Source organism: Eretmochelys imbricata, chromosome 16 (genome assembly GCF_965152235.1).
Source record: "Eretmochelys imbricata isolate rEreImb1 chromosome 16, rEreImb1.hap1, whole genome shotgun sequence".
NCBI lineage: Eukaryota > Metazoa > Chordata > Testudines > Cheloniidae > Eretmochelys > Eretmochelys imbricata.
In genome coordinates this window covers 22,291,018-22,360,865 of record NC_135587.1, presented here as the reverse complement: position 1 = coordinate 22,360,865, position 69,848 = coordinate 22,291,018, and the positions used below count along the sequence as shown (strand labels likewise).

The window sequence follows — 69,848 nt, the reverse complement described above, 5'->3', positions numbered from 1 at the left end:
AACAGCCTGACTACTGGGGTTAAGACAAATTCTGCAGGTGGGTGGCTTGGCAAATTTGGGAACTCATTCTCAGGCTGCTGGTTTCCATCCAGCCCATATCAGTGGTGACCAGAAATCATTTCATTTGATGGTGAAATGAGGTGATGGGCTTCCGTCCGGTTTCTAGATGGTAAGCAGATCATCACGTTAGTGGGCTCCTCAGCAGAGATGCTAAGAGCTGGATGAGTGTGGGAACAAAGACTCTCTTATCTCTCGATGGTACTCCAAGGCAGGGGTGGGCACTGGTGCTGCCCGTGTGCCTGGTAGGTGGCAACACAGCCAGCTTTGGTTTTCAGGGCTGTTAGTCTAGCATCCCTCACCAAAGCAAAATGCAACTGGATGTTCCTTTAAAATCCACATGCTGCAGTGAGTTCCTGCGCAGAGCTATCAGAATGTTGTGAGTTTACAAAAATGCTTAAAGTGAGGGGGATAAAATTGCACCTGACACCTCTCTTGTTTGCACAGGTAAGTGGCTCCAAACAGAGCTGTCTTGTGACCTTTGAAGATAACTCCAAGTACTGGGTCCTTTGGAAGGATATTCAGCATGGTGAGTGAAGCTCTGGTCTCTTCTCCTGCCCTGGGTTTTTTTAAATAGGCAGGGACAAATCCCAAAAGGGGCTCAGCACCTTCTGCTTCTAAGGAAGGACCTGAAGACTCCCCAAACTTCCCATTTTCTCTTGTTTTGCTGGAGTGGCTTTAGCTGCGTGAGGCCTGGGCGTTGTTTAATCAAAGGTAGCTCTGGGACATCTGCTTCCATTGCTCTCAGCTGACTCCTTTGCTGCCCTACACTGGCTCTCCATTTATCAGGAGTGCTCCTGGGATCTTTGCACTGTGGGTCACCGAGCATGGGTGCCAAGTTAGATGGTAGGTTTTGGTATAACATACGTACGATGCAGCATGATTCAGCCTCCCCTGCCCAGACTCAGTGAGGGAATGTCCCATGGAAACATACCGCCTAGCCACTGGTCCCCTTCTTGCAGCACCCCTATGCCCTGTCTGTAGGATTTCTGCCCCCACTCTGCGCTGCATGGGGAAGGGGGTCAATGCAGATGCCACTAAAGTCATTCTGTTCACGGGCTGATATTTCTGATGTGTCATGTGCCAGGTCTGGATAAAGGCTCCAAATGTACCTGGCTGGGATCTGTAGGATATCTTTGCATCGTTGTATGTAAAAAAAAACAAACCAAAAACAAAAAACCTCCGGCATTTTAACGCTTTCAGTGCTGTCCAGAGCAGCAGGTCTGTCCAGAAAATGAGCGGTTTGTCTGAGTGGACATTCCTTTAACCCCTTGGGGCCATTTATTTGACCGGCGGTCTGGAAAATGTTAGGAGGAACAAGAACTGTTTGGATGTTCTGGCTAGACTAATGGTGGTTCGCTGGGCTGTGTTTGTCTCTGGCTGGTGCTTGCGTCATGTCCAGTGGCAGGATTCTTATCTCTGGCTTACATCCTGCCTGTGTGATCATTTAGCTCCATTTGTTTGGAGCTGTGAATTTTGCCGATGTGCCTGGGTTTTTCCCATGGGAGATACTCCTCGTCCTAATGGTCGAGGAAGGCTGGGTCAGGAGTCCCAACAGAGGCCACCAACACGTCTTCCCAAGGGCTGGGTGTGCTCTTTAGTGAGACATGTCTCCTGCTGCTCTCGGAGGTTGTGTGTCTGGTACCTGCAGAAGCCTTAGCCACTGGTGGCCCAAGGAATAAGAGACTGGAACTAGGAAACAAGCCTGGGTCTTGTGTGTGGCAATGCAGAGCTCAGTGGCTAGCCATGCTCACAATCCCATCAGACTGGCCTCAGACGCTGCTGTGTCACGTGGATGATCAAGCTGAATCGTTTTAGTCTAGAAAGAGCAGATGCCTCAGCTAGTGCCTTTGTCCACCTAGGGCGATACTTCCCCCTGCCCTGTGCAGAAGACCAATGCTGTCATAGCAGCTCTGTCTTCAGGAGCAATGCTGAAAAGAATCCAGTTTAGCATTTGGGGCGTTTAAATAATAGGATTTTGCACCAGCTTCCATGTAACATTCCACTTCTGGGATAATACGTGGCATTTATAACGTGCTGCTCGTCCCATAAAATGCCATTGAAAGTTTTCTTTTTAAACAAAACATGCAGGAATAGCTTCATCTTCATGGAAACGGGGATGGGGCAGGTGTTTGATGTGCCTCTAGCCATACTTACACCTCAGGTTTAGGGCAGGGAGTGAAGGAGGATACCAGGCCCTGCTGGGACTATGGCCACATGTCGTTTGCTCTGGAGCAGTCCCTCACCTCCCTGTGCAAGTGATGGAATCTGCCATCCGGTGATCGTGTGCTCATGAGGTGTGGGCTGTGAACGTGCATATGAGTAAAGGTTGGGATGAGCTTCCACTGAAATCCAGCCTATAGTTTGTTTTCACTCTGTAAGGTAAGCACTTGGCCATCCATTTGGATGAAGGATGCAACAGAGATCCTAGTCCCATGAACCTGTTCATAGCCAGAAGAAACAGCGGAAGAGAAATATGGCCTTGAATAGGATGACTTTGAAACTTCCCTGAGGCAGCAGCACGTCTTTAAACCTTTCACTTTATTTCTGATCCAAAGACAAAGGGTGCAATCCTGACTCTATTTGAGTGACTGGGAGTTGCACTCTGAATATGTAAGTGCTCCTAGAGGGGAGGTTCTCAAACTGGGGGTCGGGACCCCTCAGCGGGTCATGAGGTTATTACAGGGGGGCAGGGGATCGTGAGCAGTCAGCCTCCACCCCAAACCCCGCTTTGCATCCAGTACTTATAATGGTGTTAAATATATAAAAAAGTGTTTTTAATGTATAAGGGGGGTCGCACTCAGAGGCTTGCTATGTGAAAGGGGTCACTAACAAACAAAAGTTTGAGAACTACTCTGTTAGATCCTGCGTCTCTTCTCACACCAGTACAATTCCATTGACCCAATGGATGTACTTTGGATTTACCCTGGGCCGAGTGAGATGAGAGTCCGGCCCCTAGAGCCTATTTATGGGCTGCCTTGGTACAGAAATCTTGATTTTGCTACAGGCAAAAAAAAAAGCTATAAATTAACGTGCTCTTGGATGTCTTTTCACAAGGGCATGTCATGGGAATGATTTTTTTTTTTCACCCCAGTTTTCTGGCTAAGCTCGAAGCACACTTCAGTATTTTGCCAAGTCTGGTGTGTGTAGGGGCCAAGACAAAATTTGCTGGTTCTGATCCAGTAGGTCAGTTCTTAGCTGGAGTTTCTGCAGATGCCGGCAACCCTCGCTTTGTTACAGATGTCCCTCCCAGACAGACCTGGGAACGTATGTTAGTTGAAAAGCAAATATCATCCTTCTTGGGGGAAACTGTTCTCCTCTGTGACTCAAAGTGGTGGCTGAACAGAAGGATGCGCAAGTGTCTAAGAGGATTCTGGGTTGGGCTCCCCACGTAGAATGTTCTGGGATAGGTTCTAGCCTGCATATGTGTCTGCACATAGAGGTGTAACTACTGGTGAGCTCATGGTCAAGCCAGGAAGAGAACTTAGGAGTTGCCCAGGTTCTTTCCTTTAACTATATAATGTGGTGTGTGTGTGTTTGAGGGTATAAATAGAATTTTGCCAGCAGACCTTCTTCCCCACCCCCTCCCGGGTATTTCCTGCCAAGATGTTGCCTGAATCACGCATCTCTGAACCCACTGCTCTCTTGCTCTTTTTTTAGCTGGTGTCCCCGGAGAAGAGCCAAAGTGTAACATCTGCCTGGGAAAGACATCAGGGCCCCTGAACGAAATCCTCATCTGTGGAAAATGTGGTCTAGGTAAGAGCGAGTGCTGCTCCAGGTAGAGTGTGATGCCCCCCCCGGATTGTGGAAACTGCTTCAGATTCTGATGCTCTTCTCAGACTGGAGCAGGGCCCAGCACGCCTGGTTCCCCCTCCTGCAGGCCTTGTGCTGCGAGAGAGCATGGCTGCCTTGCTTCGACATTTCTGGCTGACCCTGGCAGTGACGGTGGCTTTCATTTTTGTGTTTTCTGGTACTGAAGGGCCACAATGTCATTGCTTGGGCAGGAAGGAGAAAATGAACTTGGCACACTTGGCAGACCTTTTCTCACAGAGTAGCAGACCAGGGTGGAGGAGCAGGGGATCCGCTCCTCCCCTTTTACACTAAGCTGATACTTGCAGAGTTTGTTAATAAGGGATACCCGATGAACAGAGCTGGCCATTTCCCCAGTACGGTGTCATGTGTCACTCTGGCATACAGTGAAAACAGGTGGCATTCACTGAAAACCAGGTGCCCAGTGTGGCCACTCTCAGGCAGAATCCCCACTGGCTTCGGGATCCCAGGGGTCCCAGCTTCGGGGTCCCAGCACTGCCGCAAGACAGGTTAGAACCACAGAAAGCAGCTGAGGAGTAACGTGACTGTTCGCATTTGGTTGAGAGCTGAGTGCGTGTATGTTTGGGGGAATGATCGGGGGGGTGGGCCGCATGGGGCTGCGTGTACGTTTGGGGAGGAGGAGTGAGACTGTGCATGGGATGGGGTGTAGTGGGCGGGGGATGAATGCAGGGCATGTGTGGGTGTGTCTATATTTGGCAGGATGAGTGGGGCTGTGAATGGGTGTGCGTGGGGGGTGTATGTTTACGGGGGATGGGATGCAGCTAATGTTTCCTCTCGGTTCATTGAAACCCCCGGGTGTCCCATGGCTCTGATTTGCCGGCTGCAGGGGAGCTGTGCCGTTAATGCTGGATGCATGCTGAGCTCCAGGCTGGCCTTTCTCTGGCCGGGAGAACCTGGCGTTATCCAGTCGGGGCTACGGGATACCCGTTAATCCCCTTCCACGACCTGTGGCCGATCATTAGCGGCTGCTGTTACTGTGTGTGTTTGTGGGTGGGCCGTACCTGTGCGCACACAACCCCTGCCTTCTCATTGGCCAGCTGGTCTCTGTGCTCCCAGAAGGCTCTTGGCTCGCTGTACACTGATTGTCCCTCCTCTAGGCTATCACCAGCAGTGCCACATCCCGGTGGTGGACAGCAGCGACGGCCCCGTGCTGACGCCCTGGTTTTGTCGGAGATGTATATTTGCCCTGGCTGTACGGGTGAGTGAGGCTCGCCGTCCTGCTCGCTAGCTCTCCGGTCCGTTTTTGGTTCTGCGGGGGTGGCGATTACAAGTTAGCTCCTTCCCTTCTGGGGGCTGCCAACCGCAACAAGAACCTGCCCTGCCAGGTGGTTTTTGCTGGGCAAACTCTCTGCAGTGGGTGGCTGACTGCGCGGTACTTACCCCGGCTCTTCATGCAGGGGTTAGCTTAGGGGGACTGGGCAGAAGAGCCCTGCATTCCTATGGAGGGGTGAAATCCTTTGTAGCTGATGGCAAGGGGGCAGGATCACCCGCTCTGTGCTGGGACAGAAGGGAGCCAGCTTGCATCGCCCCTGCTCGGGGGCTGCCGGTTCAGCACCCCCTGCTGTGTCTGGAAGCCCACTCTAACTTGTGCCCCATGGGTCGTGGCAGGGCACAGAATCGTAAGGCTTCACCTTGGCTGTGCCTCCCACATGGGGGCAGGGAGAGCTCCTGTGGCGCTGGCCTAGCTGTCTCTGCGCCTGGCGGGGGGCCCTGCTGCACTGAGGGAGTTTACCAGTCAGGGGCCGGGCAGCCCCTCTGCACCAGCCAAGCTGGCAGAAGGCAGCCGTGGTGCAGGGGGGAAGTCACGGCTCAGTCGAGGTCTCAGCTGAAATAACTGGGGAAAATCCTGGAAAACATTAAAAAGTGACTGTTACTCCTGGGACCTGCCCATTTCAACAGGGGAAAGGGACCCGTGTTCCCTGCCTCCATGGCGTGCTCCTGTACAACAGCTGTGTTCCCTTTCGCTCCAGCCCCCAGCTCCTGCCAGCGGGCGTCAGTGGCCAGAAAGCCATCTTGAGTCGTCCTGATTGCTACTAGCGCCCATGTCAGGGTTATGGAGCAGAGATGGGCTTAAGCCACAGAGCTCAGCCCTGCGCCCTCCGGCTTCTGGGGGGAGCACCGCCAGGCCTATATCCGTTTAAAGAGAAATTCAAATCCCAGGCTTTCCCTGGCACTTGCTTCTCTTTGCCCAGTAGGCTGCATTCCATGATTGATTGATTTTACACAGTACCTTTCACCAGGATTCAAAAGTGACTAGTGATCTGGGGCCCGACCCAGCTGCTGCCCTTTAAAGGGGCCTGCTTTTCAGAGAGTTCTGACCCTTTGCCCTGTGCAGATTGGGCCCTTTTTAAGGAATCTCTTGATTGGGAACCCAGACGTGAACCCCAGGCTGTTGTAACACTAGGGGATTGCAAATACTGGAAGCAGAACATTGGGGAATTCGGAATGCAAGAGCAGGGAAAGAGGACATGTTTTCAGCTAAGGCTGAACTGACATTATGGGAGTAGCAGCATGAGTGTCTGGCAGGAGTTGTGGTCGTGCAGCCCAGCACTCCTTCAGCATCTTTGTTAGAAGGGGCTCTTTGGGCTTTACCCTCATGGATTTGTTTCTATGCTTCCCACTGGGTATGACCCCCATTTTGCAGGTGGGGAAACTGAGGCACAGAGCGGGGAAGTAACTGCTGGGTAGCCTTGGGCTAGCCAATTGGCAGAGCGCACTGGCTCTTGGCCCCCTGATCTGACCATTAGCTACTTTCGTGCACCCTCCAAATTTGGGACCTGAGCCTGCGTCCTTGCAGCTGATGGCAAAATACCCATTGACTTCCATGGGGCCAGGCTCGCTCCCCTAGTCACAAGCTTCCTCGTGCACGGCTGTGCTGACCCTATGTTCTGCTTGGTCCTGCAGAAAGGTGGCGCCCTGAAGAAGGGAGCCATCGCCAAGACGCTGCAAGCCATCAAGATGGTGCTGTCCTACAACCCGGAGCAGCTGGAATGGGATTCTCTGCACAGGACCAATCAGCAGCAGTGTTACTGTTACTGCGGGGGGCCTGGCGAGTAAGGCCCCAAACTTATTACACTGCTCTTGGATTTGAATGTGGCTATCAAAGATCAGACTTCTAATGTGTGTGACATGCCCCCTCCTCCAGTATAACCGAGACCACCGTGTCCCAGTGGGCTCAGCTGGTCCTGCACAGCGGCAGGGACCTATGCTAGCCTTACTTACCGACTCTGTAGCTGATGCATGAGCCAGACTAGAACCCAGCTCCCTCTCCCATAACTGTTTGCTGAGCAGGGCCAGGGAGAGCGAGACAGAGTGGGTGGGACAGAATACGACCAGGAAGCAAGACAGGGCTGCTTCAATTGCAGTCACTGTTTAGATTCAAACTGCACTTTAGCCCATACTAGCTGGGCTGTTCAGTGTTAGTCTAACATCACCTTGGCTCGGGGAGGGAGAGAAATGGAGCTAGCTAGCATGAACTGACTCCCTGGGCTGTTTTTGATCTTTGTATCATGGTAGCAGCTGAGATCAGGGCCCTGTTGGGCCAGGCATGGTACAAAAACAGGGAGAGACAGAGTCTGGCACACCGAAGCTTCCAATCTAAATAGACAAGATGGGCAAAGGACGTGTCATTATCCCCACTGTATAGATGGGGCACTAGGGCACAGAACTGAGGGCTTGTCCACGAACGCAGAGGAAGACTGTTACAAAGTGTGGGACTAGTGTCCCGGTCCAGTACCTTAACCACCAGGCCATCCTTCCTCCCTAGGGCAAGTGTGAGATTGAAGGTCAGTTCCCGGGGAAGGCTTTTTTGAGGGTGCAGTTCTCACCCCATAAGCACATGTCAGGTTCTGAGTTTGCAGCGTTTCCCATTCCCCCGAATGTGGCTGCTGAGCATGTTGCCCCGTCTCCAGGAGGAAGGCGATGGGTTGCAGTTTACTCAGCGCTGATGCAGTGGCTCTGGGATGCAAGAGCTGCTTCCCCTTGCTGTAACAACAAGCTGCAGGTGGGAATCCCCCATCTGAAAATAACCCAGTTGGGGAAAGGCACAGAGGACCAAAATAACCATCTAGAGAGCTGCTGCAGGGTGCATTTGCAGTGAGGCTTCCTGTGTGCTTAACTGGGAGAGGCTGCTAAGAAAGCCAGCTGTCCCAGCGAGCTGCTGAGGTGTGAGGTTATCAGTGTGATCAAAATACCTAATCCAGGGTGAAAGGCTGCGACCAAGTAGCTTTAGTTACTAAACTTTATATTTGATAAAAAATATTGTCCGGAAATCCAGATCTGGGTAGTATCTGGGGTCTTCCAAGGGGCCCCTGGTTAAGTGCCCAACTCCCATTGCAGTTCAGTGGGGCTGGTTGACTTCTTTGCCTCCTTCGAAAACTCTGTCTGGATCCCCCTGCTCCCCCTTTTTAATGTAAATGTCAGTGGTGGATTTTTTTAAATATAGCCCTTCCCCTGCAACATTACAAACCCAGACCCATCAGGCCTGATTCTCCACTGTCCTGCGCCTCGCGCCATCATTTCCACCAGTGTTGAGGGGGTATGAAATTCTGCCATTCCCATTTGGGGAGCGTTGCACACCCATTTTGCACACTTACTTTGCCCTGGTGTCAACGCCTGCCCAACATGCTGCGCAATCGAGAATTGCCTCCATTTGCCTGTAGGGCACCATGTATGGCAAAGGTGATCTAGTCCTAATGCACCTCACGCCACCTCTGAGAGTGTTGAAATCTGATCTCTCTTCCCAGATGGTACCTGAAGATGCTGCAGTGTTACAGTTGCAGGCAGTGGTTCCACGAGGCCTGCACGCAGTGCCTTAGCGACCCCATGATGTTTGGAGACAGGTACGTCCTTCCCCAGCTCACCCTGTTGTTTTGTTCCATGCATCCCTGAGGGTCGAGCCAGAGTTGTGCATTGGTCAGTCTATTTCCTCCCCCAGCTGACTGTTAACACGCTCACTGATGTTTTGGGAGCAGCTGGAATCGGTGGGGTTGTGTCCCTTCATCTCAGGCAATCGGGCTTCCTTCAGGTGTCCTGGGAATTGCTGCTCGGCTGAAATCCTGGCTGATTGCTTGGCCAAAAGCTGGTGGATTACAGCAAGCAGCGGTCCGGAGAGAGCTGCCACTTTGAGTTCACTGACTGAGCGAGTGTCTCCCTCTGTCTTGTGTACATGGACACTCAGAGCATGGCAAGCTAGGGTGCAAGTCTGCCCTGCACTAGCCTGCGAGCACTAAATGTCCATGGGGACCCTGCTGCTGCGCACTATCAGTTCCCGAGTGGGATATGGAAGCACCCTGGGGAGCTGTTTGTGTGCAGCAGCGGGGCCTGCGTGGACACTCGGTGCATGGCCGGCTAATGCAGAGCAGATCTGCACCCCGACTTGCTGCGGACTAACTGTGCGTCTGGACAGGTTCCAGGTTGTGCATTCTCTGGCTGTGTGTGGGGAAGGGGGGTCCTTGTCCCTTTGTGTGCAGGGTGGATCTGTGGCTAGGAGATGGCTCCTCACTCATTTCTGACCCCCCAACCTGGTGCAGTCAGGGCGTGTTCTGGCCAGCAGCCTGCCAGCCAGGAGACTGCCAGGCACAGCAGAGAGAATGGCTTTTCTCCGATGATCTGAAGCAACTGGCAGTGCTCAGATGGCCTGGGCCACGCTGGGGCAGGCAGAGGGGAGCTTCAGTTCCTCTCTACGATGCCCTCTGGCTGACCCAAAGGGCTGAATTGCTGGACTCTGCAGTGACCTTCTCTGCAGCTGAGGAAGGGGGCAGGGGCAGGACTCTGAAAGGGGCTGGAGGAGGGAGTGAAGCCTGCAAGCATTGCCCGGGGGAGCGGAGTGACTTTGGCCCCAGTCCGGGCCAGAGGACAACACAGCCTGGCACATGCAGGAGGATGGATTCTACCGCAGTCATTGCCCCACATGGGCACAGAGGATCCTGCTGCAATGCTGAGACCCGCTGCCCTTCGGGGAGGGTGGGCTGGCGGCTGGTACTCTACAAGCCAGAGCCTCAGGCTGTCCTGTTAGAGAGATGATCCCAAATCCACCCCCCTTCTGAGCTGCCCCCCACCTTACCCTGTGTTTCTCGCTCTCTCTCTTTCAGGTTTTATGTTTTTTTCTGTGCGGTGTGTAACCAGGGGCCAGAATACATCAAGCGCCTGCCCTTGAGATGGTAAGAGTTGGCGAGTAGTCTCTTTGGGCTCAAGAGATCAGGGCTGGAACCTGGGGCTCCCAACTGATGGGGCGAAGCCCTGACTCCTTGGCTGCCAGCCTCCACCTGAATTTCTCTCTCGCTCGGTCAGGGACTTTCAGAGTTGTCCCCGGAAGTGCAGGGTCTCTGAAGTGCCTCCACGTGGCCCAGGGTTGTAACTGTCCCTTGGAAGAGACATAGCCAAGCAGATGCATGTGCTGCACCAGAGGGAGGTCATTGCCTTGATATTTTCTCCTATACCGGAGCTCTATTTATGGCTGCTGCAGGAAGGGTGGGATCAGCATTGAGAGGGGCAGGGGGCCGGTCTCTCTGAGAGGAGCCTTAATTTGTGGAATGGAATACACAGCAACAAAGCTGAGAACCACTGATCAGCACAGGGAGAAGGCCAGAGAGAAGCCAGTGTCTAATGGCTTCCTTTCCCCTTGGTGCCCCTTCGAGAGCGGAGTGAAGTGTCTTCAGCTGTCACTTTCCTCTGGGAACTTTCTGTGCAGTTCGGGGGTGGGAACAGAACTCCGCTCAGCCCATCTGGCTCTCTGACCAGCTGTTTGATAATCAGGCATAATTTATCCTTCCTGGGCCTCCTGGCTCTCCCCATTCTGTCCTGCATGCAGCAGGGCCTGGGTTATGCTGGAGGAGGATGAGAATGTGGACGTCCCCAGGGGTCCCCTGTTAATGGCATCCCCATGCCTGCCTAAGCTGCACGTTGAACTGAAGCTGCGTCTTCATGCAGTTACTTGGCCCAGGAGACTGATCTCACACTTGTTTCTAAAAATCAACGGGCCTGGCTCTTAAAGGAGCTGAGCAGCTGCAATCCCCCCCAGTATGAGCGGACTCAGCCCCGCCGAACGTCCGGCTCACCATGTCCTGAGTTCCAACCTAGTGAGCATCCCTGGGTGTGGGCCACTTTCCCCGCAAGCTTTGGGGATCTGTGTGGAGGGGGCATTTGCATTTTATTGGTACGCCCATGATTTATTTTATAGTTTAGGGAGCATTAAAATGTTTCTGCCCCTTCTGTCCTGACCTGCTCTCCCAGTCCAGGGCTCCACACACAGCTTTGTTGATGCCCCTTAATCCCAACCTGCAGAACTGCTACCCATGTTATAATCCTCCTGATGCAGGTCACTCTGGGCTAGCTCAAGATAATCTGGGATTCAGTGTGTGATCTTCAGTGATCAACCTATGCCATGCAAGCTGGAGCATGGTTCAGTTCTATAGGGGACTAGGTCTTGCATCTAAAACTGGTGTATGTTTGTGGAGTCAGTTAGGGACTAGTGGATGGCAGTTTCCTACTAAACAGAAAGCGGATGATTTGATTTGTGCCCTAAATGGGGAGGCTCCTGACCTTCCACTGGGCTCCATAACCGTGGAGTTCTTGGTCAAAGGGAATCAGCTTGTCTATCGTCCTGCATAGAACTGAAGCAGGAGCCTCACACTGGCATTTCACCCTCTCCCTGGTGCGGGGAGGTTGCCAGGATCTTTGCAGCTTTGGAGGCATCACCTGAACTGGCCCTGGCTAGTTCCGTTGTGAGCCTCTTTTCTGACCTACAAGCTAACCCAGGGCTTCTCCTGAGCACACCCTGCTCCGGGAGTCAAGTTGTGTGGCACGGATTCCTACGGAGGCTGGACCCAGGCTGCATGCTGGGTGTATTGTATGTGAGCCAAAATACATATTTGCCAGCAGATAAGTCACCCAGGTGATCTGGCCACATGTCTCTCCCTTTAGTTAAGGGATTAAGTGCAAGTTTATATAGCAGAGACCTCATAGGTCAGAGGATAAATAACACTTTCCCCTTCTCTAGTGCTTCTTATCTGCGGTTCTCAAAATGCTTTACATGTTTATATTAATGAATTCCCACAACCTGCCACGGTGAAGTCGAGGATATGCAGACATTGTTTAACCAGCCACTGAAATGCAGCTTCCTCTGGGATGAAATACAGTAGCTGTTTAACGGGGTATGCCCCTACTGTGCAGCTGGTTTAGAACAGGAATAGAGGGATACAATATATCAGGGGTCGGCAACCTTTTAGAAGTGGTGGGCCGAGTCTTCATTTATTCACTCTAATTTAAGGTTTTGTGTGCCAGTCATACATTTTAACGTTTGTAGAAGGTCTCTTTCTATAAGTCTATAATATATAACTAAACTATTGTTGTATGTAAAGTAAATAAGGTTTTTAAAATGTTTAAGAAGCTTCATTTAAAATTAAATTAAAATGCAGATCTTATCAGTTTAGTGTGATCCTTGCCCTTGCTTTTCCTTGCTGAGTTTTCCAATGTGTGGCATGTATTTGGATACTTTAAGCTGCACACAGGCTTCTGAGTGATCAGTTGTTAACCGACTCTGAGAGGGACAGAGGACAGATTTCATGTGTGAAAATACCTGTTCACACAGGTATGTGGATCCAAATGCTGAAAGCATTGCAAATGCAATTTTCTTCAAACAGTTAAATTTCACTGGCATGGACATAGCAGGTCAGAATAGAGGCCCCATGATCTCTCTCGGTCGCTTCAAGTGCACTTCGCAGATCTCCAAACTTCGATGCCCAGAATTCTGAGCTTTTTAACTGAATGAGCTGCATTTCGAAATCTTCAACACCCATCCACGGAAATACAGACAAATCCAAGTTGCTTTCGTTGAACTTTTCAGGTTTAATTAGAAAAGAAAGCATTGGGCCAAATCGCTGGAAATCTTGAAATCTGTCAGAAAATACTGATTCCAGTTCTTGCATGTACATTCTAATCTCAACGTCAAACGCAGTGCGCTGTTCCATGTGGCATGATAGTGATGTAAGCAGCAAATCAGGATGTAAAACTATCCCAGTACAGTGGCGCTGAAATAATTTTTAAGGTGGGGGTGCTGAGCTGTGCCCCCTCTTGCCCCTGTCTGCACCCCTCACTGCCCCAGGCTGGGGCCGTGGGCCATAGCTGGCGGGGGGCGCGCTGCAGAGCCCCGGGCCGGTGGTCAGGACCCCAGGCCGGCGGCGGGCTGAGCGGGGCCGGCGGATGGAACCCCGGCTGGCAGCGGGCCAGTGGCCGGTATCCCAGGCCAGCAGCAGAGCCCTGGGCCGGTGGTCAGGACCCCAGGCCGGCGGCGGGCTGAGCGGGGCCGGCGGATGGAACCCCGGCTGGCAGGGGGCCAGTGGCCGGTATCCCAGGCCAGCAGCAGAGCCCCCGGGACCGGTGGCCAGGACCCGGGCAGTGTGAGTGCCACTGAAAACCAGCTCGTGTGCTGCCTTCGGCACACGGGCCATAGGCTGCCTGCCCCTGCCATATATAACTGGGGACGTGTTTCCAGGGAGGCAGGATGTAAACGCAGCCAGCACCTATTTTCATGTGACTAGGAGCCTCTGCGGCCAGCCGTCAGCCTCCTGCACTTTGTTTTTCAGCTAACATTTAGATCATCCAGGAATCCCCCTCCCCACTACCTGAACTGCAGCACTGAGCATGTGGCTGAAACTGACAAAAAGCCAGGAAACTAGGAATGAATCCTGGCACTCTGCAGGTTAGCCAACTCAGTGGGGCTCAGGTATTCCAGCATGTGGTAAATCTCCCCGCATGCAGAGCCCCTTGCAGGATTTTGCCAAACAGGTCAACCTAACAGCCACTTAATCCTCCTTTTCCTGGCTCCCCTTTGACAGATTTAAACCAGCCCTTTAGTTATTCATCTAATCCACTTTTGTGCATGTGAAAATACAATGGAACCTGCTATGACTCTCCAGACCTGCACAGCAGCTACAATGGGACGCTCTGTCCACGTCCTAGACAGCATCCCATGCTGCGGATTAACACAATCTGGTCTCAGGCCTTCTCCATAGTACAGGCTGCACCTCTGGGTTTCCATTCATGTCTAGCGAACAGATCACTGAAAGGACGTATCTGCTACTGTCTGCAGAATGGCAATTCCAGGGAAGGGACAGGCAACTTTCTCTCCCTGCTCTGCTGTCAGCCACGTAGAAATCCATCCATCAGACCCCCTGAGCATCCCAGGGGTTACTTGGAGTAGGCGCAGAGGAGAATGGCAGGAGTAGGGAGAAGGCAGCTGCCATGGTGATGGCAAAGCCAGAGCAGGAAGCTCAGGGTTGCAAACCTGAAGTAAATGCAAGTCCATATGAAAGCAGCTCCTGGCCTAAGTGGGGCCTGCTCTTAGCTGCTCTTGTTCCTTTGCTCCCACAGGGTCGATGTTGTCCACCTGGCCCTCTATAATCTGGGCGTGCAGAGCAAAAAGAAGTACTTCGACTTTGAGGAAATCCTAGCCTTTGTAAATCACCACTGGGATCCTTTACAGCTCGGAAAGGTAAATACATGGGGCCTGGGATTGGCTCTGGGAAGGCAGCTTGGAGGGAAGGCTAGGCAGCTGCAGGGGAAGTGACGCATGGACCATCCACCCCTTAAAGCCTGGAATGCGGCCTGGCTGACTCCAAAGAAAATAAGACCAGGGTTTCTTTGGGAGCCTCTGTTCCTGTCTGCTCAGACAGCAAAAGGGGAAGTTCATGAGTGTCACTCAGAGAGAAAGGTGAATTCAGGTGTGTTTAATAGTGAAATCCCGTGGTGATAAGCTGTGTCTCTTTGCACTCTGTGCGTCTCTATTAGTGGGAAGGAGCCATAAATCACAGGATGCATTTGAATGGTGCTCGTTTGCAAAGGAGCAGGGGGCGGTCACCTTTCTGTGTGCTTCCTTGAGTGGTACAGTGTAGGAAGTATAAAACCGCCTTTGCCTGACTCTTCCTTGGGGGTCCAGGGTGGTGTGCCACAGCGGGGTGGATTTTGTGGCTTTGGATGGACTTGGTTTGTTGCCTGCTTCGAAGCAAATCGTCAGCAGGTGTTTGTACAAGGTGCCCGGGCGCTGCGTGGTTTGTTATAATCGTTTAGTCAATGACCGTGTGCAGGGCAATGGGGGAGAAAGAGGGCACCTGGCTGGGGCATTACCAGAGCTTGCAAGATTGACCTCTCGTTCTGCCTGCCCACGGAGCACACACTGTACCCGCCTCACTCTGCCAGCTCCCTGGCATGGATTCCATCCAGCAATTCTCTGGCTGGCAGAGGAGCTGGGTTTTACGGGTGGAAGGTGTTGATTGTAGACCTGCTGTAGTCCCCCTGGCAGCTGACTTGTTGGGCAGGATAGCTGGTAGCTTTCCAAAGAGCCTGGGAAAGGGCTGCTTAACCATTGCAGTACTGCCATGTGTCCGAACCCAGTGGTTCTCAACCAGGGGTCCGGGGCTCCCTGGGGGGACTGTGAGCAGGTTTCAAGGGGGCTGCCAAGCAGGGCCAGCATTAGACTTGCTGGGGTTCAGGGCAGAAAGCTGAAGTCCCACTGCATGGGGCTGAAGTCTGGGGCTCTGAGCAACTTAGCTTCACAGTGCCCCCTGTGGCATGGGGCCGTGGGCAACTGCCCTGCTTGCTACCCCTTAATGCTGGTCCTAGCTTTTATATGCAGAAAACCAGTTGCTGTGGCACGGGGCGGGGGCCGTGGAGATTTTATCGCATGTCTGGGGGGACCTCAGAAAGAAAAAGGTTAAGAACCCCGGTCCTAACCTACCCAGGTCAGCCTCGTGGCGGTGTGCGAGAGCTAGAGGGAAATGGACACGGCTAGTTTCACTGTCCAGGTCCAGTGAAGTGCAGGAAGTAAATGCAACCATCATTTGTTTAAAAAAATAAAATAATATAGAGCAAAGCAAGAGGAGGGATTTTAACTGTCTTAGGAACACAAGTGGGGAAAACCCAGCACGCTGATGTCCAGACAATAAACACTGCCTGAATGTTTGCATCCTGGAGGTCTGTGGGGTTTTCTTGACTGTGCATTTCTGAACTTTATGATCAAACCTGCTTAGACCAGAGCAGAAAACTGTAGTTCTGAATAACCATGGTGACTCTAACGAGCTCTCTAGCCAGTGTGTGCTCTGGGCTTTGCTGATCATCTGTTCAAGTTACTGAAATGACCTTTTGGCCAATGCTTTATCCCAGCTAACCAGCACTCCGGCCTCAGAACGCGCTCCACACCTGCTCAATGCACTCAACAGCTACAAAAGCAGGTGAGCCTGGGCGAGGGGACTGTTTGATGCAACATTTCAGCTTCAGCAGGTGTGGGGAAGTTGGAGGGGCTGAAATGACTGGGTTTGCAGAGTTTAGGTGTTGAGGTAGGATGGGTGCGAGAGGGGAAGAGTTGGCCATGAAGACTCCCATTCAGCGCTTAAAAATCAATAGCTCATGAGGGGATTTGTATCTTGTGCCCTCTAGGTTTCTGTGCGGTAAGGAAATCAAGAAGAAGAAATGCATCTTTCGCCTGCGAATTCGTGTCCCGCCAAACCCCCCAAGTAAGCTCCTGCCAGAGAAGGTACCAGGTTTGGGTGAGAATGGAGCTTCTGAGCTGAAGAAGAGAGGAAAAAGCAAATACGCCCATAAAAACGGGTCTGTGTCCACGCTTTCACTTCATACTATCCTTTGCTCCTCCTCTGCATCTGTCCTCTTAAGAAAACTGGCTTCCCCATAAACCGTTTGAGCTTTCCCTCCATAGAATGTCTGCTTCTGTCTTAAACTCTGACGCAGAAATGATAAGTCGTGGGGTCCCCTGGGTTATGCAGCATTCCCCAGTTCTGTGCCAGCCACTACAGTAAAGCAGCTTTCCTGGGCTCTCTTGATAATTGTCTGTTTCACAGCATACAAACAGAGAAATTAGATTAAAAACATAGACACTCTTGCTGTACGGTTGCAGTAAAACATTATTTTATTCCTTAGAATTCAGAACACACAAGAACCCCAAAACAGAGAGAAACAAACCAGGCTGCTCCATAAAACAGAGAGGCCAAAACTCTCACCACCTTATTGCAACTGGCTCTCTGCAAACTGACTACTAGGCCTTGGTCTCACACTTCTCTCTAGAGCCCCCTAGGCTGCAAGCAGGAATAGGATTTCAAATGACAGCTCGTAAATTTTACAGTTTTCAAAAGACCACACTCCCCACCCTAGGTTTCTCCCTGGCTGCTTGGAACCAAAGTAGACATTTTCTATACACCCCCCTCAGGCCTGTTATGTGATTTACAGTCTCCCAGCAAGTCTGACTCTCATTGTTCTTTGTTTGTGTTTGTTCTTTGCTTTCACAGTTTGCTGCCTCATGAATTTCAACAGCAGAAAAGGCGAGTTGCTAGAAGAAAAAGATCAAAATTTTTGTTGGAGGATGCTATTCCCAGTGTTAGTTTCTCGCTACTCTTTCTTTTGTTACTATCCATGATGTTGTTTTTCAGGGTTGAATTACTGAAGTGTTTTGCTTCCTGTTTTTCAAACATGGAACTGGGCACCATCCTTGTGCTGCTGCTACTAACAGGCATTTAGGAGGCTTGAGTGCTTTCTCCAATTTGCCGTTTTTCCATCCGGCATGGCCCGCGCACTCCCCAGGCAGAGATGACTAATAAAGGCAGGATCAGAGTGCTAATTGAAAGTTTGCCCTTCTGGCCACAAACCAGCCTTCTGATGCCAGTAACAAGAGGCTCAGAGCAGGGAGTTCCAAATCCATCTGTTTAATCTGTGCCCTCGGGGGAGAAAGAAGACTGATGGGAAGGAGGAAGTGTCTTCTGGTGGCTAGAGCACTGGGATGAAAGTTGGGTGTCTCAGGTTCTGTTACAGGGTTTGCCACTGACGTGCTGTGAGACTTGGTCTCCGCCTCTTAGTTTCCCAGCATGAGGTGTAAAAATTGATTAAACCATTGTAACAGACTTTGACATCCTCAGATGCGTCAAGTATAATTGTCCCCCATCCTTCCAAATGCCCTCACAGCTTCTCAGTTACAGACAAGAACCAGGGAAAATGGAACCTCAGCTGGCATGGGACACTTTATTATTTTTAATGGAAAAGGTGTCTTTAAAAAAAGAACCCTCAACCCTCCAACTCACAACCCTCCAACTGCGCCCAGCTCCGACCAGCAGCCTCCTGCATGCCCGCTCTGCAGAGGGGTAAGGGACTGTCCAAAGCACAGGTCATCTCAGAGCGTGCAGTAGATGGAAGCTGGAGGCCAACGGGGGTAGGAAACGCTGGCGGTGGTTGCTCACGCCGAGTCGTGGCCTGCTGTCAGCTAATAAATATACTCCTTTTTGCAATGCAGAGTGACTTCGCCTCGGCTTGGAGCACAAACCACCACCTGGCCAGCATATTTGACTTTACACTGGATGAAATTCAAAGCTTAAAAAGGTAAACGGCATATCTGTCCCGCGGGGCAGTGATGCCTGATGGTAAGAAGAAACCATGCCGGGTCCCTGTGCATGCGTCTCCTCTCTTTGCCATGCTGGGGGTAGCCATCACTGTGGTTCAGGGGTTGCCCTCTTCACTCCCTCGTGTGCTGGGGAGAGGAGAGATGCCTGAAGGTGAAAGATGTTTGAGGGGCTTAATCAGACAAATCGGCAGTACCGGATTTATATGAGGAATCAAGATTCTCAGTAAGCACCAGCTAATCTACTTGAGCCCTGTTGGGAAATGGAAGCAGGGGGATGGGAAGCCCTTGCTGGCTGCTGGTGAAAGCCCTGTCTGGCAGGTCTGGAAGTCCTAGGGGTCTGCACTGGTTACTATGTTCCTGTCTGACTTCTGGGCTTTTAACTAACACAGTGCAGGCCCCCCAGGCTGTCCTGATAGGGACGCACTCTGCTGCTCTCCTGAATGTCTCCGAATGGGCTGCATGTTTTAGCTGGTGTTCTGTTTGGAGCCGGGTCCTGTACGTACACAGCAGGGCGTCTGCTACCGACGCAGCCGGAAATGCTGGGCTCACACAGTGGCTGAGGTCTGGCCAGGATTGACTTCGGTCTCTCTCCCTTTCAGTGCCAGCTCAGGGCAGACTTTTCTTTCTGACCTGGATTCCACAGATGCTGCCAGTACATCTGGCTCTGCGACAACGAGCCTGTCTTATGAATCGAGGTAAGGGGAGGGGAATGACTGAGACTAGGTTCTTGCCCTTTGATTTTGCATTGATCTTGACTACGCTTGACAGCTTTCTTTTAATTCCCTTTGTTTTTTCCAACCCCTGACGTGATCCTCATTAACTCTTCATTCACCCTGGCCTTCCAACCTCTGGCTTAGGTAGAGTTAGCTCTTGATGATGATGATGATGATGGGTCATTGGAAGTTATCCTGGACTCCTCTCTTCCCTGCCATCTCTCTCAGTACTGGGCAAGCTGTCTCCCAACTACTCTGCACCCACAGTATTTCCAAGTATTGCTCATCTTTCTCTGTCTCTGCCCTGACACTAAGCAAACCAGACACTGATTAACTGGAGACCGTCCCCAAACATACGTCCCTGGCTGCAGGAAAACCCAGCTTCTGTTTTTTAAAATCTCTTCACAAGGGTACGCTGCAAAGGAGCTGGTCCCAGGTGGTCCTCGAGCACCTGGCAATAAGGATTCCTGTGTGCTTGCCTTAGAGACTCCGCCCACTGTACAGCTGATGACCATAGCTGGCGGCCAGTTTGTTCCGTGCCTATTTGAGGTCATTAAATAGAACTGCCTATTTTCCTGCCATCTGCTTGGTGGGGTGAGGGAAGCGCTGTGGTTAATGCAGAAAGGACTGGCCCTGCATTTCTCGGTAAGCAGAACTACCCTTGCTTACCTGGAGCTGATGGGTGTTTTTACATTCATAGGGATAGAAAGACTCATTATTAATGAACTGGCAGCTTTACTGAACACGTCCACTCTGCCTAGCCATCTCCACGGGACATCTCCTACCCTGCAGTCTGTTCTGTGCATAAGGACTCTTGTGGCTGTGCAGATTCCTGATGAAGTACTTGGCAAAAGCACTTCGCACAAATAAATGGATTAAAGCTCACAAGCCCCATGGGAAGCTGGCATTAGCATCATTGCAGAAATGGGTCCATCTAGGCACCGATGGCCATGTTCAGAGAGGAGTACTAGGATATGTCTACATGGCAAAAGAGACCCACGGCAGCGAGTCTCAGCCTGGGTCAACAGGCTCGCAAGTCTTGCACTATAGGTCTAAAAATAGTGTTGATGTTTGGACACGGGCTGGAGCCCAGGCTCCGAGACCCTCCCCTCTCATTGGGTTTCCAGACTCTGGCTAGAGTCTGAGCGTCCACACTGCTGTTTTAGCCCTGCAAGCCTGAGCCACTTGACCTGGGCTCTGAGACTTCCTGCTGTGTTGGTTTTTGTGCCATGTAGACATATCCTTAACCAACCTCAGGGAGTCTAAGACAATGTAACTTCAACCTTCTTCCAGTGGCCGAGTTACAGAAGTAGTGAGCCCAATTCAGAGATGAGTCTGATACAGTAAACAATCAGTGGCAGAGGCAAGACTAGAGCCCAGGAGTCCCAAGAGCCAGCCCCAGGTCTAACCACTAGACCACATGCCCTCCTGTCCTGTCACTCATCAACAGAGTTATCCTAACAAGGGGAGCTGCCTCTCTTCCTACTAATTTGAGCCTTGGATTATTAGCTTCTGGATGTGGCTAATGGCTCGAAACCTGGCACTTCGCTTCTTGGTGCACGTAAAGTCTCACGGCAGCTGGGACGGGAAACTCAAAACCAAAACTCGCTTTCATTAGCAAACATCCTCCCTACTTGGCTGGCTCAGTGCTGGGTCAGGAGCCCTTGACATCACCAGGCACATGTCTTGTCGAAGAGCCAGCGCTGCTGCATTGTTGTTTCCTTTTGCCAGCATTTCTCTTATCCCCATCCCCTTCTCTCTCTCTCTCCCCCCCAGCAGAAGGAACATGGGCAGCAGGAAACGAAAGTTGGCGGCTAAAGCCTACGCCCCAGTGGGGGGGAAGAGAAAAGGCATTGAACAAGGTGGGCCCCTGAATGGCTGCGCCTCAGAGAGCAGTGAGGCGGCCTGTGCCCCGGAACGCCAGGATGACGGGATTGACAGCCACACCTTGGAGAGCATCAGCGAGGACGACTCCTCCCTCTCCCACCTCAAGTCCTCCATCACCAACTACTTCGGAGCAGCTGGCAGGCTGGTGTGTGGGGAGAAGTACCAGGTGCTAGCCCGCAGGGTGACTCCGGAGGGCAAAGTCCAATACCTGGTGGAATGGGAAGGCACCACCCCATATTGATCCCTCTGGCTTGGACCAGCCTGGGGAACCTCTCCTAGAAATAAATAGATCTATCAATCAAACAACACCCATGACCTAAACCAAAAGAGGCAAGGGATGTGGATGAGCAGGGCTCCCGTGCTGGCCGTGCACCGATGGGAGAGAGCTTTGACAGCTCTCCTGACGCTTACAGTGAGTTGTGCAGGCGAGGTTTGAAAGGAACACTTACTGGTCTAGGGAACTGTGAAAGACTTAGGACAGGGTATAGCAGAGGCAGTTGGACATGGCAATTACATCCAAACTTACTGTGAGCTGTGGCATCGGGTGGCTAAAACTGATAGAGTTCTTGTTTTTAATGATGGTTATTTTATCGGTCATTTGTATATACAACTGGCATCGCCTAGTTACGCTTCCCCGAGGGACCCTTTGGCTAAGCCAAAGGAGCTATCTTTGTGGAAGAGAGCAGTTAGTGATATGGCTTTTCATTGTGATACTCTGCTGCACCATAGAGGCATGGTAGGCCTGTCCGAACCACCCAGCATCTGGCTGATGTCTGATGGAGTAGCTCTTGTGTTGAGAGGAAAGCAAAGAGGGAAGTTTGAGTGGAGAAAGGAAAACCAATCTGTATAGAGCTCAAACCATCATCCCCTCTAGTAACAATAAAAATGCTCTTAGGCAGAAGAACCACATCTAAGTCCGCCAGTGTCTTACGATCACATACGAGCCTTAAATAACAGACCAGATTGGTCTTGTTTCTAAAGCAGAAAGCACCTATGTAACCAGTTCTATAATGCCTAAGCGCCCAAATATCACATTCTTGTGCTGATAGAAAATGCTGGCCAAAGCAATTATATAGTATTTACCTCCTCATCATAGACCCATTCATTAATGGGATATATACATACGTACACTTTTAGGCCATTCACTTCCAGCCTTTCCAGCCACCGGATAGATTTACATTACAGTTGCTCTTGTCCCATGATATTAAGATGTCAAAGGATGCAGCAGCTCCATTTGCTTATTCTTTTGACAATCACAGTCTTGGAATGAATCAGACAAATGACGTGAGCTTGCCTTAAAACCAAGGAGGGCATTGTTTTGCACTGATGGCATCTTAACTGAAATGGAACCATGGGCATTTATTTTTGTAAAGATCATTTTGTTGAATGCTGCCAAATGAGTAGACAAGCCAAAAAAACCAGCCAAACAAAAAGCAAAACAAAGGAAAAGTGGCTGTGTCTCTGTGAATGAAAGAGAGATGTTTGTGTTGGGGGAGGGAATTTCTGTTGCTGCTGCTTTTGGATACATAACAATACATATTGCTGTTTGTATTACCTGACATATACCAGCTGAACCAAATCTTTCTACTTAGCACTGCATGATCTCTGTCTTTGTTGCTCTTGCATATATAGTGGAAGAAGAGGATGTAGCCTTGCAGGGCAAGGAAGGGAGAGGCAATGCAGTAACTTAAGAATCGGAAGAACGAATGTAATAAATTATTGGAGGGCGAGCCATGTTTTCCATTATTGGGATTCAGAAAGTGACTTGCTAAGCTGAATTCTGGGATTCAGTTTGCCTACCCAATAATAAAAAAATTGCCACTCTTGTCTAATATAAACTGATATTGTCAGGTAGCTTAGACACAATCTAGGTTGTTTTAAAATATATCTATACTTTTACAAACTCTAATATCAGTAGAAATGTTTTAGATTTTTCTTTTAAACATTCAGTGAAAAGTTATCCACACTTTATAGCCTGGTGGTGGAGAACCCAGAGTGAAACTGACAATAAACAAAAGGGACAAGGTGGGTGAGGGAATATCTCTTTTTATTGAACCAGCTTCTGTTGGTGAAAGACAAGCTTTTGAGCTGCATAGAGGTCTTTTTCAGATGACCTGAAGTTGGTCTGATACAAGATACAACTTCACCCCACTTGTCTCTCTAATACCCTGGGACCAACCTGACTAGAACCACACTGTGGATAAACAACAGTGAAACTGACAACTCTCCTTTCATTGTCGAAACTGAGTGAAGTGCTAAAATTTAAACATCATAAAGGCGAAAAAAGCAAACTAGAGTTTGCAAATTCTTTCACCTTTATTAATCCCTAAAGGACATGGTTTTAACAGTGTGAATGATTTTATGACCTGGCTGTTGCAAGATGAACTGAAAAGCTCATTTTATTGAAAAAACTTTATTTAAGATCCTCAGTCAATCAGCGTGTGATTCTCCCCTAACTGTCACGGATGTAAATCAAGAGTTCAAAACAGGTGAGAGGAAAATTAGGCTCCATTTTTAAGCAGAAATCCCATAATAAAAGCAGCATTTCTTCACTGGCATCCAAATGAATGGCACAATATTGCCTTAACAGAACAGGTTAAAGTTACAAACCGAAGGCCAAATTATATGATCCTTAACAAAGTAAAACTCCCATTGACGCCACTCTTCAAATAACACCGTGGATAATCCAGGTTGTTGGGGGGTAGTTGTTTTTAATTGTAGTTTCCCTCCCCCGCAAATCTGAATTAAGATCTCTGTATTTCTGTAGTCTGAGTTGATTATATGGCTGAGACCCAGAATGCTGCATACAGCTCCTTGCTGTCCTTTGAGTGTTAGAGATTTTTGGGCCGGATTCTCACTGGATGCACCAGTGTAAATTTTGAAGTATTTACGTTGCCTTCAGTGGAGTTTTTCAAGATTATCCCAGAGTAACTAGGATCAGAATCTGGCCTGTTATCAGCTGCTGTAGCAGAAGCAGATTAGTCTGAACATCCGTTGTAGCAGGGTTTTTTTTTAAAAAAGTCTTTCAGTTAATCTGTCAGAAATGATCTAGCGACACCTCGATGGAAAAGCTGCCACCTGTTTGTAAAATGTGGAGTCTGTCGTTGGGACTGGATTTGAATCCAGCGAATGGAAACTGTGACTTTAAAAAGTCGATCTGTAGTACATCTCTACTGTTAAAGTAACATCTCACCCCTGAGGCTTGGTCTACACTACCGTCTTATGTCAGTATAGCCCCATCGCTCAGGGGGGTGGAAAAGCCACACCCTGGAGCGCTGCAGTTATACGGCTCTAACCCCCGCTGTCGACAGTGCTGTGTGGACGGGAGAGCTCCTGTCAACACAGCCAATGCTGCTCAGGAAGGTGGAGTTCCTACACCAATGGGAGAAGCTCTAAGTGCTACAGTGGCATAGCTGCGCTGTCAGTATAGGCAAGCCCTTAGTCAAGTGCATAGAAAGCATTAAAAGACTCTCCCAATTACGCAGGTTTTGAGTGAAAAGAAACTGACTTGGCTCCTGAACCTGCATCAGATCTGTGTGGGCATGTGCCCATGGGTCTGCTTGTGTGGATCCAATTGTAGGACTGGGGTCTTTCTATGCATAGTAGTAAGTTTTTTGGTCTCTTGGGACATGATCCAAACCCCGTTGGAATCAATAGGAGTCTTTCCACTGACTTCAACAGAGTTTGCGTCAGGCCGTATATAATTTTATATAATGCAGCCTTTGAGCACAAAAGCTAGTTGTGGGGTTTTTTTGTTTTTGTTTTTTTGCTGTTTCCAAAAGCTAGGCTTTTTTTTTTATAATGATTCGAAGTACTGTAGCTTTTTCATGTCCTGTGAAATACATAAGTGCTTTGAATGCAAAGAGGCAATATGAAAAAGAACCTTTATTGAATCTGCTCCTTGTTTTCAGCACATATTCAGGAGCCCCAGGAAAACCAAGAGATTTTGAGGCTTTCAGCTTAGAAATGATCAGGGGTGGGAGAGGGGGGACATAACCCTATTCCTTCTGTATTTGAAATGTAGGCATTAGAGTTGGGTCAATACCCATCGCCTTTCAGAGGGGAAGTGAAAGAGACAAGACCCTGACTCTGCCATGAGCTCCACATCACTTGTCAACTTCTGTAGGTTCTGCCTGTATGGAGCTTATAACATGGTTGGGGAATTAGTATTTAAGATCTTAAATCAGAAACAGAATACATGTGCATGCCGAAATTGCATGCAACTCCCCTTGAAAAGACAGTAGCAGAAAGTCAGTTCCTCTGTTACTTACCTGCCAAGACGAGAGAAGTTTGCAGTGCTGGGGTCCAGGGGTTCAGGCTTGGCTTAGAGCAGTGTGGGGGACTCAGCTCCCTGATCTGCTCTGGGTGTTGGTGGAGTGATCAGCTGATGCGCAATGAATGAATCCTGATCTTGCCAGGTGAGGCCTTTCTGTTCATCTCTCAATTGTGTTTCCTCCCCTTTGGAAGCCACGGAATAGGCAGCGCAGTGACACCAAGAGGCTCAGAAAACCATTGCACACTTCAGGAATGTCCGTGCCCCAGTGTGCTGCGGGTGTATGCTTTTTATTTCAGGCCCTGCAAACCAACCAACCAACCTTCCCCACCCCCACATCTATTCCAGAGTGGGGAATGTGGAGCCTTTAAAAACGCTTTGTTCCAGAGGATGTGTTGCATTAGTTCTAATAGATCTTATAATGATTCTGTGCACCTTCTAAAGATTTATGATGTCAAGTTGCTGCTTTTAATAACCAACTTTTGTTATATTCAAGTTGTAATTAATATGTCTGATGTACAATTAAAAAGTCTTTTTTAACATCACCGGCTCTTTATAGTATCCATTATTAATCATGTGGTCGTGAACCCTAGAAACTGGGCCCTACCGAGCACGACTCGATGGGTTCTGCTGTCTGGCTTATGGAGAGCGGCAGCTTGTCTGTCTCTGGGATTCTAAGGCCGGTCACCAGAGTGAAAGGGAACCGCAGGCTTGAGGTGCAGAGTGGCACTTTTCAGCAGGCTTCCGCTCACTTGCCTTCAGGGGCATGTAGCATTTGAAGGCTGAAGTGCCTAGTTCTCAGAAGATGCAGGGCTGCTGAATATGGGACAAGGCCAGAAGGTACCTCCCTGGACGTCTTCCTGTTGGAGATCCGGTACTTCCCTCTGGGCCTTTTGAGCCCTCCCTTGACTTGCATCCCGTGTGTGGATCAGCAGAGTCCCAGAGAAGGCTCCCTTTGAAGAGTCCATCAGTATCATTCCCCTCCTCGAAGGGTCACCATACGGCAATGGCGCTCGCTCCCCAGTGGAGCAATGCTGCCCTCACAGAGCTGGTTGCCTGGTCACTGTGGTTTAATTTAGGCCGGATACCCTCTCTCACAGAAACCTTTAGGAGCTGATTGTGCGGGGAGGGGGGTGGAGGGAGGAAACCTTTCCGCTAATTCTTCTGTCTGGGGAGGGAGGTCAGTCCTGCAGAAGAAGCAAGATCCCACCCCAGAGCCCTGCAGCTCTCAGGGATCCATTGGAGGCCCCGAGCCAACCCCATGGATGTCCTCTGCCTCTTAGGGGATGGCACCATGGCTCCGTTGGAGGCCCCGGCTATACTACTTCCCAGGGACTCCTACAGGTACAGGGGAAATACGCCACCCACTCGATCCTTACTTGCGGATCTCGCGCTGTGGAGGGTTAGCTGCATGGACAGCCGCATGCCGATCAAGCGGACGTGATGTGACTCTCGGTTACAGCATTGCCAACTCGGTTTTGTCATTAGTCACTTGATATTTGGGTTTTACTTAAAGCTCCGTCTCCTGGCGTGGTGACAATCTGTTTTCCTTTCTAGATCTTCTGTGTATGGGGAGGGAAAAAGCAGGGAAACTTGTCCTGAATGCAACCTGAAGACTCAGGTACCAGGAAAGCAAAGCAAAGAACCCCATGGTTATTATTTTTCTTTAAATATCATGATTTTGGGGGTCTGATCTGTGATTTATTTTTTGAATACTTGGGGTTGGCAATATTGTCAAAGCCATGCATGGCTTTGGCTATTCACCTACAGTATGCTTTTCCTCCCTGCCTTCGCTGCCTAAAGCACTCTTGGGTGTCTGCTTGCATTGGTGGATGGGCATGCTGGACCAGGAGATGCAAACCTACCAGATAGCCCCGACATTTAGGTTTTGTGCACAGGTGGGAAAAAAACCACTGGCAACGTTTGCTGTGCTTTCTGTTATTGTTGAGTCAATTCTTGCCCTAGCAGCATTTGCAAATTGATCATTGCCGCACTCTGCTACTGCATAAGAGACAGAACTTGACACGGGCCAAGATTTCTTTATTGGCCAAGTTACCTACGCTGCACCAAATAAAGAAACAACATACACGGTGAAAAGGTAGTTTAGTTATTAAAATTCTTGAGCAGATGACCTCAGGGGTTATTAAACACACACACTGGGCATTCTAAAAGCTCGGTCAGTGTCAATATACTTTTCCTAGTACCTGTTTTCTAATAACAAAGGTGAAGGTGTCATTCTTCACTGCTACAAACTGCTCTGAGGTTTCCTTTCTTTGTTCATTACTTTATTAGTTGGGCTGGTAGGATGCTGGATCTCCATTAGTAACTATGAGTCACTGAACATGGATAGCTAACACTGGGCATTTTTAATAAGTTGGAACAGAATACGTTGTCTTTAAAGATAGCATTACTTTAGCTAACGTGTCCCCTGGGGGCATTTTTCAACTGATCACATACATTGAAATGAACTTACCTATGGAGCTAAGACCCTCCTTTGCTTTTTTGGGGTATTTAGTTGGCTGGTTCATACATTTTTTTCTATATTCCCACCCAGGAAAGTTTTATTTTGGAGCTAAGTGGGCATATGAAGGACGGAGGGAGCATATTTGCAAGCTATGTATCCTGCTTAGAGGAATTATTTCTCCACCAGTGACATGCTGCCATCTCTGGGTGAAATGCGTAAATTGCACAACTGTTCAGGCTAGGATATAAAGAATTAAGAATTTTATTAAGATGATGTTAAAATAAAAAGAAAACGGTACAGAGTTTAAGCGTAGAAGTTTCTGGTTATCCAGGAATAAGGTACAGATTATCAAGGGGTGCAAAATTAGGTTTAGGATTGGATAGCGTAAGGTATACATAATCTGCAATATCCCCAACTGGGGGTAAAAGGTTAATGGGTGAAAGTACAGACATTGAGATATGGGGGTATGTTGTTCATATAATGGCTATGTTCAGGTGTGGAGTATAATGAGTGGATACGATGATGAGGATGGATTACCCTCATTTGGTGAGATTTAATGTTCAGTGAGTTTACGGTTCCAGTTCATATGGTCCAATGGAAAAAGTCTCTTGGTCCCTTTCTCATAGTTGATGCATGATGTCGTTCTGGCTCACACCTCCTGGTACTGTCAGTGGCTGGGGGTGTGTTCGATGTAGACGTCCCTGGACCATCGGATGGTGTCCGAGACCATAAGGCGCCGCATGAGCCGTGCGTAGTGTCGACTGATCCCACAGGTCAGCAGCACACGCTCGTTGCAGGGGTCCCCGACGATAAGGCATCCATCTGCACCTCGTAGCCCTTTGCTCTCAGGGTGTCGGCCAGGGGGGTGTACTTTTCCAGCTTACGAGCTTGGGCTTCGCAAAAGGCCGGGGTCCTGTTCTCAAAGGAGACCGTGACGTCGACGAGGATGATCTTTTTCTGGGCCTCGGCGGTGACGACAACGTCAGGTCGCAGCTGGCTGTCGGTACACTAATATCCAATTTATTCTACAGGGGGTATTGAGGGAGCCAGAATGTAACAACCAGTTTATTCTAGCAATAAACAGCTGATTAACCTAGGGTTAATCCTACTGTGGCGATAAAGGTAGCTAGAAATTTTTTTTTCAATATGGCATTTTAAAGAGTGTCCATGTATTTGCAGCCAACGGCTCATGAATACATACTTTTGAAATAAAAATAATATACAGGAGTCCAACAGAAGCAGCCGGAGGCATTAGGAAACCCGATGGAACCCATACTGGAATTTGGCTCGGACACTTGGGCTAGAACAAAAAGGGTCGTGGGCTCTTTAATTACAAGTGGTCAGGACCGTGGTTTTATGGTTCATCTGAATAGCAGCAGCCCAGCTGTCCCACTATCACTATGAGGGCACGTTGACTCAGAGGATGGTGTGCCACCCACTGAATTCCCAGCATCGCTCCCCGGGGCGCCAAGGGGCTCTTGGTAGTTCTGTGACCCAGCGTGACCCTGCTTAGCGGTGTGATATCTGACAGGACTCCAGCGGTGCAAGGGGCTGTAGCCAGTATTACTAAATATGCTGTTTTAATTTGCTGTTTGTGTATTTTCTAGCTGTAAAACAAAGGCCAGCGTGGAAAGACCTGGTTCTCAGCTTGGGGGAATTCAATGTTTATAATCAACAATGACGTCGCATATCCTATTAAAAGAAACAAAAGCCCTGTTTCCTTGTGGTGTGTGAGCTAGAATTCTGTCAGCTGATGAAAAGGAGCCGATTAGAGATGCATTTTTTTCCTATCCTGGATTATCATACTGTATCCTGCATGCTTTATGTATGCAGCATTTTGGAGATGAGGCCTCTGATTTACAGCAGCACTCATGCGCTTTGTACTGTAACAGGATTAGTCTGCGTAGCTCTGGTCCAAGAGGCTAAGAAATGTGGAAAATCCTTTAAACTAGACCATTAGGCAAGAGGACCTTAAAGGGAGCACTGAACTGAACGGAGCTGAGGTATTTTAACCATTAAAGAGCCAGCATTTCACTCTGAGTTTAAAGAGTAAGCTCACACCCAGTTTGGACCCCAGGAGCTGGGGAGACAGAATTACTCGAGTTTATTTCAGACTGTTTTGTGCTTTTCTTTAACATGTACCTAGGGCATGGGGCAGAGGACAACTCTTTACAGAGCAGGGATGTAGTTTTGTCCTGAGCTGCTGGCTTGACAGCCCTGGAGTCTGACATCCTCCCGGGCTTTAGAACAGCGGCCTTGGAGGGAGCAGCAATCAGGGCCTCTTGTTCAGGATCGAGGCACCAGCAGAACTGCTCAATCTCCATAGTCCAGTCCATCCTTGACATGCTGTGAGGCTGGCCTGCTGTGTGAATGTGCCATGAGCTCTTCCACTACGTCGTCGCTGCAAAGCTCCTATGTCAGCTAAGTTCCCCAGAGCGTTTCCTCACAGTCAGACTATTAAATGACTCACCCGTTAAAATCTCCCTGCCCTAGGACATTTTATTTCACCATGAAATTCTAAGGCAATTTGCAGGGTTCACGGTACAAATCTGACTAGGTATAGATAGACCTTTACTTTGGCTGTGATGTCAAACAGCGATCCTGCTCACTTGTGCTCATTAAACAGCTAATGGCTCCTTTTTTGCAGGAGCAGCGGTGTTATCCAAGTGCTCTGCCAGTATCCCACTAATTGCATTTTGCACTGGAATGTTCACAGGACCTAAAAAATAAACTGATACTAGAAAACAAATAGCCCTGGCCAATCTGCCCTTCAACCCCACTAATAATCTCTCTCCCATTTTCAGGTTGCTGGCCATTTCTCTGCAAATTAGCTTTAATTCCGCAGTTTAGCACATCCAGGGCCCATTTAAAACCACAGCAAATTGCCAGAGAAATCTCGAGTGACACCATTCGGTAGGAGCTGTTACAGGTGATAATGACCACAGGGAGAGTGATGTCACTACTCCTGGGCACATCTCTCAATTAATTTCAGACCGTGCAAGTTTCCTCCCCCGACTTGCTCTAATATGTTTTTGGCTTCAAGGGAGTGAAGCCCTTCAGGCTCCACACGCTTTACTCCAGCTCTGAGTGGGGGATGGCTCTCCTTCAGTGTCTAGAGCCAGGCTTCATTTAAAGTGCTCTTGGACTGGCAGATGCATGCAGCGGTGGTTCCAGTGGTCGGGCATTCTCCAGCGCTGCATCCTTTGCCTCAGCCCTGATAGCATCTGCCAAGCAATTCCAGCAAGGCCAGCCCGGTTCTGCTTCCTTAGGGTTAATCTGATTTTAAACACAGCTTCAAGTGACCCAATTTCTGCTCTCATTACAGACCCCTTCCCCTTCCTATTGGCCCCTTGCTCCCTCAGTTTTATCATCCCATGAACTGTCCTCCCACCCCACAGCACGCTGAGGTCTTTGTGTGCTAACTGAATACTTTACATTCAGGGCAGAGACATCAACTGACACCTGCAAAATGCTACACCCACCAGCAGCACCACAGGCCTGAGCCAAAGCCCCCTGATGCCAATGGAGAGACTCTCATTGGCTTCAGTCGGCTTTAGATCAGCCCCTACGTGAATTAATAAACCGCTGGCAGAACTGACCAATGGGAGCAAGAGCAGGCCCAGGCTGTAGTTGTCACCCACAGCCAACATTTTGGCAGTACAATGTCCAAAAGTCCTCATCCTTCTCAAAGGGACCCCTCTTTCCTGGTGGCTTCACTGCAAACATTGGCCCACGTACTCGAGGGCAAAGCGTGCTGCAGAATCCACCCCCTCCCGCACACACATTTCCCTGGAAGATCAATGCCAGAGCAGGACTGCCCCTCTCGGCCCAACTGGCCTTTTCATAACCACAAAAGTCTAAGAGCAAACCAGGCACCAGGAGTAAGAAACGCGTCTGTTTCAGACGCATCAATTACTACATAGCGCTCCATAATTTACAAGCCTGTGCCTCTGTTTGCAGTGTTACAGGCTGCCAAGGGAGAAAAAGCGTTTGCTTTAGTCAGAGGGAAGCTTTTGTTGGGACCAGGTATGTCAGTTTGTCTCCTTAGCCTGGCAATGTTGGCACAGGCCTGCACTGGATCCCTGCTGCCTTTAGGCATCGCTATACGCTCTGGGGAGCATTAACTCTTTGTGCTCTTCCCAGAAGCAATAGGCTATTGTCAGCTGCGTCCCCCAGTCCCACCCCAGTGGGTCCTTGTTTGCACTGCCCGGGATCCTTTCACAAATGCTCAGTGGGCCGCACTCTGAATGGCTGGCTGTTGGTAAACTGCCTCGGCTGCCCTGTCAGGATACAAAGCAACATGTTGCTGCAAATGGTGCTGCACAGCAGGAGATGATGTGAGCTGGTGCATCATGGGATGTTTTGCTGCATCCTGATTTATGTTCATTTGGGCAGGGGGGCAGAGGGCTCGGCAGGACCTTCCCCATCTTTGGTTCCCCTGCTTTGCCGCAACGCTTCTTCAGGGGGCAGACAGACCAATGGTCACCCCTGCTCACCGTCACTGGGGCTGCGTATGCTTCCTCTGCAGTGCAGCCAACCCCTGACAGCCCGTGAACTGGAACTCTGGTCCTTCTCCGTGGATTGTGTTGCTGGGACCCTGTCATGTGCATTTTCACCCTCTGGTCCTATAAATAGCCAGAGTCTCCCTAGGAGCTCACATCCCACCACACACACCTTTGCAAACTCCACTGTTCACAACTTTGGAACTATTCTTGGACAACATGTGCCCTTTCTCCGCTTTGGGCTCTACTTAAGATGTGTAGCTAAATGCTCAGTAGAACTTAGGTTTACACAAATGAGGAGTGTCCGTTAAACTGTATTTCAAGTAGGAGGCAAATTCCAAATCCCAGGCACTTGTGCTACCTACATTCCCTTGGAGTTTTATCACCCTTGGTATGTATGCACCAGTCCCGCCTGCAGTGAGAGAAGACTAGAGCGCCAAAGCAAATGTCGTCTACCCCTGACAGGAAGGAAACGCTGGGTATGTCTGGAGAAGGACAGAATGGTGCATTCCAGCTAGTCATCGGAGACACCTTCTTCAATCCATTTTAAATAGAGGGGGTTTCCTTGGTCTATAGGCAGGCTGATAAATTCAGGAATCTCAAAAGGATGCAGGGATCTAAAATGGAAAACACACACAGCCCCCCAATGGGAGTTGATCAATTCTGCTGTAGGAACAAGCTCAATTTTACTTACAGCCCCCAGAAACGTTAAGCTTTCAGTTCACAGGAGCACCTTTCAAGAAGGGCCTCCAGAGCTTTGCCTCTGACTTCAAAGCAGTTCCGTGGCCCTTCTCTTCAGATCATGTAGATTCAAAATCCATGAGATTTTTGCTGTGAGTTTGGGGTTTAAGTAAACACAGCATCACAGGGTGGCTGGCCCCTTTAAATGAAGGTGGTCCAGCGCCTTTATGTAAGTACAGCTGTTACCAGTTTGACCAAGAAAGTGGAAGGGGCAGCACCTGTGGGAGGTCCCTGATGGAAGCAATGGTAGGTGGGTAGCAGGTGGACTGCCTGCAGAGCAGTTTGCCAATTGATCTCTCCAAACCGGAGGAAAGGCCAGAGGGCTGGAAAGGACTGAAGGCAGGAGAGCAGCAGCGGGAGTTGCCTGCTGGCTTCCAAGCTGAAGCCAAGCACCAGGGAAGGCTGAAGGCAGGCAATCAGCGGAGTGGCTGACATCTGCACGTTGGAGAGCTGGAAACAGAAGGGGCCGAGGGCCAGGGGAGCAATGGAAGGGCCTACCTGCTGGCCTTTCTGAGATGAGAGGTTAATGGAATCAGGGAGTGGCGGATGCTCCCCTGATGAAGAGGAACTCCCAGCAGAGAAGCTGAGGGCGGGTAGGCTCCTACTGGGAAGAGTGGAGTGGCACTCCTGCTGGAAGGACTGGGGTGGCCATGCTGGCAGGACAAGAGACGACTGAAGAAGAGCCTGGTGTGGTGGAAGATGCTGGACTATGGTATGTGTTACACTGATGGGCTAGATGTTGGGGGATTCTAAGGACTATATGCAGTGGGTATGATAAATGGATGTGTTTTGCGATGGATTATTTGCACTAGGTTTTGTAACAAATCAGCCCCAAGGAGGGGTGTTATTGAGGTAAGAGGGTCTGTTGCAGAGTCCCTAGGGCCCCAAGAAGGGAGAAGTGGGACAGTACCACTTCCCTTCTTGGGGCTGGCAGGGAAGAGAGGGAATCATTCACACATAGGAATTGCCAGACTGGATCAGACCAGTGGCCCATCTAGCCTGGCATCCTGTCTCCAACCATGGCCAGTATCAGATGCTTCAGAGAAAGATGCAAGAAACCCTGAAGTAGGCAGTTATAGGGTAACCTGCTTTAAGGCAAAGTTTCCTTCTTATCCCCCCATTGTTAGAGGTTGACTTAACCCCTGAAGCATCAGGGTTGATATCCTCTCCAAAGCTCTTATTTATTTACTATGATGACTCTCGATATTCTTGTTATCCATATCAGTGGCTCCATATAATTGAATCTTGATAATTCAGTGATATCTTGGGACCGTGAGTTCCACAGGCTAATTTTTCATGTTGTGAGAAAAATATTTCCTTCAAAGGTATGACTAAGAGCAAACAACTCTGTTTCACCTAGTTTTGCACTGATTCTGTGAATTGCCTATGGCTACAACACAAAAGCTGAACAACTGTCCATGTTGGTGAACCTTAGAGAGTTTTTTTTGAGGTATGTGGACTCCATTTCAACCAGAAACCAGCTGGGTTTTACTTAGTTTTTCATTTTAGTGTGAGCTTTGAATTGATATGGCGTCTGTGATATTTGGCACATGCAGAAGCAGTTCACGAGCTAAACGACTACACATGGGTGTTGGGAGGAAGTAACTGTCCTCTGACTGGTTGAGTTAGAGATGGCAAATTTAGTTTAGGGGGAAAATATCATTTGCAACAGGCAGGAGCCTCACCTGATGTAGTCTGATAATTCACTTATTTTTGACGTCCTTGTTTTCACTAACTGTAAAAGAAAAAGAAATGAAGTAAAGAGAAATGTAACCCGGGACAGCTGAATTGTTCTCACACCCGATGCGTCCACACTAGTGCTGACAGTATCTACTTTAGTTCTCTTGAGGGAATTAAAGTCACTTAGGAAGTCTCATACCAATATTATGACATATGCAAATTATTCAGATAACTTTGAGCTAGGGAGATGTCTGAAATACACCAGCACCTTCTGCAGCAGGATGTCTGGCAAATCACTTAATCCCTTTGTGCTTCAGTTTCCCATCTGAGAGACAGTGTGGCTTAGTGGCTAGTGAACTGGACTGGGACTCAGGAGACCTTGGTTCTGTTCCCAGCTTTTTCCATTGGCCTGCTGGGTGACTTTGGACAAGTCACGTCACTGCTCTGTGCCTCAGTTTCCCATCAGTAAAATGGGGGTAATGACAATTACTTCATTTTGTAGAGTGCTTTGAGATCTACTGATGAAAAGCATCATAAAAGAGCTCGGTGTTGTGTGTAAAATGTAATTCCCCTGCCTTGTCTGTTTAGACTGCAAACTCTTCAGAAGAGGGACTCGCTCATTCTGTCTGGAAAGTGCCCAGCACAATGGGGCTGGTGCTTCTAGCCACATACACACAGGAAAAATGTTGGCTTGACAGCCCCGCTGAGTAAAGTAAACGTTGACCCCTCCTTGCCTGCTGCTGTGCCCTGACCTGAATGGAACCTTCCCGAAGTGAGAATCCAGCCTACTGTGGCTCATTGAGGCCAGGGTCTCTCTGCTGGGGGTTTCTGTGATGCGGACCCCTGTCCTCAAGGAACTGGAGAGAGAACCTCCAAATCCATTTCACACAGTGCTCAGACGGTACCAATTCTTGGCCACTACTGCCCTGAGCTGGAGCTGTCCCCGCAAATCCTCATAATAGTTGAATTAATCGTAGGTGAGTGTCAGAAATGGGACCCCTCTTAAAAACGTGTGTCTCTACTAGATACACAGGACCAGACACTTACTAGAAGTATTTCAGTGGCTTCTTCTATTTCTCCTTCCCAAAAATACCTAGATGTAAAAGAAGAAGAAGAAAAAAGAAATATAGTAAATGACTGCAGCCCCATTTATACTGACTCGGCATTAAAATCCATTTAAGACAGCGAAGTGCTTTGAGATCTGCTGAAGGAAAATACTCTGTAAGAGCTAGGTATTATTATTGTGTTTTGATTTTTGCCTGTTCAGTGCATGCTACAAGGTCACATTTCTTTATTTTGTTCTGTGTCGTTCTAGAAATGTCACGTTTTCAAATCATTTGCTAGGGATTTGACTGAATAGGGGGAGTCACGAACTCGGCAGATTGCTTGCTGAAAGCTTTCTCCTGTGCTCAGTAAGGCCCTGGTCCAGCACAGGTGGACCCTTGCAGCCATGTGGAGCCCCACCGAGGTCAGTGGTGCTCTGTGCTGGCCCAGGGGTCTGCCCAAGCAGAGCGCATTGCAAGTTTGGGAACGAAGTCTGGCTGTTTGGACACGGTAGGGAATGAACGCCTTGGATGAAATTTATGGGCAAAGAGGCTCGCTTCCCAAGCACACTAATGGGCTTTGTAAGCATGTACTAAGGGTAGAGAGTTCAGGGGTAGATTGTCTGCCTGAGCCTCGTGTCTGCAGAGCGAGGAGAGATCTGGCAGCCTGTTGCTGATCCAAGCATGGGGAGAGTCACTGAGGTACCAGGCGACTGTAAGCATTTTAAATGACTTCCATGTCAGAACCCCCTTTGGATATGACAATCTCAAGAGCAATCACTGCATTTATGAAAAATGAACGTTTATCACCCTAGGCAATGTCCGGCTGTTTGCCTGGGACTAGGGCTACACAGGGGAGATGAGGGCTCGTCTGTAATGTTGGAGTGGCCGGAGCTACCATGGGTCAGGATTGAGGTGCCCCAGCAGAACTGGGCGGGGGGAAAGATTAGTAGGGGAGTCTGAACGTCAGGAATGAGGGGAGTGGGCAGAGCTATGCTGGGGTGTGGACCGGCAAGGCAACAGCAAAGTCTGTTGCCGGGGCTGTTTGGGGGGCCCAGGACTGGAATAACGGGGGATGCTATAGGCCAGCAGCTCTGTATACAGCACATTGCATGGCACCTGCCCATACTAACCAGGGCTATATCGGTGTCTCTTGTAGGAAATCTAGAAAGGAAGTAAAATGATTGCTTGATAGCTGGCTGAACCCTACGTATTGGCGGCTGGGGAATAACTCTCTGCAGAAATGGCTTTCACCAGGTAAATGATCCCAGCCCCTCTTCTTTCTCACTGACTGACAGAGCAAATCTCCTTGATCGCAGTCGTGCCCTTTTAGAACAATTCTCTTGGCAGAATGCTGCCATCGTGCCACCCATGTGCCTGGAGCCTCAAGCCAGAAGTCATCTGGAGGCGTCAGAGAGGTTAGTGATCAGCAGCTAGGGGCTCAGTTGGCCTGGGAAGGAGGAGGCTAAAACAGCTGTGTGCGCATATGTGTGACCTGGATCCAGCCTTACACGGATTATCACACACCATTCCGAAAACAGAGAGGAGCTATTCACAGGATGGGTCTGCAGGAGTCGAGTTCAATGGCATCACCCTGATTGAGACTGCCCAGCAAGAGATCGACGTCGGAACAGAGACTCCTCCTGAGATGGGGCTGGTGAGCCCAGGGCTACTGAGGGGTTAGTGGAGTGGGAGAAATGTTAGAGAATTGCACTACTTGGACCAGCTCTGCTTGGAGCACTGTTGTTTGGCTCTACCAGCCAGGTTAGGAACGGGTGGGTAGGGCCCCAGATAGATTTGTGGCTGGTGGGGAGCTGTGTGGTGCATTTGGGGCCTGATCCAGAGCCCACAGAAGTCTGCCTTGGAGTGGATGGCTTCATTGGGCTTTGGGGCAGGCCCTCAGAGAGGAAGGATGTTCCTGTGGCTAAGGCACTGGAAATGGAAGATCTTTGTGCCAGTCCTGGCTCTGTGTGTGTGACCATGCACTAGTCACCACATCTTTCCATGCTTCAGTTTCCCAGCTGTGAAATGAGGTTATTAATACGTCTTCCCCCCCCCCCCCCCCGCCCCCATTTCTCGAGCTTCATTCTGTAATGACAAGGTTTCCGATCTGTGGGTGGAAGGCCCGGGATGCCTGTGAGTATTGGGGCCAAAGGCTGCCCCTTCCTACCGTCTGAAGACCTCAATTAATATTATAAGTTTAGGTCTCATGAAAGAAGCAACCCACATTACATCATGGTGAAAGACACTAAAATCCTCTTTGTGAAGATTTCTATTCCTAAGTAACCAATAAACAAATGGCCACAGGCAGGCATGTCTTCCATCCACCCCCTATTCTTACTATGCTTAATGCACTGTGGCAGTACAGGGGTCACTCTTATAATCTCCCTGTCAAGCAATCGGAAAGCAGTTCAGCCTTCTACAAATAATTTGGTCTCCCAATTGCATGGTTTCATTGGCCTAATCCTGAGAAGTCCTGAGCCAGTTGTGGGTGCATCGGCACCTCTTGGGTTTGCTATTCCTGGCTTAGGCTTCCATTTGCAGACAAGCATGTGTATGTCCTTTTGAGGAACGTTCAGTGCAACTCACATAGACGAGGCCTTCGGCAGGATATTCACGCAGGCAGCCAGCTTTTTATCCATAATGGCCCTAAACAGAACAGACAAGGTGAGTCTGTAAATACACGGTGCTTCCTCCACTCCTAGCACCCTCCTCCACCTTGTGCTGGGAAGTTAACCTTTAGCTGTTTCCTCCAGTGACAAGCCTTGACATCAGGCACGAGTTATGATTGTTTAATCAGTTTCCAGCAGAGATTAGCTCAGCCTGGCTCCTACTGGCTCAGCCAGGGGGAGGGTCCCTCCAGGTTGCTGCTGATAGACCCTGAAGATTCCAGCCTCAGTGCTGGCCTGGGGAAAAATGCAGGACTTGTATGACACAGATGGCAGTCTCAAACGTTAGCTAATGAAACCTTGCACCATCCCCATGATGTATCAGTCTTATCTCCATTTTACAAGTGGGGAAACTGAGGCTGAGATTAAGAAATGGATTAGAACAAAGGCGTCCCTGACTCCCAGTCATAAACTCACACCATGAGACTCTGCTTCTTGCATGCACAGCAGACTAAAAATCATCAAATGTACTAAAGGTTTAACAACATCGGCCTTTTCATACCAGAAAGTTATTAGAAATCTGAAACCCAAATCCATTCCTTCCTGAAATTTTCCTCCTTTGGTTGTGGACTAGTTTGTTATTGCAGGGCTGCCAGCACGTTACATCTGGGCTGCCAGCAGAAGTGAGCAGAGAAGCAACTGTGGGGGAGGGTAGGAAGAGGGCTAGGAGTACTAGGTCAAATGTTGTGCCTAAAATTGGAACGATACAGAGAAGATTAACATGGCCCCTGCGCAAGGATGACATGCAAATTCGTGAAGCGTTCCATATTAAAAAAACAAAACAAAAAACAAAACAAAACACCTCACCAGTGTCTCTTTGCTTTTGGAGAGACCATCAAGCTTGTTTCTTTTGCACCTTCTGCCCTCAAAATTGTGGTAAATGTTTTTTGAAGGCATGGCCCTTTTAGACTTGTAATTTGTTTTCCTTTAACTCTGGCCTGTGTTTTGTACTTAGCGCTATGGCAATGAAAACATTAATCTCCTAGCAATTACACTTGAGTCAAAAATATGACCTCAAAATTCCGGACGAGGAGGCAGGAGTGACTAAAGAATGAAAGAATAAATCCACCCAGCTGTAGGAATTAACCCTCAGTGGGTTTGATGGTTAAACCAACCCTGATGTTTGTACACTATTAGCTACTTCAAACAAAATAAAACAAACCTGTTTTGGCTCTGAGCAGGTTAAAAATATCACCCTTACATCCAGATTATGATATATCCTAGGTGGGTTTATGAAACAACCTATATCCCCTAGTGAATCTTTTATCCTTAAAGGAGGATTTCATGTCACAAGCTGTGAAAATACCATGTGTAGATTGAGGACTGTACAACATCACAGGGTGACCTGCCCCAAATGCAACCTAAATCAGCACAGATAGTAACTAACACGTCAGCTGTCTGAAGACGTCCAGGCCACAGTACCAGTATGCAATTTATGTAACGGGTTCAAATCTGGCACCTAACCCATAAAGCAAAGCTATTTAAATAGCCTGGGTTCTCATCTGGATTTTCATAAGCTTCTTTTCACATCTTTATTATTAGACCTGCTTTGTCTGTCTACACAGTCCGCAGCCAGATCCACGAGACAATGGAGGTGGCTTGCACCACCCTCCCTGCCGCAATGCAGGACCACAGACTGGCCTCTCCTCTAGTAGCAGGAAGGAAAAGAGACAGACCGGTGGATGGGGGAGAAAAGCAGCTCCACTGCCTTCTTCCCACAGACGCTGGGAAATCCCCTCCGTGGCACAGCATCGGGCACTGCGGAGGCGAGACACCAGCGTGCAGTTGCTCTCCAGGCCATGCTTCTCTTGGGTCTAGGCTGGTTCCCAGCAGTTACTTCTCCTCTGTGGCTACAAACTCCTGGAGGAACGGGTTGGGTGCAACCACTGCCAAAGAGAGTATGGCAGCACAGCCTTTTGAGGGAGCCATGCCCCAAGGACAGTCAAATAACCTTACCTCTTCCCCAGTGGAACAACATGGGGGAGACTATGAGCAGGTGACCCCAGGATCTGAGTTTTTAGCCTGAATCTCACGCAGCATAGAGTATCTTGCAAGGGGAAAAATGATGCGATCCAGTGACTGGCTGAAACTGACTCAGTGTTGCTATTTAGGTCAAGGTCATATTGTCTTATCTTACTAAGTGATTTGAAGAAGCAGTAACATACTACAGAAGGGGGGACAGTTTTCAAAAGATGCTGCTGATTGCTATAATAATACTTAGCCTTGTTCTCCTCAAGGTGCTTTAAAATACTAATTAATCCTCTTAACCATTTAAAGTAGGTAAGAATTTATCCTTCCTATCTCAAATTTACAGAAGAGGAAGTTGCCCCTGAGAGATTACATGACATACCCCAAACCACACAGGGAGACGCTATTGGAGCTGGGATTAGAACAGAGGAGTTCCTGGGAACTACTCCAGTATTCAGGTGACACCTCTGAAATAGGTGACCATTTCCCAGTAAGTTATATTGCTTTTGTGGAGTCCTCTGCAATAATGCTGAAGGCTAACTATGGCTCTAATCTAACGAGGAATGTCCCCTGGATTGCAAAAATCTCTTTTAAAACAAGAGAGACACAATTTTTATGCAAGATGTTATATTTCACTTTGTTGCAGCAATCAGTTGGCCAGCAGACAGAGCACAAATTAATAAATACTATCCCTGACACAAGTAAGGATGTAAACAAAGTAAAGGTATATTGACTTATGTGCCAAAATACACTGGAGCAGGAAAGTGAAAATCCATTTTTGCCATATGAAAAAGGAAAAACAGGAGGACAAGGTCTGTATCAGCCTTCTAACAGAAAATTGCAAATAGCAGAGAAAGCATAATAATAAGAAACTTCTGATGCTGTCCCTTTAAGGAAACTATTTATGTCCTTCCTGCAGAGATTTGATCCAGAATTCTTGCTACAAATTAGCAGGTTAGAAATTGGTCCCTGGGGAGCACAGACTGAGACAGGGAATGCAATATAACTTCTTGTGAAATGGTATCCATTAGGGAGCCATTTAAACTGTGGCTCATGCACATCAAATGTTTAATGTTCAGTATTTATGCATCCATAAATAGCCATAAAAAGCTTTTCTAGGCGATAATCTGTGTCCAGACCGCATGACACAATTTTGATGCTTGATTTTCGCAATTGCTGATGAATGTTTAAGTGTTGGTGACTGGCACAAACCAAGAACACTTGGAGATGGAAACATTTCAGAAGACAAAGGGCATTTAAAAATGCATGTTACATAGCAAAATGTTTTGCTTCTTTACAACCCCTCCCCTCCCACAAAAACCTATCCAAAGGCTTAGGTTCCAGCTTTAAAGTGGCTCATTCTAGTTGCAAATGTGTTGTTTAGTTACTTGACAATGTGATTACTGCTTAAAAGAAAACAAAATGTTACACTTTTTATAGATCCTACACAGAAACTAAGCTGTGCACATGCTCTATACCGCTGGGAAGAGCTGGACATAGAGCTAGCTCTTTGAACCTGTATTTCTTTGCTGTTAAACCAGGCTAAGGTTTGAACACAAACAAAGATTTTGTATCTGAATTATGGGCCTGATCCAAACCCCAGGGGTCTTTCATTAACTTCAATGGGCTTTGGTTCAGGCCTTCTTCTAGCTGGCATATTTTATAGCAGTAAAAATTCTAAATGTACACTGATCTATAAGTTATTTTTGTCTACTGCAGGTATTCTCTTAACCTCTAAGTTGTATTTTGGTAGCACTACTATTACATTAGCACTGCCCTATCTGTCTGGCACCCTAAGGGACATAGAACAAAGTTTAATGGCAAAAGTTGACAGTGATGGCGATTCCTGGAGATGAGCAGTTTCTGGAGCAAACTTGTTTGGCAGCTTGACTGGAAGAGGGGAAAAATACAGCACAGAAGCATGAGGATATGGTGACATTAACACTTCAGCAGGAACAGATTCTGAGCTGAGGATTTTAATGGCGGAAAGCCAAGCTAACTAGCCCCTTGCAACTGACAGGAAGCAGTTCCTAGTTTGACAGCTGTAACATGTCCAGACATTCCAACTCCTCCATGTCTATTTTAAAAGAGAGATGAGCTGAAAGGATGGTTCGGTAATTATTGAAAGAGGCTCCTTACTGAAAGGGACATGACGATCGCTCAGATATGTTAATTTCAGATTACTACCAGATAACTTGGAAAACATACTTTTAATTGGTATTAAATGGAGAGGAAAACTGTATAAAGCATGCATGCCACCTCAGCAAGCAGAGGATGGAGAAAGAAGGGATATTTGGGGAAACCACTGTCTTCAGATTCAGTGATGTACAGACAAGCTCTTTGTTTCAACTGTAAACCCCTACTACTTGTAACATGATCTATACAGCTAATGAGAAAACATAGGTTTTTCCCATGGAAAATCTCAACTTTTTGTTGAAAACCTGAACATTTGTGGCCCAAAACAGCCAACAACTAAAGTTTATAGCCAAAGTCCAAAAATGTTCAGGTTTTTGTTTTTTGTTTTTTTTTTTGACAAAAAAAAAAATTATTATTATTATTTTGAGGAAAGCAGATACTTCCTGGGGAAATTTTCATTTTGTCAAACCCAATTTTCCATCAAGAAATGTTTTGACACAAATTTTTCAACCAGTCCTAATGATCTACTAGAGGTGTGAGAGTTTAGGAGGAAAATCAGACATTTTTTTTCTAAAAGTCTTGGGTCTGAGATTAAGGTCAATAGGGATTATAGTGGTGAGACACAATCAGAACCACACAGAGAATGTGGCTGATAACTTTTTTCATGTAATGTATCAAGCTGATGTAGGTGAAGCATGCCAGATTGAGAGCCCTGGAGACTGCAGCCCTCAGTTAATCCACACAACAGGTAAAGTACCAGGATAAAAAATAAGAGACAAACTTTTAGGCTGCCATGACCACTAACTGATTGGAAGCAAGGAAGAAACATCACCTATGAGAGGTTTACAGGAATCCTTCTACCTTCCTCCAAAGCAGCTGGTATTGGCCACTGTGGGAGACAGAGTATGGGGCTGTATGGCTCCTGGGTCTGATCCTGCAAGGCAGTTCTTATGTGAAAGGGACTGTTCTCTAAAGAGTACCAACAGTGTCCTATGCATTTTACCAATGAGCAGGAGGTCACTGCTGTGCAGAGCTTATAATAATCACTTAATACTGAGGTGTTGTGAGACTTCAAGTTTTTATAGCACCACAGAAGTGCAAAGTACAATTCCTGGGATATTGTTTGGTCCCCCCCCGCCCCCCGATTAACTGAGATGTAGGGAACACACGAACCCTGTGGGAACTGCAAATATTAATAACAAGATGAAGATGGGTGGCTGAAAATGGCTGTATACTTCATGCTGGCTTTGGGCTAGATATTTCATGTGTATTTCTGTGTCCCAGCATTAGCGCACATTTGTCTTCATGCTCTAAACAGATGAAATATGAATAAGCAGAACGGTAAAGAAAGATGTGCACCGATACAAGGCAAAACTGGGGGCAGATGGAATATTCAGCTGTAACCCAGTCTTCTCTTCATAAAAGATAATGATCAGCCTGAAATATTTTTGGTTTAGATTATTTGTGAGGTCACCCTCAGAATGCTACAGGACCTGATCATGCCCTCTGGACCCACAAAACTCAACTTTCCAAATCAGACACAGGCAGAGAAGCAAAATCTCCATTTTGTAAAGACTGGGAGACTTCTACTAAGTATCAATTTTAATAGCAATGCAGGGCACTCAGGTTATAACTTGCTCTAACTGGTGTGCCCCCAAAAGGTATTTGTTTACAGCTGAACTGTCCTTGAAATCTGAAACCCTTTTCTGCCTTTACAAACACCAACGAAAATACTTGCAAGTGGAGTCTGGGAATAAGTACCTCAGTGAGCAATCTAGGAGAAGGATAAAGACATCCATACTAGCAGCTAAAGGGTTTTGGAAAATAAGCTTTCATCCACAGAGCCATTATCACTTAATCCAAATTCCTCTGAGCTCAACTTTAATTCATTAATACCAAGAAAAATGTGAGCAAAATACATGTAAATCTCAGCAATGGGCATGAACTCCAGGGAGTGATTTATTTCCTCTCCCTTCCCTGGAAGAGAAGGAACAAAGACAGAGAATGTTTGTGGAGCTGCTAATGTGTAGCATTTTCAGAGACTAAATGGTCCTCTCACCAGTAATGCACAGTTATTCTTTTTGTCATACACATGAAGTGGTAACACACTTGATACAGTTGCAGTATTAAGGGTGACACAAAATGCCTTTTGGTAGCCCATTCTTTCCTGAATAGCTGTTTGGGAACACTCTGTTATTAGGGAAGAGAGGCAGAGTTTTTGGCAAGCAGAGAGTTAGCAGGGAACAGAGCTCATAAGAGGTGTTGCAGGAAACTTAACGGTCCACTATAAACATTTCCAGTATTCTGAACAGAGCAGCTATTTAGCCATGTAGCTAGGAATTTTTGAAGTGTTCATCATACAAATCTATGGTATATTAAAAATAAAAAAGATCTAGATGTATTTGAAGCCCTTGCAAAATACATTAGAGTAGGGAGGGGCATTGAGTGGCAGATTTTGTCTCCCCCCTACCCCCCTTTTTTTTGGCCTGGTTTTGTTTTCTTTTCTTTATTTTATTTATCTTAGGCTTTTATACTGCCATCCATCACTGTAGCATCTGGGCACTTTCTACATAAAGTCAATAGCAATAGCAAAGTCCCTAGTGGACTTCCTAGGAGTCTCTGACACTTTATCCTTTCTAGGGTAGCATCTCTGCTTGGGCAATTTTTGTTGGTTTCTGTTTTGGGTTGGTTGGTTGACTGTTACAGGATTTTTTTTTCTGGAGGAGTGTTTGGATAGTTGGGGTGTCAGTGTTGTAAGTGTCATTCTTGCTATGGTGATAAGGCTTTTTGAAAGATGAAAATTTGGTAACATTTCCTCATGCTCTGGATTCACCTAATCTCACCTGAGAAGTTTGTTCCATAGCCAGATCCCCTTGACCCAGAATGATTTGCTCTCCACCCTCATGCAGTGTTGCTGAGCTGTGTGATCTGCATTGTCTCAAAGGAGTTCAGCTGTCATGGTGGTTGCTTGATCCATGAATTGCCTTGAGAATTAGGACTGAGGCCTTAAACTGGCATCTGAAACAGACTGGGAGCCAGTGCAGGAATCTGAGAAGAGGCTTGATGTGCTCACATTAGCCTAGGCCTCGAAGGAGGCAGGCAGCTGCATTCTGCACCAGCTAGATAGATTTTTTTTTTTTTTTTTACAATCTTCCTTTAGAAGGTTGAGTTCCTATTCTACGGAGCTGTTTGTGGGAGAGAGTTAATGCATGAGTGGGAGAGAAAGAGGGTGTCATGTGGAGAAAATGGGAGAAACCCTCCTCCTCCTCAGAAATAACTACTGTAAATGAAACAAAAAACCCATTACTTCATGACAGCCAGCCTTTGAATTATTCAAGCACAACAACAATGAAAGTGACACTGTACCTTGCAATATCCTTTGCAACTTGTTCATTGGGACAGTTAATGAAAGCAATGGAATGGGTTCCCGAGATATAGCTGCCAGTGACTGCAGAGTGCAGCTGAAGACCTAGACTCTTCAGCACGGGGTACATCAGTAAAGACAGAGTTATTACCTAAAGAATGCAAAATACAACAGTGAGAGTGCCAGGTCAAGTGTGTCCCTCAAATTTAGGTTGTATTTTAAAGAAACCCCAAGCATGTACAGTATGTATGATCCAAAAATAAAGTATCCATTCTTTGTGTTGCCAGTATTACAATAAAGCTTATTATTGTAGTTCAGAGAAACAATGTTTAAAACAAATAAACATTCCCCAGCAGTGGGTCCAGTCCAACATTAGAGCAGTGGGTTTAGTGCATAAATGGGTCAGTTTCAGAGTCTGGAACAGAACCTAGGAGTCTGGGGCCAGCTGCTTCAGCAAGCATCATGCTCAAAACTTGCATGTACAAAAATATCCACTGGACAATCATAAAAACCATTTCTATTTTTTTTAAAAAACAAGAATAATAAAGTACTTCATTGGTGGGATAAATTACATTCCATCCTTTAAACAAAACCAAGAACAAGCTGAACTGACCTTCAGTATAAACTATTATTTCAGACTTAACACTGAAGGGAAGTAAAGCTCTAAGAGTGGGCTGTTAATATACAAATAAGACAACAATGTATAGTTTGGTTGGCTGATCAGACTATTTGTTTTATGAGAAATTGCACAGTAGAGATTGAAGATAATCAGATTTTTATGCAAGCCTGGTATCCAATTTAATGCAAAAGGAATTGCTGCCTTTCTGTCTCCATTATGGACAAGTACAGCAAAAACATATTTACAGAAGGAAATCATAAATCACTCATACAGTCTTTGCATACGATGGTTGTTATAGGCACTGATTTAAAAGCACCCAAACTGAAACCCAACAGTGTCCACTGTTATCTCAGCTGTGTATTTAATTTTCTAGGTCAAATTCATCCCTGGAATAACTACATCTGATTATAGAGCTACTCCATGGATGAATTTGGTTGTGTGCACACTAAGATTAAAGGAACATTGCCAACTTACTTTTAACTCAGAAAAAGAGACAATTCTGGCATGGGTATTTGCCAAAGTAGAGTAGTGTTTCTATTCCCCTTATTAGGGGAGAAATATATGCTCCCTTCTGTTCAGCATGGCAATCATGAGCCTTCATGAAAGTTATATGTACATCCCATGAGGCTGTCCCAGCGAGCAACATTTGTAAATAAAGAGTAATACAATGTTTACAATCCTCCTGTTTTTCCCCCAGACAAGAAGTGAGAAATCTGATGCAACAACACAACTGTTGTTTCCTCAGGTTTGTCCAACAAGTGAAGGCCAAACTGGATTGAAAACTTTGGATTTGAAAACTTCTGGGTTGTTAATCTGAATACACCCAAAGCGGTCAATATTTAAAGTGACTTAGATTCAAAAACCACAGTTGTGAGATCCTAAATTCAGTGAGATCACTGAAAAATATGCAATTTTGTTGGTGTTGTGTTGGTCCCAGGATATTAAAGAGACAAGAGGGGTGAGGTAATATCTATTATTGGATCAACTTGTGTTGGTGAGAGACAAGCTTTTGGGCTACACAGAACTCTTCTTCACGTTTGTGTAGCTCAAAAACTTGTCTCTCTCACCAACAGAAGTTGGTCCAATAAATGATATTACCTCACCCACCTTGTCTCTCTAGTATCTTGGGACCCATGGGGCTACACCAACACTCCATGTAATCACTGAAAAATGTGAGACTGGAAAGTTCTGTGTAGCCCAAAAGCTTGTATAACCTAAGTGATGAGATTTTGCAAAATTGCGAATGTCCTGGATTTTGCAAAATCTCATCACTTAGGTTATGCAAAACAAAACCTAGGACTGGTTTTGAGCTGGGTTTCAAATCCCTGTATTCAGTGTTTTTGATAAACAACTCTAGTGTTGACGCATCACTAAAAATGAAACCATCATGGCAGCCTTGGGTAGAGCAAGGATTCCTCAACAATGGTGAAAGAAACTTTTTAAAATTACCTTCCAAACAAATGAGAAGTCTGAAAATGTTCACAAGGGAATATTTTCCATGTGTGTGTTTCTTTTCTCAGGTCAATTTTTTGTAAGTCTGTCTGGCCCCCCAGTCTCTACATCTGCATCTCAGTAATCACCCACTAGATTAGATGTCTGGGCATCAGGAATTTATCTATATACAGACTGGCATTTGCATGGGTCTTTTTTCTAAATACTGAAAGCGTAAGTTGTCCTGGGATCTGCATTGTCCCAAGACAGAGAATTTTGTACTCTGCTAAGTGCATCTTTGCAGCTTTCCCACAGATGGGGAGAAGTTTGCTGGAAAATGCACTCAGCTGTGTGCAATTAGTGTCCCGGAAAAATCAATCTGTTATGAAGTACCCAACAAAACAGGAACGAACACATTGACTCGTTTACACTCTGCTCTGCAGCATGTGAGGAGTTGAACGGGGCCTGAGGGGGGGTGTTCAGGTGAGATGCCTCTTGCTCACAGATTCATCTTCCCCCAAGCAGCTCTCCCGGTCTCCTTGCCTGCCATGCTGGGCAGCTGCGTGCCCCAGGGACCAGCGGAAACGATCATTCAAAGTGACATCGCCTTGGCCCGGGCACTGTCCCGTACAGTCTCTGCAACCTGCCTGGGCTCACAGGGCTCTGCAGCCCTCCAGGGGTTCACAGCCTGTTGCATCCAAGGGATCCATCTTACCAGCAGCAAAGTGAAGCATCCCGGACGGGTGCAGCTCTGGGCGGCCGGCAGCTGGCAGCGCTGAGTTAGCCAGTCCATCTTCATCCTGCAGTCCAGGGCCAAGGCCGGTGCTGCCAGCCCGTCCCTCCACCTGCTCAGCCCCAGAGCGCTGCTGGGGCCGGTGGCCGCGGCACCAAGACGGGTCTGGCCGGGAGGGGTGTTTGCAATGGTCACGGAAACTCCTCCTCCTGCTGCTGCTGCCAGGAGGGGCCGGTGCCCGGCTCCTGGGCTACCTGCCGCCCGGCCGGGCAAGGCGAGGGCACAGAGCCGCAGGAGCCGCTCTCAGGCAGCCCGAAGGTAGAGCTGGGATTTGCTCGCTTGCGGGAAAGGATCGTGTGCTGCCCGGTCTGTTCCTCGCTCTGCAGAATGCATTACGGGGCCCCCATGTTAGGGTGACTGGATTTCCCAAAGGGAAAACTGGACACCGCCTGGGGCTAGGCTGAGGCCCCGCTCCTTGCCCAGGGCTCGTCCCCGCCTCTCCCGGAGCACAGCTGCCCCTTCCCACCCGGGATTGGCGTCGCTGCTCACCCGAACCCTGCCTGCCCCACACCCGAGCCCTGCCTCCCCCACCCAGCGGGGCTGGCATCCCTGCTACCCCCCCATTCCATTTGTGCTGTTTGAGCAAGTTGGCAAGAGCAAACAGGACAAATGCCCACTTTCCCCAGAAAGTTGGGACGGCCTGGACAGGGTTTATAAAAGGGACTGCCCCCGCCCAAATGGGAGGGATGGTCACCCTACTTAGTGTGGGCCGGGGGCCGCTGGCTCAGAGAATCCTAGAACTGGAAGAGACCTCGAGAGGTCATCTAATCCAGTCCCCTGAATGGTACTGAGGGTGCAAGGGCAGATGTACGCTGCCATTCTTAGACACAGAAGAATCTGATTCCTGGGGAAGCTTTTGATTTGTAGTTTTAGAGACAGATCCCTCATCTTTGGTCATTGGAGACTCCACAGTACTTGCCCTGAGTCTTGGCTACAGTCCATGCTGGGAATAATAAATTGGTTAGTCTCTAAGGTGCCACTAGTACTCCTTTTCTTCCTGCTGGGAAAAGACATTCTGCCCCTTTAAAAATTCCTTTTTGTGGTTTATGTGAGTCACGCTTCCCTGACACTACTCACGTGAGTAAATCAATCCGGGGTTGGATAGTTAATTAATCCTCCAAACGCTCTTGTTATGAAGGTAAGTATTATTATTATTCCATTTAAAAGATGGGGAACTTGACACTGTGACGTTCACTGGACTTGGCCAAAGCCTATTATGCCCATCACTGTGATATCTGAATGTGAGCAGAACTAGGATGTTTTTAGCTCCCGCCTCCCAGAATAAGATATTTGAATATGAAGGAAACAATGTGCTCAAAGTGCACAAACCTAAGAAGCATTTAGAAAGAAAGTCTCTCTAGCTTTTAATGACATCGTTACCTGTTGACAACCCTGGAGGTTTTAAAAGTTATTTCATGTTACCAATCTCACACACTGTATATCTGCAACCTTTCAGTCAGTTGGGACAATACATCTAGCCTGAATTGTTCCACGTTTATCTCTAGCCAGCTTCACTTTCTACTTCCCATGCACAAGCAACAGAAAATGTTTTGGATTTCACGCTGCAAGGGATTGTTTGACATTTAAAAAAAAATAACGTTAAAAGTAATTGAATTTGATTTAAAAAAAAACCTTTCTAATAATAGTTGGCTCTGTAAAACTTTTTTTTCTTAAACACAAAGCTGATTGGAAGAAGCACGTAGTTGTGGCCAAAGGGCAGGAAGTAAGCTCTGAGTTCTCCCAGCTCTGCCACTGAATTGCTGGGTGCCCTTGGACAAGTCACTTAACATATGCGTGTGTTTTCTCCATCTGTACACACATGGGTGTCCTTGGACAAGTCACTTAACATATGTGTGTACAGATGGAGAAAACACACGCATATGTTAAGTGACTTGTCCAAGGACACCCAGCAAGTTGGGTTCTGGGGCTTAATTCATGAATATTTTAAAGCATTTTGACATCTTCAGATAGCAGGTGCTATAAAAGTGAAAAGTAGTATTAGGCATTTCAGGCCTAAAACTTTTTGACAATGTCCCTTTAAGAATTCAACTGTTCATGAATAGAGACAGTCACACTATCTCAAACTCTCACTGCATTATGTTACTGTCAGGTCTCTCAAGCGACTAGAAAATGTATTAATCAGCAGATCATTGCAAACTTCTTAGCACAGCGGTCTAAGTCTAGCTTTAGACCAAAACTTTCTACAATTATAGTACTGTACTGCTAACTATCTCATTCCCGGGCAAAGGATGAGGGCCAGGTTACTCTGCTATTGTTAGTGACCTTTTAGAGATATTTAATATCATAGATCATTCAAAACCCTTTACAAAATGGAAACATTCAGGTATCCTCTAAGCTTCATTTGCCTGGCCTATTCCTCCTAGATTGAAAGAGGACACATTTTCCTCTTACTCCGACCTCCCCTGCAGGCACAGACCATCCTCAGCACAAGGGTACTGTCAGACTTGCAGGGCACAGATGTGATAAGGGAGTGTGGAGAGCCTGGATAAGGAAAGTCTGTACCCCTGCACATCACTTTGCAATGGTGCCTAGGACAAGCAAGGCCAATGGGTCTACAACTGCGTAACTCTACTACTCAATCCCCCCCGCCCCCAAAAAACAGAGGGCAAGGGAGCAGCTGTGCTGTTACTCCACAGTATGGAGGGAGAATTCCCTTCTCCCCCGCCACCCCCAGCCCTAGAGTTTTCCTGCACAGCCGCCGGCTTAGTTATCATCTAATTAGCTGAGCAGCGGATAGATATTACCTTCATTTTACATTCATCAGCACTTATTTACTGCCCTTGCGCGAAGTGTAAAGAACTGAGTTGAAACAAAAGGCAGCCGGTCTGGCCCTGTGCCTTAAGCGAGATGCGCGGGTAGCGGAGAGCTCGCCTGCCCGAGGCCAGCTGAGGCCCTGGGGATGGCGCCCCACAGCTCTGCCCGCGCGGCGGGGGAGGCGTGCGGGAAGGAGCGGGCCGGGGAGGCTGCTCCCTGGATACCCAGCGCCCTCGTGTTCGGGTTTATTTTGTGTTTGACGGAGGCAACGCCGAGCAAGGGGGTTACTGGGGCCTGACTCGTACTGTGGAGGATTAGAAGCGCGGGGCTGGCGTGGTTAAGCCTCCCGAGAAGCCACGGCGGGGTGTTGTGTGACCTCCCGGCAGCGGCTGCCCGGAGCGCGGGGCACCCGGCCGCAGCCTGGGGTCTGGCAGCCTGTGGTTGGGCCGCTCCCTGGGGCCCGGGCTCGGAGGGGCCCCCTGCAGCCACCCCTGGGAAGGGGCCAGCACGGCGTGACGTCACTAACACCCCACCGTGACTGGGGGGGGCGGCGAGACGTCTTCGCACGGCCCGGCCCGGCCACCTCCGTCGCCACCCTGGCCCCAGCGGACCACTTCGCCCTGGGCCTGGCCAGGAGGCCACGGGGCGGACTTGCCAGACTAGTCCCGCCCCTCGCCTGACAGCAGCCAACCAGCGAGCGGCGGGGGCCCGCCATTTTGTTTGCAATTCGCCGGACGCGAAAGGAGCCTCTTAGTTACGCCCAGCGTGGTTGCTAGGGGAGTTCTCGCGATAGTACTAGTCCCTCCCTCCCGCGATTGGGTCCCAAGATGGCGGCGGAGGCGCTAGAGCTCCTCGCCCGGGTCTCCCGGCTGGAGGAGCCGCTGGAGGAGCTGCGGGCCCTGCGGGTGGCGGTGCAGGCCCTGCCGCTGAGCGCCCTGCGGGAGCGGGCGCCCGACATCCGCCTCGGAAGCCTCTTCGCTCTGCTCAACGTGAACGACAGGTTCGCGGGGGCGGCCTGGGCGATGGGGGCACCCGGAGGAGGGGCCTGGCGTTCGGGGTGGGCGATGCGGCATCACTGAGGTACGGGGGGCAGCTCAGGCTGCCTCCTTGGACCTGGGGCGCTGTGTGGTGGGTGGGGGCGGGGCGGCGCTGTGGGGCAGCGGGTGTCATGGCGGGGGGGGGGGCGCCATGCGAGGTAGGGACCAGGCTGCTGTGACACATGCTGTTGCCGTGGGGGGGGGGGGGGTGCTCTGCTCCTCGCTGTCGTGCAGCCTGAGGTGCTGGGTGTCCCTGTGGGATAGGGTCCCACTGCCACAGCCCTGGGATCCTGGGGCTCCCTCTGTTCATGGCTCTGTCCCTGAATCATTGTTTGGCCTGTGGCAAATCTCTTCTCTCTGCCATGGTTTCTCCATCTGTAAAATGGGGACGATACTCCATAAGGAGGTTGGGATTTGGGTTTTTTTGGGTGGTTATTTGTAAAGCTCATGGAAGGTGCTATTTATTTACAGTGATATAAACTGCGGCAGTTATGGCTGCCAGGAGATAGAATCGGAGCAGTACAAAGTTGTTTTGCAAGTGCATAGGCCTGTAGTAGTAGTAAAATCTAGATTACGCTGCAAAATTTAGAATGGTGACAAAGCTTAGTTGGTGGCAAATAGCTTCAGAGTTGTTGCTCTTTGCCTTAAATTATTAAATTCTGTGGATGGGTAATTCTTTAGCTAATGCTGAGGTCCCCAAACTGTGGGGTGTGCCCCCTAAGGGGGCATGGCTGAGGCCTGGGCCAGCCCCCATGGGGAGTGCCCTTTGACTCCTGGCTCTGACTCCCAGCCCTGTGCCTGGGGCCCTGTCTGCTGGCCCCATGCCTAGGGCCCCAGCGAGGGCTCTACTCCCAGTCCTGTCCCCAGCTGTGGCCCTAGCCTTGGCCCCCTTACCCCATCCATGTCATCCTCCCTCTCCCCCCCCCCCCCGAGCTGCGGTCCCGCTCCCAGGGTGTGTGTGTGCAGACAGGGGTAAGAGGGGGTGTGACTCTGAAATGTTTTGGGGACACTGAGCTAAGGGGTGTTTTTCCTTCCCTTTCAAACAGAGAACAGGTTGCTTTATGTGTTTCTATCTTGGAGCGGTTTCTTCAGGCAGTGGATCCATTGTATGTAATTCAAAACTTCAGAGAAGAACTTCAAAAAGGACTCTTTCATCCTGATGATTCAGTTAAACTTCTTACGATAGCCCAGGTATGGACTGTAACTCCTATATTTAAATAGTAGGGTAGATCTTTGACCGGTGTTGGCTAGTTTTAATCTGTTACCACTTTTTTTTATATTACAGTTTAATTCTTTACCTTCCGGTACCAAAGTAGGACAAAAGCACCATATTGCTACTTGTATATAGATTCTAGTTAGAAATCTTACATAGACTTGCTGAAATTTTTCATGTTGATGTTTTGCATCTGGTGGAAACAGACTAATACTATATGTTCAACTGAATTTTTAGGTTGGAAGAATAGTTGAAAATTCACATGCTGTAAGAGAAATTCTCAATAATCCTGAATTATTAAGGCAAATCATTTATTGCATTGGTGGAGAGAAAATAGCTGTAGCTAAAGAGGTAAGTGTTGCAAACAATAAAAGCTTTTTTCTTTTTCACACTAATAGAAAGGTTCAAAGCATTTTATGTTGTATCTATAGTGTCTGAATTAGCAGCCTTGATTATTCTTAGATAATAGAGAAGTGGGGGGTTGGATAGCTCAGGAAACTGGGATCAGCCTTGGGGTAAAACTTCCAAAAGCATCTAAGTGTCTTAGGCTCTGAAGTCACTCTAGGTAAAATCTTCTAACACACCCATGTTGTTGCCATCTGGTAACTCTCGTCTGTGAAGTGAATTGATGGGGTCTCTTGTCTGATTCCTAAAGGATTTGTTCACATCACAGAAACCAGCATAACTAGCACTCTTGCCGGTCTCAGCAGAGAGACCAATAATTTTGTCTTCTCCCATTGATAAAGCATAGCTCTAGATGTCTTATGTATTATTTAGCCTATTGGAAAAGAACAATTCAACTGACTCTTCTGATCTTGCTTTTTCATTCTACAATTGGTTCCGCTACGGTGTGTGTGTGTGTATTTGTCTGTATTACCACAAACCACTGCCTTTATTTGTAGGCTATCAAATCACTGTCGAGAATAGCACAGACTCAAGATGGGCTGGAGGCTTTATTTGCAAGCAGTTTTTTGGTTGACTTGAAAAATGTCATGGCAACAAGTGATGTTGTGCGATACAGAGTATATGAGGTAAGAGCAATGTAGTTCTTGGTGTTTAAGTTACAGGGCACCACGACTCTAGTGCATTGTAATTCGGAATGGGGTGTTTGTGAGAGGGAACATGTCTGTCATTTTTAACTGATTTGCAAACTTCGTACATTTCTGGAGGGAAGAAAGATGGGGTGAGGGTGGGAAAGGAGCACACCATAATTCTTTATGAAATTATGAATCAGTTTTCTTTTCTCCCCTTCCTCCCCAGCCAAAAAAAAAAAACCAAAAAAACCCCTCAAAGGCTCTTGAAATGGGGTGGGCTGAAGGTCTGAAGGATATTTATGGGCTGTTCTCTATTATATTTTGTTTTTAAATTATGGTGGATGGGGGCCCAGAGCCTAGGATGGACATCTATAGATATTACTATAAATCAAATAAAGACAGGTGCATCTCTTTTTAAAACAAACAAACAAACAAAAAAAACTATATGGGGAGTGCTGATGGTGAATCACTACCATGGGTTAACATGTGAAGCCCTGGTGGAAATGAGTTCTGGGGGGGGGTGGGGGCAGGGGCAGGCATGTATTTAAGATGGTGAGAGCTAGACACTAGGGCTGTCAAGTGACTAAAAACATTAATTGCACTGTTAAACAACAATAGAATGCCATTTATTTAAATATTTTTGGATGTTTTCTAGATTTTTCAAATATATTGACTTCAGTTACAACACCATACAAAGTGTACAGTGCTCACTTTATATTTTTGATTACAAATATTTGCACTGTAAAAAAACAAAAGAATAGTATTTTTCAATTCACCTAATGCAAGTACTGTTGTGCAATCTCTTTATCATGAAAGCTGAACTTACAAATGTAGAATTATGTACAAAAAATAACTGCATTCAAAAATAAAACCAGTGTAAAACTTTGGAACCTACAAGTCCACTCAGTCCTACTTCAGCCAATCACTCAGACAAACGAGTTTGGTTACAATTTGCAGGAGATAATGCTGCTCACATCTTGTTTACAATGTCACCTGAAAGTGAGAACAGGCAGTTGCATGGCACTGTTGTAGCTGGCGTCACAAGATATTTATGTGCCAGATGTGCTAAAGATTCATATGTCCCTTCGTGCTTCAACCACCATTCCAGAATACATGTGTCAATGCTGATGATGGGTTCTGCTCAATATCAGTTCAAAGCAGAGTGGACCAACGCATGTTCATTTTCATTGTCTGAGTCATATGCCTCCAGCAGAAGGTTGGGTGGTTCAGGTTCTGTAGTTTCCGCATCAGAGTGTTTCTCTTTAAAGACTTCTGAAGCATTCTCTACACCTCCGTCCCTCTCAGATTTTTGGAAGGCACTTCAGATTCTTAAACATTGGGTTGAGTGCTGTATATATCCTTAGAAATCTCACATTGACAAAACGCAAAAGGTACCAATCTGTTGTGAAAGCATTCTTAAAACGAACATGTGCTGGGTCATCGTCCAAGATTGCTATAACATGAAATATATGGCAGAATGTGAGTAAAACTGAATAGGAGACATACAATTCTCCCCCCAAGGAGTTCAGTCACAAATTTAATGAACGCATTATTTTTTTCACAAGCATAATCAGCATAGAAGCATGTCCTCTGGAATAGTGGCTGAAGCATGAAGGGGCATATGAATCTTTAGCTATCTGGCACGTAAATACCTTACAGTGCTGGCTACAGAAGTTCCATGCAAAGGCCTGTTCTCACTTTCAGGTGACGTAAATAAGCTGTCAGCCGTATCCCCCGTAAATGTAAACAGACTTGTTTGTCTTAGCAATTGGCTGAACAAGAAGTAGGACTCAGTGGACCTGTAGGCTCTAAAGTTTTACATTGTTTTGTTTTTGAGTGCAGTTATGTAACAAAAAATATCGTGAAAGTAACTTACAAATGTAGATTAGAGAGATTGCACTACGGTACTTGTATGAGGTGAATTGAAAGATACTGTTATTTTTACAGTGCAAATATTTGCAATAAAAATAATATAAAGTGAGCACTGTACACTTAGTATTTGGTGTTGTAATAGAAATCAATATATTTGAAAATGTAGAAAAACATGCAAAAATGTTTAATTTCAATTGGTATTCTATTGTTTAACAATGTGATCGCAATTTTTTTGAGTTAATTGTGTGAGTTAACTGTGATTAATCGACAGCCCTACTAGATACATTAGAGTAGGTGTATAGCTTCAGGTATGTGGGTGGCAAAGGAGCAGTCCCAAAGCTTAAAATGTGTGAGGAAGAGAAAGGAATGGAGAGGCTGGCATTTTTCGCAGAGCAAAGGGAACAAAGCAGGATGCAAGAAGAAATCAAAAACATGCTGCAATCTGAAAACTTATTAGTGAAATAAGCTTTTAAAGCAAGATGGGGGTTAATTAGTAATGTTTTCAGGCAAAAATTCTGTTTGAAATATGTAACATATAGGTCTGTATAACTTTATAATCATAATGTGGTATGCAAGCACTCAGTCTTACACAAATGCTTTTATACACCTGCCCTTCCTGTGCTTACTTTTTAGTTAATTGTTGAGATTTCTTCGGTGTCTGCAGATTCTTTGAATTACTGTGCGAACAGTGGACTAATATCTGAGCTAATTGAAGAACTGACTGGAGATGATGTGCTGGTCAGGTATGTTGACAGTGAGATTGTTTTCAAAAGCAGATTGTACTTAAATTGTTTTCCAGACAAGGATCCATAAAAAAAATATTTAAAAGGCATTGGATTACAACTGTATTCTAATTGGCGAGGGGGAAGAGGAAATCATAACTCTGTTCAAGTTTGTTTTTGTACTGTTAGACAAACACGAGGCTATACTGGAGAGAATTAAACACTAACAAAATATTGGTTTAACTAAATTTGAAAGTAAAGTTGATTCTGATTCAGGATTGGGGTCTCACTTTGATTAGCTTAGTTTGATCATTTAATCAGAGATGCATGCAGGGCCTCACCCCACACAAATCAGGTCAATTATTTTTAAAAATTTAGTTGGAAGAAAATTAAAAATAAAATTTTTTTCTTTGGGTACTATTGCAATATAAATATTAGGAGCATGTTACCTTTAAAATGATAACTTTGAAATATTAAAACATATTTTCTTTATCAATCTTTTGAGATTATCTAGATATTTAGGTTACTTTAAAAAGGATATGAAATAGGCCAGGTGAGCATTTATTCTTTATCTTCTATAGAGCTACCAGTATAGAGATGGTGACCTCATTGGCATACACTAAGCATGGACGTCAATATCTTGCGCAGCAAGGAATCATTGATAAAATTTCCAATATAATCATTGGGGCAGATTCTGATCCTTTCTCAGGCTTCTATTTGCCAGGTGATGTTATGCATTGATTGTTTCCAGTATTGGGTAATGTTGTCCACCTCTAATGAACTGTTAAACTAAGGGCTTTGAGCTTTTTGTCCTGAGAGGAAATGTGTATTTTTGAAAGTAAGAATGTTATAAATGTATATGTACCTGAAATGTTTATGAATGGTCTAAAACATGATTGCCTTCTTTACATAAGGTCACTGGGAAAAGATAAAAGTTACAGGGTCGCTGTCAGGTATAGTAGGCACACAGTTGAAGCATTGCTGTTGTCTTGCTAAACAAGATATTAAAAGGACCCCAACAACTTGAAACCTAGTCAGTTTAAAAAATGTAAATTCAAAGAAGTTTGAAGTACTGCACTGCCCAGATATGTCTGAAAAACCACAAAAACTAGATTATATTTTTACTATTTTTTAAAATGTAAGTTTCCCCTCTGTTGCTGTATGAAACGCCTGCACAAGCGGGAGAAACTCTGCATCTTATAAAACTTTAGTGTACAGTCAAACACCCCCACCCCCAAACAAACACAAACCCTACCCATACGTTTTCTCTAATATTTCAGTTACAGTAATCTGAAGTGTTACTTGCAGTAAAAGAAGGTCTTTTAAAAAATCTTTTGGTAGAAATCATTTTGTTTCTCTTAAAGTTGGGATATACTTTTTAATAGAAATGTTCTCCTGAACTTATTGAGAGTGAAATATTTTTGTGATTTTTTTTTTTTTTTTTTTTTTTTGAGAATCAGAAAATGAGACTGACTAGTCCCTGTTTTCATTGTCCAAGGTGATTGAAATGTAAGGAAACATCATAAAGAGTGGAGAATATGAATGAACTGCATGCTGCTTGAATATTAAGCAATTGCAACTTTGATCTGAAATTCAGGATCAAACCACCTATAAGTGTGTAACTTTTATGTGGAGCTTAGTGGTGCTTGGGTCAGCCCATTTATTAGTAGACAGATGTCTATTTCACACACGCAAGGAAGCTGTGCTGTTACAGCTTCAGCAGAGAGGTGATGGATTAAGTGCGTGATGGAAAATGAACTCTCTTACTTCTAGAGCAAAGTTGAAGTATATTGTTGGGGCATGTCTAGGCTGGGATAAGAGGGTTAAAAAAACACCACTTAATCTCTTATCCTTGTCTAGATGTCCATTAAGCATGTAGGAGTAGCTTGCTATACACATTTGTTTTAAAAATACTGGCTTTATCTAGTGGTGTCCTTTCACAGTGAGATCACTTTTTTACAGCTGAACAATTTTATCTTCAACACACTTTAATTATGCCATTCGGGTAAAAGTCTTTTGGTATCTTTTCCTGGTTATTGACTTGAAATTATGCCACTGAAGTTATTTTTCCTTTCTGTTGAATGTTTCTTGCTTTCCTTTTGGTAGGATTTGTGAAATTTTTTGGAAATCTGGCTATTGTAGACAGCCCACAGCAGATCTGTGAACAATATCCCGTCTTTATGGAAAAAGTATTTGGAATGGCTGAAGGCCATGACCCAACCATGATTGGAGTGGCTGTGGACACGCTTGCAATCCTGGGATCAAATGTGGAAGGAAAACAGGTTTTACAGAAAGCTGGTTTGCATCAAGTTTTTTCTCTTACATTCTAATAGACAAAGGGGAGCTTACTGAGGGTTTTTCACACTCAGGAGTGGGGAAAGGGACCTTTAAAATATATTTATTTACCAAAGATTTTTATTTGTTTTAATAACTGCAAAGAACCAGGATAATTTCTATGCACAGTCTCTCTTTAACTTTGGTAGGGTGTGGAAGAATAGGGGAAGAGGAAAATACTACTGGCTCTGAAGAGGAGCCTAATATATATATGGCATTACTAGCTGTGATCAAACCATGTTCATGAAACACATGGCAGTGTCAGAGCTGCAGCTTGGGCTGTCAGCTAGAATTCCTCATTGCAGTGGGCAGCATAATGCAAGTCCACAACAGCACTGTAATTTTAGGAGATGTTCATCTTTCTTCCATGATATGCTTTCTTAAAAAGGACGAGGAAAATAGAGCCATGTAATATACATCTTTTGCCTACAGACATAGATGAATATGTTTTTGTGTGTTTTCTGGTAACATCACTTTGTTTTTGAAGATTATAGGACGACTTTTAGTACAAGATGAAATAGCTGACCAAAATGGCCCAGAGGATTTGAAATGCGATACAGAACTTTTTTCACTACCAGTTCAAATCTAACCCAGTTTGGTGAATATCCATACCAACAGATGGCAGCTATATGTATTGTCAGTATGGTATATCTAGAACTGCTTTTGCTCAGGCTGTGCATCCCAGCGCTCTTCTCTAGCATTTAATTCAGTCTACTGTAATATTAATAACTTGACATAGTACAGAAGTTACTGGAGATTTTATTAGTATGTTGGGAATGTGCATGACAAATGAACATTTCTTAATGTTTTTATTTTCAAAGGGAGTAGATTTGAACATCTGTTAAATAGAATAGGACACCAAGCAAAGAATCCCCCAGCAGAGCTAAGACTTCGATGTTTGGATGCCATATCATCTCTTCTTTACTTGCCAGTAAGTTGTTTGAAATGTAGAGAAATGATACTATTGTGTGTTTTGTAGAGGCTAAGGCAAGGTTTCTTAATGGTTTACTATTTTTGTAATGAACTCTTCAAACTTATTTTTTTTAAAATACTGTATTTGCTAGTGAAGAAGAGTAACGTGGTTTTAATTCATGTAAGTGAAGTGTGTGTGCTTAGCAGATATATGATAACATTTCTGTTAAATAATAGCTGTTTTCAGTGTTCAGAATGAAAAGTTCTGAAGTTCTGTGAAATTGTCACTTCGCTCCGAATAGGACAACTTTACAGTGAAAAGGAAAGTGCATGTAGTGTAATACTTGTGGCTTAAAGGGACATTATAAAACTACTTGAAGACCAGAATGTACTAATTAGGTTGTGTAACCCACCCCTTTTAACGTAAATAGAAATGGTTTCAAGATTTGTTTTCATTTGAGTGAAGCATCCTCATTTTAAATTTCCCCTGCAGCCTTGTGAATTCCAGCAGCAGTAGTCAAACTCCTAAGAATCCGTTAGAAAATTCTACCCTCCAAACTGAGTGAAATACAAAAAGTGAACTGCATAAGTGGGGAAAAATAAATTTTGATTAAACTGTTGTTGGCTAGGTGGCTTAGTTTTAAATTGATTTTTTCCTTTATAATTTTCCTGACTCTCGAACGAATATTAAAAATGCAAATATTCATCACAATGTTTCTGGCCTCTTTCATACTTTCTCTCCACGTGTAGCCAGACCAGCAAACAGAAGACCTACTAGGAATGACTGAATCCTGGTTTGCTGCATTATCTAGCCAGCCATTGGAACTCTTCAGGAGTATTAGTACTCAGCCATTCCCTGATCTCCACTGTGGGGCTTTACGAGTGTTTACTGTAAGTTTCCTTTTTTTTTAATGAGACCAGAAGTTGTAAATTCCTTTCCTAGTGATAGCATCAGGTTATGTGTGTAAATACTATCTTTGTAGACTGACTTCTGTATACAAATCTATAGTGAGAGATATTTCAGCTTGTCTTCAGTGTCCAACACTCATATATCAGACCGAAACCCAAATAGCATCCAAAGTGGGCACCAAACAAGTCTGGTCTGCACTTTATATCCTCTTGTAAACTAAAAAATGAATTAAGTTTTAGCCTCTCCTCATTGTTTGGTGCCACAAAATTGATGATCCATAATTCACTTACAATCTAAAGGGGAAAAATAACTCTAGAATCTGTGTCTAGTATTAAAATACTACTGCTTGATTGGACATCCACAACGTCTTATTCTAGTCTCCATCCTCCGGTTGCCCAGACTGCATATCCGATTTCAGCTGTATTCTTATCCCTGATGATAGCTTAACAATCAGCGTATTGTATTAGCATATTAAAAAAATCCAAACCTGATTATTTTTCTTTTCCTGATGTTTAGGCTATTGCAAACCAACCATGGGCACAGAAACTGATGCTTGACAGTCCAGGATTTGTGGAATATATTGTAGACAGATCTGTGGAACCTGACAAAGCTTCAAAGGATGCCAAATATGAACTGGTTAAGGCCCTTGTAAATTCCAAAACAATAGCTGAAATATTTGGAAACCAATACTACTTAAGGCTGAGGGCATATCTTCATGAAGGTCCTTATTATGTTAAGGCTGTTTCTGCTACTGCTGTGGAAGGGGCAGAATAATATCCACATCATTGCATTTTTCTTTTTTAGCAATCCAGTGTTATTGGAGCAGTGGTTGGTCCAAAACGGCTCCAGTTTAGGGGCTCTAACCTCATGAAAGAAACTTTAGAAAGCACTTGACTCAGTTGTGTTAATCTGAAAATAACTAGGAGTCAGGAGAGTAATTCTCAAACAGCCATAGGGCACAGCATATCTTACTTTAAAGAATCATAGTGTACCTAAATCCGCTTCCTGTACATTTATTATATTATTTTGAAATAGCATTGTCTAATTGACTTGTATAAGCAGTTTAACAGCTGATACGCATTTTGTTTTGCAGAAATTTTTGGTCTTTATTTAAGTTGAGTGTTTGTTTGCTTGGTGATCCCATCGTGTTTTCTCACTGAATCACACTTGAAAAAAGCAGTTTCATAACATCAAATGCTACAGTAGATTTTTCTTTAGGACATGGCACCTGAATGGAAAGTGTGTTTTTAATTAACTGATCATGGCTATCTGTGGTCTAGTTTATTACAATTACACTAGCTACTTTCAGGGGCTTTCATGCCTACAGGAGATGGTGCAAAAAGAATTTTGTGTTTTTCCAGTTTGGTTTGCCGGATGTAAGTCTTGTATAAACAGATAGTTCTGAACGTTCTTTACATCTTATGTGGAAGGTGAACATGAAAAATCTTAAATTTTTAAAGATACTGTCTGATAAAGTGAGTGTTAAACCAAATTGGAAGCTGCTTTTTTTTTTTTAAATTTTAAGTTATTTTTAAATTATATCCGAACTTCGTTAATGTTAGTTAGAATAAAAGTGATAAGAGCATAAGCCTTATGTTTAAGGACATAAATTTAGCCATGGAGGAAGTAACTCATGGCTATAGCCCAGGGATTGGCAACCTTTGGCTTGTGGCCCGCCAGGGAAATCTGATAGCGGGCCGGGATGGTTTGTTTACCTGCAGCGTCCGCAGGTTTGGCTGATCACAGCTCCCACTGGCCGTGGTTCGCCGTGCCAGGCTAATGGGGGCTGCAGGAAGTGGTGGCCAGCCTGCAGTGGCCTGGCACGGTGAACCGTGGCCAGTGAGAGCTGCGATCGGCCTAACCTGCAGACGCTGCAGGTAAACAAACCATCCTGGCCCGCCAGCGGATTTCCCTGGCAGGCCGCGTGCCGAAGGTTGCCGATCTCTGCTATATAGCCTATTATAATTTGTTATACCACATTCTCTGAAGAACAGTTTGACTATTATGGAGGACAGGATTCCAGACTAGATGGGCCGTGTAATGTATTTTGGTCCACAGATCAAGACTATTATATATTTTTCCTTCTGTCTTATTTTAGACCATGAATTACGTACTATTTTAGTTCCAAGGATGAAAAATAAAATCTGTGGAATACTCGAAAAATGTATTAAATGAAAATTAAGGTAATCACAGGAAGTAGTAAGAAGAATATCCAGTTGGATATCCATACAGAAGTAGCTTGCTCATTTCCCTGTCCCCCAAACCAGGGCAAATGAATAGGATGCCTTGGTTGCACTGCAGCCACCCCTCTGGCTGAGCCAGGGAGAAATGGCGTTGGGGTGCAGAGGAAACAACATCCAGCTGTCTGCTGCCAGATGATTGCTGTGGTGCAGGATCTTTTAATGGTGAGGCAAGGTGCAAGAGGACTTAGAAAAGCTAGAGTGTTAGGGGGAGGAGAGGAAAGGTAATGAGTAATATACTAGTTAAATGCAGAATAACTTTTTATGTAACATGTCTGTCACTTATTCTTAGGAACTGGAATTTTAAAAAAGATTCTTTCATTCAAGATTATGCAAATAGTGGTGTATAAATCCTATGCTTGTAGGTGCCCAATAAACACCTTAGATATCATTACCTCTGCACAGACTGTATTGGCCAATATTAGCTATGTTTCACTTTTTACGTGGGAGTGGTTAATGACTGTTTTCCATTGGCACAGTGAAGGCACCAAAAATGCCAGAAATCCTGCATGTGGAAAAAATTTAAAATATTAAAAATTGTTGAAAAGAATGTAAATATACCTTCCACTTGGGCTGGCTAGTTTAACTTTATTATGTTAAGTGGTTTTTGTATGCTGGTAGCTATCTGGACAGTGTACTGACATTTCAGTAAACTTTTCTACAATTCACAAGTCTCTTCCTTTATGTGATAAGTGTGAGCACGTGCAATTGTCACTTATGAAAACTACTGTGTATACCAGTGTTTGGGAACATTGGCTGCATATGCTACATTTGTCTAATACAATCTTTTACAATTCCACAGAGATGTTTTCATGTTTGTGTATTATACATTTTTTTTTTTTTTAGGTGAGCTTTACTGAAAGCTACCGCTCACTTTAATTCTGAGCAAAAAGTATATATTTTTTTTCTCCCTTCTGACAAATGCAGAGACTGATCCCTCAGTGAGTTACCACTAGCCACTCAAGCACTGTTCTGTACTCCTTCCTCAAAGCTATGTGGCTTGCATGCTGTTGATAGCCTATGATTTGCACAGATGAGAAATAAAATAACTATTTTTTCTCCTCAGGTGTTAAAGTAGTAGGTGGCAGGTACATAAAGAGAAAAAAAGACCAATGATGCAATCAGAATTCAGGAAAATGACTTGGCAAAATCTCAGAGGTTAAGAGCTTGTCTGCATAGCAACACTCAAAGTTAAACTGAACTAACTAAGGTGTGAATTTAAAATGGATTAGTTAAACTGCATTAGGCCCCACTGTAGAATTAAAATGGCCTTAATTCAGTTTAGTTAGTTCACTTCAAAGTGAAATAAACTAAACTGAATTCAGATCATTTTAATTCTGACGTTTGTCCATAAAGGGGCTTAATTTTCTGCCATGTCCCCATGTAAATGAGCCCTAAGTAAAGCACAAACTCCCACAGCCTTCTTCTTTCAAATGCTCCAAAGTGAACTTCTGACAGTCCTGCTAGCCAGAGCAACTGCATTGAATTAATAGCTGAGGACTCAATGTGTTCTTTCACACACTCTTTACCTGCTTATTATTAGAACTGTTCAGAAACTGTGTGTGTCTGAAAGGAGAGGGGTCCCCTTTCACCATTGAAAATATCAATGAAAAAAGAATCCATAGAAAATTTTGACTTAATTAAAAAACCAAAAGTTTTTGGCCCAAAGCAGATTTGCATTGGAAAGTGTTTTGACAACGACCCAATTTTCTGTCAAAAAGCAGTTTCAGTGGAATTTTTTTCACCAACTTATCATATAAGACCAATGTAACAAAACTGGCAATTTTAAGTCCAAGATCTGAGTGCAGCTCTTCCCTTAGCTTCACAGCTTTTATCCTGCTGCTCTCTTTGGTCATCGCTAGGACCCTACCAAATTCATGGTCCATTTTGGTCAATTTCATGGTCATAGGATTTTTAAAATAGCAAATTTCATGATTTCAGCTATTTAAATCAGAAATTTTGCGGTGTTGTAATTGTAGGGGTACTGACCCAAAAAGGAGTTGTGAGGGGTCGCAAGGTTGTTGTAGGGGAAGTTGCAGGACTGCTACCCTTACTTCTGAACTGCTGCTGGTGGCGACATGACTTCAGGGCTGGGCAGCTGGAGAGCGGCAGATGCTGGCCAAGAGCCCAGGTCTGAAGACAGCGCCGCTGCCAGCAGCAGTGCAGAAGTAAGGGTAGCTGGTCTCCCCTGTGAAATCTGTAGAGTACAGGGTAAAAGCACACAAAAGACCAGATTTCACGGGGGTTGGGGGGAGGGGGAGAGACCAGATTTCATGGTCCATGAATCATCGTTTTACTAGGCTCTTTTGCCACAAATTCCCCAGCTGCTTTGCTTTAAGCATTCTGTTGCTTAGAGCTGCTCTGAGCAAAGTTAGATGACAGCCCCTTAAATGCCTCCTGGAGCTTGTCTACCCTAGCGTTCCCACCAGTAGAGCTGAAAGAGGGAGAGGTATTTTACCAAAAATTTCCCACCATAGCAAACTATTTATGTCTGCAACAGTCTTTGACCAGTTCTTTATCTCCCCTCCTTAAATAAAATCTGAACTCACTACTTTCTCATCCTCAATAATCCCCATGCTGTCTCATCTGATTTGTTCTCCAGTGTCTTGTTTTATCTAGGCAGAGACCTTCATAATCTGATTCTAAAGTACTGTTTAAACTTAATGGTTTATCTACTTTTTAAAAAACTGATCTGCTTGGATGCCCAGTTTGGCAAAGGTGTAGCTGTCACAGAGATTCATCTACAAATGATGCATGGGCTAGGATGTGGGAAGATTGTTTGTTTGTTTTTTCTGTCCATCATAATTCTTGAAATCTGACATTGAGTCTTCTCTGCTAACCAATGGACTATGTATCATTTGCAGTGGTCTTAGATTACGTGGGGCTGGCACAGTTATGAGTTAATTACACTGACTTTCTTTTATGGAAGTGGTGTTACATAAAGTTAAAATCCTTAGTGCCATTTCAATGTTTCTGGTGTTGAATATGATAAGAGCAAAAGTTCAGTGTGTACAATTATATATGGTATAATGAATCTCATTTACTCCAGGAGGATTGGTATAAATACCTAGAGAATTTGATATGGCACTTTTTGCAAACCTGCCAAAAATCTACAATTTGTGTTTCTCTTCACAACAGGAAATAGGCTGTGCCCATCACAGCCATTCCATGGTATACTGTGATCTTGTCAGCAACCATAGGCTGAGCTGGATTGGATCTGGCCAGTACTTGGATGAGAGACTTCCAAAGAGAATTTAAGGCTTTACAGGAAGTGGTGGCAGACATTAGGTGACATTCTTACTGCTGATTCAATGCTGACCCGCATATTACAACATAATGTAGTACAGGGCTGCTATAGCCCATGTCTTCTGAATGAAATATAAACTGAGGTCATGACTGCTTGTGATCATTAAATACAAGGCAGTTCTACTAGGACAGTTAGGTTGGGTTTCCTGTATAAAATCTGCTTATCAAGCTGTTCCCCTGGTAATTTCAACTGGATGCTCTGTTCTTCATTCCTGTCCTACACTGTTAAGTGGATGCAGAGGTAGCTACATTTCACTGGAGAGTGATACGATTCCAAAATATTTTGCAAAATATTTTGGGATTGAATGATGCATCACTCAGTCAAATTGGATCAAAACTACAAAAGTAGTTGCATAGAGGGGCAAACAACTGGACAACATGAAAAAACAGCCAATTCTTTAAAACAGCTTTTACTTAGAGAATAAGAATTGCATGCAGTTCTACATCCTTTATGTGAAAAAAGGCACATCCAGTGCACTCCTTATCATAAATTAAATCACTGAATTCAAACACAGATCTTGTTTAGCATCAGGAATAATTCACTGTCAGAAAAGGGTGGGGTGGGGGGAGCTTTCACATTTAAAAACTAACTTTGAGAGGAAATGTTCAAAGCAAAAGGCGAAAGGTCAGATGAACTTTCTAACAGGGAAGATGACAGGTAAAGGTGTAAGTACAGTTTCTTCACATAGAGAAGTTAAAATCTTAATTGGTAAAATGCAAAGCCTCCTTTTTTATTGTTTCTATGTTAAAATGTTTAAACTTGTCAAAGTAGGTCAGTACTCTGCAGGACACCAGCCCATAATAAGTTTCCAGTAAAGTGCAGTCTTTCCCATCGCTTATCTCCCTCCATTCTTTAAATAGCTCATCTTTCATTTCGGAAGAGGTGAAAATGAATTTGTAGCAACATCGATTGTATCTAATGTGCTTTTTCCCAGAAAATCTAGAATTTTGAATGGGTATGATGCCAGCATTCTTAGCACAGATTCCAACAAAGACGTCAGGAGGAACAAAAACTGGTGTTTCCCTGGCAACAACGTATATCTTCCGAGCAACATCCTGGGAAATGACAAAAGCCGTTCCACTACAGTAATCTGGGTAATACTCTTCTTGATATTGACTGAGAGAAACGAAGCTCTGGCTTTGAGGGTCTCTGTCAGGCATATCTTGATGAATGACTCTTCCAATGTAAATATCCTCAAGATGTGTTCTTAAGCTAAGCAAATATTCAGCCAAACTTGGAATGTTGACAAACATTTCTTCTTCGGTTTTGAGAACAAACCTTGCGGTGGAACAGAATGTTACAGTCCACTCCATGCTCATCACAATCTTCAGTGTCTGATTCTCAAAAGAATCAAGGAAGTTTCCTTCAATGATATCTCCATGCTTTTGAGACTCTTCACTGATGTCTAACTGGATGGTTTCTGAAGCTGGCTTTCCTAAAGCAAACAAAATAAGCACAGCATACTCCCTGATGCCTGTCACATTCCCCCATGTTAGTCTGATCAGGTTACGCCTTGTCCTGTTTTCTGGGCTGCTGCACACAATAACAAGCAGAAATACCTCTTGATCTGAGCAGACTTCTGAACTTCTGATGATGTAAGACTTGGACATATTGGTCTTTAGGGGATCCATGTCTAATTTCCTGGCCTTCTCCCTGATTTTGAGAATTTTCATGTCGGTGTAGGTGACAGGTAGCGAATGTAGAAAGTATTCCTCCAGTAAATCTCCTCCAAACAGCAAAGCATGGAAGAGCATGATGTTGAATATAATAAAACACCAGTGGTGTGTCCGAAGTCTGCAGAACATCACCTGGAGAAGAGATGGACATTCACTTCTACCTCTAACTGATTCTAAAGGTAGTTATTTCAGAAGATACTGGCTAGTGTGGAGCCAGGACAGCTTGGTTCTGTTTGCTCTGCTCTGCTATTTTGGACAAATTACTCTTTCCTCTTTGGTCCTTACTTTCCTCATTTGTGAAATAGAGAATGATGCCCACATTTTGTGAAGGGCTAAAAGATCCATGGATGAAAAGTGTGATAATAAGCCCATTAGTCTGTCAGGCCTACTTTGTTCAGCATATGGAAATGCAACATACAATAACATGCTAATATTTTTCTGAATTTGGTCTAACTTATTGGTGTCAGTGTTCCTAATGACCAAGAGATTTCACAGCATGCTCCAGCATGAGTTGGATAATTTTAAAAGCTTTATGCAGCAGTCTTTGACATTTAAATGCCCATAACTTGAATTATTGTGAACTAAAGAGGAAAGTCTGTGTGTGACTTGTTAATTACAGAGACTTGTTCTCATTCAGAATGCCAGAAATTAGAGTTGGAAGAAATTGATCATTTCATCTAGATGATCTCCATACTATGTAGGACTGTGTCCTGTTGTATGTCTGTTAATGGTTTTGCCTGGTCTCATTTTAAATATCCTAAGGGATGGGGCTTCTGCTATTTACCTGGGGAACGTCATTTATCGTTTTAGACTTCCACCTCTTAGTTTAACACAATTGTACAAGCCATAGTTAGTAGATATGGACTTGCTTTTTCATGCTTTTTTTGTAGTCATGATTTCTAGCATAAATAACTAAAATTAACCGACTTTCCAGTTACTTTACTATTGGCATGTTCATTAGTAAGTGGGATGGAGTCAGTGCAGTCCTATTGTAGCTGATGACCCACGGTAACATTTTCAATTCTAAATGGTCTCCTCCCGCACCATGTACTGTAGCTAAACGATAGAAAGCACTTACCTGCATGGTACCAGTAAATTCTGTGTGCTGTCAGGATCGCTGGAGCCTTTTTAGGTGAATTTTTTTTTTTTTTTTTTTTACATTTATAAGCAATATTGCCACGTCTGAAACTGAAGAGGCAGCGTTGTATGTAGGTCTGTCAGGCTAAGGTTACCTGCTAGTAACCAGA

At 46.0% G+C, this 69,848-nt stretch overlaps 4 protein-coding genes and 1 non-coding gene across 5 annotated transcripts in view; 3 read left to right on the top strand and 2 right to left on the bottom strand.

Annotated features, from left to right (window-relative positions):
• The window catches only part of PHF19 (PHD finger protein 19), a 30,761-nt gene extending 5,132 nt beyond the window's left edge, over positions 1 to 25,629 (top strand). The window contains exons 3-15 of the mRNA XM_077836117.1: positions 505 to 586; positions 3,718 to 3,813; positions 4,986 to 5,086; positions 6,793 to 6,941; positions 8,634 to 8,729; positions 9,981 to 10,049; positions 14,260 to 14,380; positions 16,048 to 16,115; positions 16,321 to 16,491; positions 17,184 to 17,271; positions 18,179 to 18,264; positions 18,886 to 18,981; positions 20,776 to 25,629. Coding sequence (XP_077692243.1) covers positions 505 to 586; positions 3,718 to 3,813; positions 4,986 to 5,086; positions 6,793 to 6,941; positions 8,634 to 8,729; positions 9,981 to 10,049; positions 14,260 to 14,380; positions 16,048 to 16,115; positions 16,321 to 16,491; positions 17,184 to 17,271; positions 18,179 to 18,264; positions 18,886 to 18,981; positions 20,776 to 21,127 — 1,575 coding nt within the window. The 3' untranslated portion in view covers positions 21,128 to 25,629. The remainder of the gene's footprint in view (positions 1 to 504; positions 587 to 3,717; positions 3,814 to 4,985; positions 5,087 to 6,792; positions 6,942 to 8,633; positions 8,730 to 9,980; positions 10,050 to 14,259; positions 14,381 to 16,047; positions 16,116 to 16,320; positions 16,492 to 17,183; positions 17,272 to 18,178; positions 18,265 to 18,885; positions 18,982 to 20,775) is intronic.
• Positions 25,630 to 32,639: 7,010 nt separating this feature from the next.
• Positions 32,640 to 48,575, bottom strand: LOC144276300 (protein CutA homolog). The gene is made up of 6 exons (XM_077836291.1): positions 48,492 to 48,575; positions 45,729 to 45,877; positions 38,179 to 38,238; positions 35,594 to 35,639; positions 34,552 to 34,601; positions 32,640 to 32,742 (listed from the first exon to the last, which is right to left on the bottom strand). Exons 1-6 carry the CDS (start codon positions 48,573 to 48,575, stop codon positions 32,640 to 32,642), a joined length of 492 nt encoding a protein of 163 aa, XP_077692417.1.
• LOC144276302 (U6 spliceosomal RNA) lies at positions 38,928 to 39,031 on the top strand. The gene has a single exon (XR_013348208.1). It is a non-coding gene; the product is annotated as a U6 spliceosomal RNA (small nuclear RNA).
• Positions 48,576 to 52,150: 3,575 nt separating the features above from the next.
• On the top strand, positions 52,151 to 63,230 carry PSMD5 (proteasome 26S subunit, non-ATPase 5). Its single transcript, XM_077835990.1, has 10 exons — positions 52,151 to 52,344; positions 53,428 to 53,572; positions 53,832 to 53,945; positions 54,497 to 54,625; positions 57,134 to 57,243; positions 57,804 to 57,946; positions 59,329 to 59,520; positions 60,378 to 60,487; positions 61,219 to 61,359; positions 61,895 to 63,230. The coding sequence occupies exons 1-10, from the start codon at positions 52,172 to 52,174 to the stop codon at positions 62,150 to 62,152; spliced, it is 1,515 nt and encodes a 504-aa protein (XP_077692116.1). The 5' UTR covers positions 52,151 to 52,171; the 3' UTR covers positions 62,153 to 63,230.
• A 4,396-nt stretch (positions 63,231 to 67,626) lies between these two features.
• On the bottom strand, positions 67,627 to 68,733 carry B3GALT9 (beta-1,3-galactosyltransferase 9). Its single transcript, XM_077836281.1, has one exon. It carries the CDS (start codon positions 68,728 to 68,730, stop codon positions 67,627 to 67,629), a length of 1,104 nt encoding a protein of 367 aa, XP_077692407.1. The 5' UTR covers positions 68,731 to 68,733.
• Positions 68,734 to 69,848: the final 1,115 nt, after the last annotated feature.

Coding starts and splice junctions, on each gene's coding strand:
- PSMD5 (XM_077835990.1), top strand. CDS start 52,172: ATGGCGGCGGAGGCGCTAGAGCTCCTCGCCCGGGTCTCCCGGCTGGAG. Junction 53,573..53,831: donor AACTTCTTACGATAGCCCAG/GTATGGACTGTA, acceptor CTGAATTTTTAG/GTTGGAAGAATAGTTGAAAA. Junction 57,947..59,328: donor CTCAGGCTTCTATTTGCCAG/GTGATGTTATGC, acceptor TCCTTTTGGTAG/GATTTGTGAAATTTTTTGGA.
- LOC144276300 (XM_077836291.1), bottom strand. CDS start 48,575: ATGAAGATGGACTGGCTAACTCAGCGCTGCCAGCTGCCGGCCGCCCAG. Junction 38,239..45,728: donor GTTGCAAAGGATATTGCAAG/GTACAGTGTCAC, acceptor TGTTCTGTTTAG/GGCCATTATGGATAAAAAGC. Junction 32,743..34,551: donor GAATTATCAGACTACATCAG/GTGAGGCTCCTG, acceptor TTTCCATTTTAG/ATCCCTGCATCCTTTTGAGA.
- B3GALT9 (XM_077836281.1), bottom strand. CDS start 68,730: ATGTTCTGCAGACTTCGGACACACCACTGGTGTTTTATTATATTCAAC.